Source organism: Saccostrea echinata, unplaced genomic scaffold (genome assembly GCF_033153115.1).
Source record: "Saccostrea echinata isolate AGI-Se365-2 ecotype Australia unplaced genomic scaffold, CSIRO_AGI_Sech_v1 ptg000012l, whole genome shotgun sequence".
NCBI lineage: Eukaryota > Metazoa > Mollusca > Bivalvia > Ostreida > Ostreidae > Saccostrea > Saccostrea echinata.
In genome coordinates, this window is record NW_026889761.1 from 9,367,523 (window position 1) to 9,439,611 (window position 72,089).

Consider the following 72,089-nt stretch of genomic DNA (forward strand, 5'->3'; position numbering starts at 1 on the left):
GCCGCCATCTTGTAGGTCAAAATACCGAATTTTCCTCTTTGAGCAACCAATTTTAAAAACGCATGTCAAAAGTATATGGTAAAAAATATTTACATTATTGGAATTATTAAGTAAAAGAAGCTTTAACAAATGTATACAATATTCATAAGAAAAATAGTGTTATCTTCACCTCAGTGCCCAGTATAACAAATTGAACTTGGTTGAATAATGAAGGGATTTGGGAATGTTGACCTACAATATGTGGCCATGGGAAATAACTCTTGCTTAAATCACCTTGATGGAAAACCATACAGTCAAGGAAACAAGTTATTTTTTAAAATAACTCGCTTATTTATGACTAAGCTAAGAAACACTCATTTGAGTTAATTCGTAAAAACTAGAATGCCAATCAGTTTTGTCAATATAAACTTAAATATTTTGAGTCTACTGCAGATTTAAGATAATGTAAGGTTGAGAAAGTAACTAATACATGTACATCTTTAGGAGATAATCTTCTCCTGAGCAGAAAGGATGATATTTATCAGAGAAAAATATTTGCATTTCAGTGTTAAATTGCACAACATCCGCCAATTTTGCCAACAGTGGGAATGATTTTTCTAAAATCCTCGGATATTAATTTACAATTTCTATGTGTAACATTTTTTGTAAAAAGCTGTAGTTTTTTGTGCAAGAATTCTAAAGTGAGGTTGGTTAAGGATGAAATAACTGAAAATCAAATAAGTTATGAAATGTTTAATTTCAAGTTGTGAAATTTTGAAGATAGATAACTTTTACTGCCGTGACTCTTTTCTGTTTACCAAATATCCAAAGAATAGCATGAAAAAAGCTTTTCAGATGCCAGTAGGTTTAAAATAATGAATTGTAAAGTATTAATAACCTGAATAAGTTACTGAAGAAAAGTAAATAATTACAGAAAGATAACCAAATTAATGACATTTAATAACTTAAAGTATTTCAAAAATAACTTGTTTCCATGATGCCCCTGACTGGTATAGCACCTGACTGGAGATTCAGGGTGCCTGGATTCAAATCCCAGTTTGGTCCATTTTATTTTCTTCTTTCCTGTTACTTTTGGTGCCGTGTCATGCCCTGGCGGGCGAGGTACCTGCCAGGGTGGAGCCTGGGTTGTTGTCTTCAGGGGCAAAGACCTTTAAGGAGGGAGGAATGCGGCGGTCAGATGGGTTCCATTGCAAAAAGTCTATTGTAGTGTTTTTTAATCAATATGAATTGACAAATAAATAACTAAGTTCAAGAAAAGACATCAGCTATATAATTCAGTTATACATTTCATGTGACAACTATAAACTACAAATACTTTAACATGTTTAACTTATATGTTTATTGTGAAATAAGATTTCATTTTTTTTTTTTAACTTTTTTGCACTGCAATAATGAGAGACTCCATAATGCATATTTTTGGGGGTTCCAAAAGAGAAAAAAAATATATTTTAGTGATAAATTCGATCAATGTTTGTCTTTTTGGTCTCATTTCATTTGAAAAAAGTCGGTTGATACAAGTAATCTAATTTTTAAAAGTATTGAATTCATAGACCTCTTTGAAATCTTGAACCAACTAGCACATATGAAAACTATAAGTCTCAGAAAAAAAAATAAGCATAGTTCCTTTGCCAATTCAGCAATATGTAAAAAAAAATAAATTGTTTTTTTAGACTATGTATTGCATATACAATAGCTATTATATCATTTTCTTGTTTAACAGTTACTTCAGTGCGATTTGTGATTTACAATGGATTCCACAAAAGAGATTGGCTCAGTGATTTCAGAGAAGGAACCTACTAAAGAATCCCAAGCTGAATCAAAATCTAGCCAAGCTGATCCAGCACATGTAGATGTCTCTCTTGTAATACAGAACCAAGCTGCAAAAAGCAAAGACCAAAAAATCCCAAGCTTTGAAATTGAATCTCAATTCAAAAACACTAAAGAAAACCCGCATACAATGACATTGCCCCGTCTTGTGAGAAAAGTCCCAGAAAGTGATTTGACACCAAGGCCTTGGACAAAATTCATCCAAATTCTGTGCCTGTCCTACATTAGTGTCTTATTCTTTCCTCTTCTTGGGGTTTTTGCCAATAGATATGCCTGGAAAGCAAATAGGGCTAAAGGGAAAGGTTTGTATGACTTAGCCCAGAAGTGGGCCAAGCTCTCAGTAATACTTAGCTATGTTGCTTTTGGACTTGGATGTATTACAATTACAATAATTGTACTTGGAGTGAAAGATATGTTATAAGTGTCTTTTGTCTAGAATTTTTGTACTCTGGTCCATTAAATTTTATGTAGGTGCTTAATTCTATATATAAATTACATGCAATTCACAACACTAGTCATTTAATTTATTTCATTGTTCATGTATATTAGTGTTTAATATCAAAGCTAATATATGTCCTCACATTTCAAATGACCTATTGTATTGATTAATGGGAGGTTTGTTTATATGCATGTGAATGTTATGTATGTAGTTTTTACTTTTATTTTAAATCACAATGTAAAGCAAAATCTGTGAAAATAAATCTCAGAAAAAACATGACAATACACTTTGCCAGATTTTCAAAATTTATATGCATAATATTGTAAATGTATTATATTTAGATGTACAATATTTGTTGGAAATTGATTTTTTTCAAGGTTTTTTCTTGCACTTTTCTGAATGCTCTCTCTCTCTCTCTCTTTCTATATATATATATATAAAGATATTTAGTGATGTATGTGATTAAGTGGAAGCTCAGCATGTATCATCATTAGGCCATGTAATTAGAATTTTAGGTTTTAATTTGTAATGAACAAAAACATGCGGCAAGTGGGTCGATTTCATTTTAACATTCTCTTTGTACAATTGCTGACTTTTTCAGTATTTTTTTGTTACACATACTTAATTTCTACAATCTTGAGGTTTGTAATGTTAAGGATTATTTTTAGACAGACCTGAATTCTTCTCTTTTTGTAACTTTTTACTCATTCAAAAAAAGTGAAAAAAGACCAGCAGTGAGGACTTTTAGAGAACTGGCAGAGATGAAAAATCTAAAAATTAATTTTAAATCAACTATATTGTTTAGTAAATGGATTGGAAAAACAGTTTTCAAGTAGATATCTGATTCATTAATGTAACCATTGTATTTAATGTACAACTAGCCAGTAGCAAGAGAAATCCATTCAGGTTTCATGACATGACACTTGTACATGTACTAGTCAATTGTTTTTCTCCAAATACTTGCCTCCTTTTAATGTATACAGGGATGGTTATCTCTGTCAAATTCAGCAAATAATACTGCAAAGAAATATTTTCATGTATTTTCATATCAAAATTGGTAGATCTGAAATGTATGACATTAATGTTAGTCCTTAAATTTTGTCCATGATTTATGTAAGATGAAAGAGATATATCATTTAGATATGCAGCAGCAGTTTTGTAGAACTCACTTCTTGAATGACTTTAAATCAATTGCTTCATGGATTGGAGAGAAATGTTGCGCACCTTATATTTTACCAAGTAGGGTTTGTGTTATGTTGGTATTTTTAATGTATTGATATGTAACATGTATAATGATAATATTTTGTTCATGTGTGTATTTTCTGCATTCCAAATTTTATAAGGTTCAATATTACATCTGATTTGTATCACCTACCGGTGTATTTTTTTCAGTTATGTATTTTTACTTTGTGTCCATCAAAGTTCAAGAGAGGTTATGTTATTTGTTATGTTGAAAACTGACTCTATGTTATCTTTTTTGAAATGAAAGAGTTTAAAAATATCTATCCTGATAGTCTTGTTTCAACTTATAGGTAAACTTAATGGACAATAGTACAACATTGTTTTGTTTAAGCTAACCATTAAGATACCTTCAAAGCAGTTGTGTAAAACTGCGTGCTAGATGAACAGAAAAGCTGATCATGACTACTTCATAGCTTTAAGAAAAAGAAAGGAAAAAACCTGTTAAAAGATGAGCACTTCATTAAAAGGAACTGAACTGACTATTTTGAAACTCCTGTCAATTAAATATCTAATAAGTTCCAAATAACAGCTCAAAATTTGAATAACTGCATGGTAAAATTTGTTGCTAGAAAGTGCGGTTCATTTTTTTCTTTCAAATTTTTCTTTCAATAAATCAATGTAAATCAAGAAATTTTGTTGGAAAATAAAAACAGAGACTAAAGGGTTGGGAATTTAGCTCACCACAGTTGGGGGAGCCTATGTAATACCCTTGATATTGGCATCTCATATAAAGTTTTGGAGCAGACTTTTATGCCCTATATTAAAAAGAGTTGCATGGACGATGCTTCTAGTATGTTTTGTACGATTTAGGTTCCAGGGGCTTCATTTTCAGCTAAAAAATGACCGGGTTAATATCAGTGGAGCAGGTCTCATTTCAAAGTACTAGGAACTGAAAACCTACTTTGACCAAATTTGCAGACATCATTCTGTAAGGATGCACACTACCAGACTTGCATCGAATGCTGGATGTGACCTACGTTTTCTGGTTGATTGACCAGGATAAAGTCTTTGGAGTAGGTTCATTCTAAAGAAACTATAAGCCCTATATTGACCAATTGCATGAATAAGCCCTCCCTGGACTAAACTTGCATGGATGATACATCTAAGGATGTACATTACCAGGCTTGCTCCGGATGCTGAATTTGACCTACATTTTCCAGATGAGTGACCATATGGTAGTTTTTAGGGCAGGTACATTCCAGTGTAAATTCAAGCCCTATCTGGTCAAATCGTTGACGGAGATATTTGCATTGGGATGCACTCGACTAGACACGCTTAGGATGCTGGGTATGACCTACATTTTCTGGATGAATGACCAAGTTTAAGGTTTTTGATTAGGTCCATTTTGAAGTAACTATAAGTCCTACCTTGACCAAACGTGTATGGTTGATGCAAACAGACTTACTTTGTATGCTAGATCTAGATCGGACCTGCATTTTTAGCTCACCTCGACGAAGTCGAGATGAGCTTATGCTATACCCCCGGCGTTGGCGTCGGCGTCGGCGTTAGCGTCGGCGTCCCGGTTAAAGTTTTAGGAGCAAGTCCCATTCCCAAGTTACTATAAGCCCTACCTGGACCAAACTTGCATGGATGATGCATCTAGAATGGACACTGCCACACTTGCTTCGGATGCTGGATCTGACCTAGATTTTCCAGATGAGTGACCAGGTTAAAGTTTTAGGAGCAGGTCCATTCCCAAGGAACTATACGCCCCACCTGAACCAAACTTGTATGGATGATGCATCTAGGGATGGACACTACCACACTTGCTTCGGATGCTGGATCTGACCTAGATTTTCCAGATGAGTGACCAGGTTAAAGTTTTTGGAGCAGGTCCATTCCCAAGTAACTATACGCCCTACCTGGACCAAACTTGCATGGATGATGCATCTAGGGATGAACACTACACACTTGCTTCGGATGCTGAATCTGACCTAGATTTTCCAGATGAGTGACCAGGTTAAAGTTTTTGGAGCAGATCCATTCCCAAGTAACTATAAGCCCTACCTGGACCAAACTTGCATGGATGATGCATCTAGGGATGGACACTACCACACTTGCTTCGGATGCTGAATCTAATCTAGATTTTCCAGATGAGTGACCAGGTTAAAGTTTTTGGAGCAGGTCCATTCCCAAGTAACTATAGGCCCTACCTGAACCAAATTTGCATGGATGATGCATCTAGGGATGGACACTACCACACTTGCTTCGGATGCTGAATCTGACCTAGATTTTCCAGATGAGTGACCAGGTTAAAGTTTTTGGAGCAGATCCATTCCCAAGTAACTATACGCCCTACCTGAACCAAACTTGCATGGATGATGCATATAGGGATGGACACTACCACACTTGCTTCGGATGCTGGATCTGACCTGGATTTTTCCAGATGAGTGACCAGGTTAAAGTTTTTGGAGCAGGTCCATTCCCAAGTAACTATAAGCCCTACCTGGACCAAACTTGCATGGATGATGCATCTAGGGATGGACACTACCACACTTGCTTCAGATGCTGAATCTAACCTAGATTTTCCAGATAAGTGACCAGGTTAAAGTTTTTGGAGCAGGTCCATTCCCAAGTAACTATAGGCTCTACCTGAACCAAACTTGCATGGATGATGCATCTAGGGATGGACACTACCACACTTGCTTCGGATGCTGAATCTGACCTAGATTTTCCAGATGAGTGACCAGGTTAAAGTTTTTGGAGCAGATCCTTTCCCAAGTAACTATAAGCCCAACCTGAACCAAACTTGCATGGATGATGCATATAGGGATGGACACTACCACACTTGCTTCGGATGCTTGATCTGACCTAGATTTTCCAGATGAGTGACCAGGTTAAAGTTTTAGGAGCAGGTCCATTCCCAAGTAACTATACGCCCTACCTGGACCAAACTTGCATGGATGATGCATCTAGGGATGAACATTACACACTTGCTTCGGATGCTGAATCTGACCTAGATTTTCCAGATGAGTGACCAGGTTAAAGTTTTTTGAGCAGGTCTATTTCCAAGTAATTATAAGTCCTTCTTAAACCAAACTTGTATAGATATTGATCTTGGGATGTACACTAACTAGAAAAAATATGATGTGAGATTTGCCTTACTTATAGATAACCTTCGTCGAGGTGAGCTTCGTAATCTTTGATTACCTATGTTTTGGTTGAGTGACCAGTTTAAAGTTTTTAGAACAAGTCCATTCACAAGAAACTGCAAGTCCTCCCTTGACCCAAATTGCACAAATGTTGCCTCTAGGGATGCACACTACTAGATTATTTTTAGTTTAGTGTGTGACTTTGCCTTAAAGATTATATTCCTTGAAATGAGCTCTGTTATCTTTGAATACCTAAGTTTTTTTAAAAAATGAAATTCAATGTAAGAGGCTTAAAATGCTAATACCCTTTCTTGGTCAAGCACTCATTTTGCTATGACAAAATTCTGGAATTCAGCAAGAACTTACAAATCCAATATCAATTCTAAATATTTTGTTCACTTTGTAATGATATAACATTTATTGTTCCCTTGGTGATTTTGAAGGATATTGCATCATTCAATAAAAGATGGTTATTTTTGCAAAGGTTATGCGTAATCCATGTACTAAATTATTTCTTTGTTTCTATTCATCAAAAATATTCCAATGTTCAAGTTTAACAATTGAAAAAAAACATTGAAAATAAAGTGTGTAATTAGCTGACAATTAATCAAAAGTTCACACTGCAATTTTCCCATTTTCATTGGAAAGTTGTAAGGATAACAGCTTGAGTCCGCAAACATGCAATATTTTCTTTGCAAGCAAGATCTTTTTCAAATAAATTGCGCGTTAACATTACAAATAATTATTATTAGAGCAATGTTAACACAGGGATTAAAAAACGTAGCCGTTGTAAGAGATGTGGATGAGAACCAAATTGCATCCTCAATACTTGATAAACAGTATTATAAGTATTAACAGATATTCTTGTCTACCAAATGCTCAGTTTCTGAATCAATCTAGAAAACTGCACGCAGATATATAAACAGACCAGAAATTCACGAGAAGGTAAAGTTCAATGCTCGATATGCATGTTATGTGATGTTCACTGTCTAGACCGGATGTATGCGACCTATTCTCTTTCCGATATAAATATAGTGCATTATACATGTAATTATAAAGAGGTGTAGAAGGACTTTAAGATGTTTATTCATTGTAAGAATGACCCTGCTGTCATCAGTCCTGGGTTACACCGTTCGAGACACTCAACTGAATTGTACATATATTTTAGTCTATCAGTAGGTTCCTTGAAGAAATTTCTGAAGATCAAAAATCACCAAAGTCATTTTGAATGGTACCTAAGCTATTATTCATTTTAAGTTTACCTGTGTCGCTCAAGTGGCCTTGTGCTAGTTTTCAATTTATTATATTAATTTATATGATTTATTTTACTAATTTCTTCTGAACAAGCAAAGCAAATCAGCTCACAACCTCCGCCTACGAATTTCCGCTGTCAGTAAATTTTCTTGCCTTTCAAATCACGGACAGGAAAAGTTGACAATTAATCCTCTAAGAAACGTCCTGAAGGTAAACAACATTTACATCATATATCATTGACCTTTTCTGTTAATTTGGTTTATAAATTTTAAGTATAAAATTAAAGTTCCTCAGAAAATCCATGTTTGCCTTTATTTAGAATATAGTGTAAATGCAAACTAAAGGTAAAATTCAGCGCATGTACTATTTTGCACAGTATTGATATAGTTGGACAATAAGGTGATATTGATGGCAAGAATATGCAAAAAACTATACCCATTAATTTCAACTATTGCTTGCTGAAACAATTTAATTAAACCATGAGACTAAATTCTCTTTTATTCTTATGAAACATAAGCAAATCAAATGCGCTTTATACAAATTCGACCTTTTCTTCCTAGAATCAAGACGTTGCCAAAAAATTAACACCAGATCTATCGTCGCCTCCCGGCTTCTTGGACACAAAAGAATTAAAATGAAATTTTACACACATTTGTATTTAGGTATTACATGTTTATACATTAATATTATTGCATTTCTATGTTTGTTGCATTACAATCAAAATTGAAAAACGTTATTACTACGTTCTCAAAATATCAAATATACAAATAATTTTAAATTTGAGATTATAAATTAATTTTAAATTAACTAGTAGGAGTTAACTTTGTTTCTTCGTGAGACGTCGGATACTATTTAGCAGGTTGGGGGGAAACGTAAATTCCGCTATAATAGTGGTATATCACTATTATAGTGAGATTCCGCTATATTTTCAGCCGTAGTTACCCTCGATTTCATCAAATAACATAATTGCTGATTAAAGCGCAAGTTATGATGGGTATAAAAATGGACAATAATTTGAATCCTTGCATGTTATGAATTTTATTTAATTTTCTGCCGATGCGTTTTATAATACGAACACACTTTTTAAAGCGGAAGTTACATTTTTAACATAGCAACCAGTGATTGCGGTAGTATTGAACAAAGACTGACTCTTAATATCTCTTACACATGTGCACAAATTAGTGCTTGTAATAACTTTGAACCCACGTTGAAATAAGTTTGTCGAATTTACAGAAGAAAAGATGATTTTTGCCTGCATGGTAACGGGTATGGAGGCCCGTTGTGACAAACGAAAAAAGCTCATTACATGTTCACTTTATTCTGATGAAACTGATTTGTATTGTTTAATTGCAATAAATCGTAAACAATGATGTAAGATGCCATTTCTGCAGGTAATTACAAACACACTGTTTGACATTCGTTTTGAGAATGTTAAACAAAATTAACAATACGAACAACAAAGGGCCTCGGTTTTAAGGGTGTCTTCCACCTATTCCCACTTTTTAAAAAAAATCACAAGTCCACATATTTCCGCTTGCAAATATGATATAGTTTATTCAGAATATAACTTTGGGCAGTACAGCCCATCAGTTACAATAATAACTTATAAGCTATACGTATTTTACAATAAGTAAGACTCTCAAAGAGTCTAAAAGGGGGTGAGACCCCTGATCAAGTGTTCCTCAGTCCCAAAGTTCCATTCACTTGTATAGAAGACTATAATATATGCTATAATATAAAGCAGAAGAAAGAATACTTTACTACAATATATGTAGCAATGCTGTTGTATTATATAGAAACATCTGAAAATTAACCTTGAACAAATAGACATTGGGTCAACCAGACAGATCATCGTAACGTAATATAAGAGCATGATGGATAAATTTCCCTAAGCCAACTAGGGTACATATGCAATGTGAACCGAATAAATGAAGTAATTTAATTGTACTTGGAGATTTGTAATAATATTCATTTATGTATTTTTTCCTTAAATTTAGATATCTATGGCACTGAAGAATGAAATTAAATTCGTCTTCAATTTGATGAGTATCGTAAATATCGCATAATCTATCCTCCCTGCTCTTGCCTTGTGCTGAAAGTTCATTTGTGTTTATAACAATTATGTTAATTACATCTCAACTTAGGTGGGTCTTTTTTACAATTCAATACACTTTAAGACAGAAAATACATTTAATAAATCGATGAAAATGCAATGACATATTTCACTTAATTTTGTACAGAAAATAAATAAATAGACTTTAAGAAAAACATGATGTAATTCACTCAATTTTTTGCTCCTTGAATACGTACACTTTAAGACAGAAAATAAATTAAATCGATTCAATTTCTTTTTCAATTTGCTTAAGCTTAAAATACTGTATGAAATGTGAAGATAACAAACAGTAATCAATCTCAAAAGTCCATTGAAACAAAAAAATTAAACAGAGCAAACACGGACCTCTAAAAACATCAGAGGTGGGATCAGGTGCCATGGAGGAGTGAGCATCCCCTACCGACCGGTCACACCCGCTGTGTGCTCCTTGTCATGATCGTGAAAAAACCGTAGACAATTCAATGTGTAAATAATGGCTTATATGTACTTAAAAAAGCAGGCTTAATATTTTAGCGACTGTGGCGCAGACAACGATGCACTAATTCATGATAACCATTAACAAATGAATTTCGCAAAATCCATGATCGACAGGGGATGCCTACTCCTCCATAGCACCTGATCCTACCTTTTCGCTCTGCGAACAATTTTATTGTTCAAATGGCCTTTTCCGTTATCTTCATATTTCTGTTTCTCCTTGTATTTCGTTTATTTATACCAGAATAATCTACTTCTGGTAATTAGGATTTCATTCTCTTTTTTAGTGAATAACGTGGTTAAATATAAAATTTTATGCAAATTACACAATCAATAAATTGTGCAGAATTTATAAGACGTCGCATCTACAGGTAATTTTCACAACTTTTCCCCTTTTCTTGCCAAGACTAATCATTTTAATTCATGGTTTCATCATCAAGAAAGGAAACATTATACATGTACCTAAGATTACATGTAAAAGTGACAAATATTGCTTACGATTTAGACGACACAAATCGGTTCCATTAAAGTGAAGAGCTTTTTTTTTTTCATTTGTCACAACGGGCCTCCATACCAGTAACTATGCAGGCAAAAAATCACCTTTTCTTCTGTAAATTCGACAAACCTATTCCAAAGGGGTTCAAAGTTATTACAAGCACTAATTTGTGCACATGTGTGAGAGATATTAAGAGTCAGTCTTTGTTCAATACTACCGCAATCACTGGTTGCTATGTTAAAAATGTAACTTCCGCTTTAAAAAGTGTGTTCGTATTATAAAACGCATCGGCAGAAAATTAAATAAAATTCATAACATGCAAGGATTCAAATTATTGTCCATTTTTATACCCATCATAACTTGCGCTTTAATCAGCAAGTGTGTTATATGATGAAATCGAGGGTAACTACGGCTGAAAATATAGCGGAATCTCACTATAATAGTGATATACCACTATTATAGCGGAATTTACTTTCCCCCCCAACCTGTTTAGACCCAGCAGACCAAGCATACAGTCTTCACTGTTGTGGAGCGGTGGCAAACATAGGATTCAAAGCCACGATATCAGTTATAGGTATTATGCTTTAATTACAGTTAGAGAAAAGAATGTCTTTTTGTTGGTTGTAAATAAGCTATATAAAATTAATTTATACATTATTTCTTCTCACAGCTAGTTACATGTATCACATTTACAACTTTCACCAAATCTCTTCATAAAAGCTGGTCACGGATTTGGCTGGTAAGTAGCATTTCTATTTCATTAATATATCTATCATAACATTGCTTAAATATCTTTCTTTCAAATAACGTATTTAAAATATCCTACAGTGTAATTTACAATAAAAAGTTTATAAAAAATGAATTCTTTTTAGTCTTTTTCTGTACTTAAAACGTTTTTAAACAAGCAAAATGTATCAAACAAGATGCGTTATTTTTAGCTCTAGCTGCAGAACTGTAGCTCTCTATAGTTCTTCAGCTATCTGTCCGAATTTTCTCAACCAGAGAGCTACTATCTGCAGGTAGTGTACAGCAAAGTCTAGAAGATAATTGTCGGACTGTTCAAGCCAAACAATGGGCCCTATTTAATATTTGAGTAAATTAACTGTTTAGCATTGGAAACTGAAAACGGTACATAATTTGGAGGTTCATTTGATTTATAAATTATAGTAAATGTGTAATTGCAGAATTTACGACAATCTAGCCCTTGATGAGATGATTGGTTCATAGTTGGTGCTTCTATAGGTATTATGTGTTAAAATTATTTTCTGGTTGTATACACTTGTATAACATTTAACTCAAACATTGACACATAACAAATTTAGAATTTCTTATTGTACAACTACGAAAGTCTACATCCAATTTTACATCCAAATTCCAACACAAAACCTGTCGTGAGAGAAGTATGATGCATATGTAAAATTAACCAATTTTATTTATTTTATCGAATATTCGAATATATGTTCAAATACTTTCACGAAATATTCAGATATGAACTATTAACAAATTGACATCCCTACTTGATATCCCCAGTAGCTGATAGCCAAGTCACTTATGTTTTATGTCCTTTTCACAGTTTTCGAGATCGATACTATTCGTAATCTTAATCTTTTTCATTATGAGGATAAGATTAAGGAAAATCTTTCAAAATCCATTGAGGGACTAATTTAAGTAAGTGCTTTAGCACTTTTTGGCTGCTGTCAGTGTAATTAAGCGACTGTGAAGTGAAGGGACACTAAGGTTTAAGACATCTTCTGGCAGAAGATGTCTTAAACCTTAGTGTCCCTTGCTCAGTGGTTACATTTATTTCTTTAGACATTGCACTGAAAAAAGAAGACATTTTAAAAAGTCTAAATTAAAATGTTCAAAAAAGTCTAACTTTGTTGCCGGCTGACCAAGGGTTGTTCGCTACTATTGTACTTATTTTTACAAATTGCTCAGTGGTTACATTTATTTCTTTAGACATTGCACTGAAAAAAAAAACTTCAACTCGACATTTAGATATATTGACAACGTATTATCAATTAAAAATAGTTACATTCATTCATATGTCGACTTGATATATCCTAGTAGTATGATATATCTGTTTCATATTTGGACATGCACCTGTACTAGAAAAAGACGTTAATAGAAACCTAACAACAAAACTTTGTAATAAACGTGAGGACGAGCAATATACCCATATCACCTAGTTGATTTTATACGCAGGAGAATGTTCCACGTACGAACAGTTGCTAAAACGAGACAAGCAATTGACAAACAAGTTGATGAAACAACAATATCATCAGTATCGGTATAAGTCATCATTTTCCAAGTTCTATGGCCGATCCATAGACGTCAGCAAGTACAGACTATCATTAAGTCGAATGCTGACTGGCGTTTTCCATACTGATTGTAAGGCCAATATTTGAACATTGAATTGTCAACGGATATTTCATTAGCCCGATCATGACAGTGAACACACGGCGGGTATGACCGGTTGACAGAGGATGCTTACTCCTCGTTGGCACCTGATCCCACTTCTTAAGTTTTTTTTAGAGGTCTGTGTTTGCTTTGCTCCCGGTCTGTATTTTCAGTGGACTTTTTGCTAGATTACTGTTCGTTATATCCATATTTCATTGATAATCATACATTTTCCGTGTAACTTATTTATTCAAACCAGCCGACTCGCAGATATCCATCATAACATTTATCCACAGTGACAGAGCATATCGATAAATCATGAAATAGCAAAGATAGTTTGTTATAGCTTGAAAAATGTATATATTTACTCGGAAAACAGGTCATTTCTAAAAATTTGGCGCAGGCTTTGGCGCACTTTGGAATCTTCTCGCACTTGGAGTCAGCCCCTTTACACAACTAGCAGTCGGGGGGAGATTGCTGAGTGATGCCAGAATGACCAGATCTTTGTAGAATCATCCAAAGGCTGTCCAGTCATCGCCATGATCTTTCAGTGATCTCAGACAGGTCTCAACTGTCTACATTGTTTCGACTCTATCGAAAACAAAAAATACGCCCAACAATCTCTTGTAACTCGAGCTCCCAATTTTTCTCAAGAGTTTTCAAAAAACGCAAACTGTTTTAAATGCAAAAGTATCTCCTAGTGGTCACTTTTGGTCTTAAATTGAACTCTTTTCGTCGCATTTGATCTCTCATCAATCTCTGTTAATCTTCCCTTTATCTCGACTGGTCACAAAGCAATCGCTCAGCTAACCCATAGAGGTCGCTACAGAAAGCAACGTAACCACCAGTTTCTAAAAGATCTTTCAATGTGTGCTCCTTGAACGCCTCAGTCACTCAGTGACCTCGATATAAAGCGACATAAAATATGACAATATCATCAATGACAAGCGCTGAATGAGCCCCCCCCCCCCTACGATTTACACAAAAACTGAATTCTGGGGCTTTCAGCGATCGCGAAGAAATCGGACAAGTACATCGCTGAAAGGTTTCTGAGCGATATCCGTGTGTGTTCAGGAGTCCTTACACATTTTTTAAGCATAAACGCTTAAGATAAAATCATAATTGCTCTGTTAAGATATTATTATTTCCTTTATTTTAGAAGCAGAAAGCAAAGCAAAATAGAGTAAATGGCTCAGATGCTACAATGAATCAAAGTAGGACAGACAAACAGTATAGGAATAAAGAATCAGAGTTCTAATTCAACACGATGATACTGGACAGCGTTTACAAGTGTATATTTGAGTGATTTATGCAAATGAAATGATCTATGTTATCAGAACAAGTATCTTTTTCCTGTAAAATTTCCTTAAAAACACACTCAATGTTTTCTTGCATTTATATCTGTAAATGCTTTCTCTAAACATGCTATCCTGATTGATCATTTTTCTATGGAACTCATTATTTGAAAAAACATTTCTGATTACTTTGCACTGTGGAACAAGTTTTTGTAAAATATCACCAAACGTATTATTGCTGCATTTTATAGGTAAATAATCTTTACATCACATTGACATATTGTTTTCTCCAAGAAATCGTTTATAGAAAAGGGATATTTCTACATAAAGTGTATTGTTTTGATACTCTGGGAGTCGACCAATATATTTCTTTAGAAAACAGACAGGTAAAATCATTTTTATATGAATTTATTTTGTTTTCACAGTTTTTATATGGAAACAATAAAACTTCATTTTACTTTAAAACTAGGAATATCAAAATCATACTGATGGCTTTAGTAACATTACATTTCAAATAATGCGTAGCAAAATGGAATATCTTCTCATAAGTTTCCATGGCCTTTATTCAACGTAAACAAAATGTGAGGTTTAAACCCCCTTCCCTCAATGAAAAAAGTTAATGTTAATTTCTCAAGATCGTGTGGAGAATGATATTTATTCCTACAAAACATCAATTCACTGAGTGAAACGATGAAAATTAAACTCTTGATCTGTTAATTACTGTTGTATCACTGTTTCATTATTTTCCGGTAAAAACCAATTTTTCTTGCTTTCATGGTTGAGCCTAGTTGCAATAATGTAGCCCTCTCCGATTTTTTTTTTTGGGGGGGGGGGGGCTACAACTCCTTAGAATCCGTAATAGTGTAATTTAAGTGCGGGAGTGATTCATTCCCGCACAGATTAAGGCTCAAATTATCAGTAAGTTGCTATTTTATAAACATTTCTTACCTGAACTCATAAAATGTAGTTATGCAAGACATGAATTGATCCAAAATTATATAGAACAATCCATATATCGTTTTTTCGTGTATGTCAACATCACACCTTGAATTTATCCGCCATGTTTACTGACTTTGATCGATTTTATTTTGGGACAGCAAATGAGAATTTGGGATCTAGGGAGCTGATCTATTTAGAATCTTCCTTATTTTAATTAAGCATAAACATCGCTGTTTATAAGAAAATATCATATGGAATGCTTTTATTTATCGATGTTTAGTGATACCATACATTACAATCATTTATCAACACCGAAATTTACTTTATCAAGTTATTCTACAATTCAATCATAAGTCTCAGTATATCTCACGAGAACTGTCGTGGCTAATAAGGATAACGACTGGTAAACACGCAGATTTATTTTAAATGGTTGCTGTGTATAAAGGGCTATGTTGTTGATAGTGAATAAAAATTCCGTCTTATTGGAAGTAAGTTGAATGCAAAAACAAATTATTTTGCCTGCAATTGCCCGTGTCTAAAAATATATTTGCATCATTATGGAGATGCTGTGGAATTATAGCCCTCTCCTGAAAATATCAGATTAAAAAAATCGGAGAGGGTTATATTATTGCAGCTAGGTTGAGTCAGACCAAGAAATTAGATAACCAACGAACTAAAAAACAGCTAATAAGAGAATAGGAGGATGTGTCTGTTCAAAATTTACAAATCAACGAAATCGTATTTTTTCTTTGTAAAAAAACCACGATATTCTGTCCCCCCCCCCCAAAAAAAAAAAAAATTAAATGAAACTACAATACTACGATGACTTCAATTATTGTAAGAATAATGTAAATGTTTTTTATTCTATCCGGCATTTAAGATTTATAATTTTTTTATTCGTAAAATTTATTAGAAATCCTGTTAAGAAAATTTTAAATATTTACAGACAGTAACAGAACTGCACCCGTTCTCCTGGATGTATCATATGTCAAAGAATCACAAACGGGATAAGAAATCACGATTTTATTTTTAACTATTTAGAAAATCTCAATGCTGCGACATTCCTTCAAGGAAGTGGTGAAAATTTTAGATCGACTGCTTTGTCGCTTAAAAAATCCTTTCATCCTTTCACTCTCTATTATTATTGTTTTGTTCATCAAAATAATTAGCATTGTATGATATATTGAAGAAATTCTTAAGGAATGATTTTGAAAAAAAAAATAAAAGCAGGGGAAATATTTGATTTATACTCAATATAGTTTTCATGGTGTACTTAACATAACGATGAAATCTTGTTTAACATAGGTTTCCTTTGTAGAAATATTAAATGAATGAAATTGTGTTTACTATCTATGCTATTAAACTTTTGAAATGCCATGCTGTAAGAATGTACTATTTTGATCCATCAAAAAATGGATATTTGTAAATAATCCGATTATTTTCTAAGTTTTTTTACTTTAAAGAAGATGGGCGAACAAGGAGAGCAAATGCATATTGTGCGGCAAATTTTTGTTTGTTTGTTGTTTCACGTCCCTCTCAAGAATTTTTCACTCATATGGAGACGCCACCACTTGCCGGCGGAGAGCTGCAAATTTTGACCTATGTTCGGCACTCAGGGCCATTGAGCAGTGAGGGATCTTTTTCGTGCCAGCACCTACTGCGACACGGGACCTCGGTTGATACGGTCTCATCCGAGGGACAGGTCTCCACGTCCCACAGTGGGATTCAAACCCGCGACGTAAGGATCAACTCCTTACTCCGCGACTCTGGACCAGACGCTCTACCACCGCGCCTAGCGGGCGACGTGCGGCAAATGAGTATGAAAAGTAGGTCTTAGTTTTGATATTTTTTTTTTGATATTTCACTTATATAACTTAATACGTACTTTTCCAAAATCTTCACAATTTGCAACAATCTCACAAAAATTCAAATTATTCGTCTGTAAAATCACATACACATACCAAAGAGGGCGAAAATGATCATTTTTATACTATAACACAATTTCTCCACATGAGTAAGTCTTCGCTTCATAGTTTTGAAAGATAACAAAACCTTATGATAAATGCGATGACTTCAACTTTTCTATCCTCAACTTTCCATAATTATGTAGCAATATACCAATATCAGTGGGCAATGATACCTCTTTTAAGCTCGGATGCCTATTTCCAATTCAATCGATGAGATTTTATGACATAAAACAAATTTGTGAATAATAAAAGTACTCAGTAGTATTGAAGTTCTCATCAATTTACTCAAGAATAATTTGGAAACGAAGTTTGTATGTACCTCCCTACAATTATATTCGCGTTTAGGCTAATGTTATATAGTTGGTGTGTTTCAAGGCACTTTGAAAAATTACACACTTTGATTGTCAAATTTGAGACCAAGTTTGCAGTTTGAAAAAAAGTATATTTCTTTTCAAAGTGCGTAATATCGACCATATTAACGCATTTTGAAAAAAAAAATGTGTACAATATTCTTGTAAATTTTAGGTATGATAAATAATTTTTTGGACCTGGTTGAATAATTTTTCGGCGATGGCGTCACTTCAGGATATGAGATATAGACGTTTTAAAGATTTTTTAGGGGTTGTCTTGTTTCCAAACGTTCTCGTAAATGTTATGAGAATGTTAGGGAAATGAGTCTTTTAGAAATAATGGAGGAATGGTTGTTTAATAGAATGTTCTCTCTTTTTTTGGTTGTTTTATCTAGCCTGTAATAAGTTCGGTAGATGTAGGGTTCGATAAGTGTCTTGAAGCATTGAATTTTTCGTCGGCAAAAGAGAGAAATTATGATTATTCCATTGAAAATAATTTTCCTGCACAATATGATGTTTTTTATAGTCATTTGATAAGTATTTAGAAGTATGAAAAAATTGTTTATTCCCGCACAATGTCATTGTCATTTTTTTTTAACAGTTATTTGATTAGTATTAAGAGGTATGAAAAAATTATTCATGTATTTTTATATTTTTTTATTTGTATTGTTCTTGATTTTGTAAAGCTACTTTGGCCAAAGTATAGTTATTTGACTATTACAAAATATTGCTGTCTATTACTTAAAAACTCCAGAACTTTTTATTTATATATATTTTTTAAAGTGCGTTATGTGTCTCCATAGTAAAATATGTACTCTCTTAACGCATTTTGAAAAAAAATTCAAAGTGCGTTGATTTTGTCACAAGTTTAATGCACTTCGAAAGTTATTTTCAAAGTGCGTTGTTTTTGTCCCAATTTTAACGCACTTTAAAAAAGTGCACAATTTTTTTTCAAAGTGCCTTTTCACACTGGTGCAATCAAAATAATTTAGAAAGCATGTGGTTTTATTTTTAAAGTCATGTGGTCATCAGGTACCTGTCAATTCTAAACTGTCTTATCTAATCAGAATACATTTCATGGCTCCATTTTTAAGTTTCTGTACTTTTTAAAGCCAACATTCCATTCTTCTTCAGTAACCAAAAGTCATGTAAGTTCGTCTTTTTAAAATCAGTGTAATACAGTATCTAATTAAAACAATTGACTTTCGCATAAATCTCTTAAATTTTGACCAGACGATTATTTCGTTAAGGTAACTTTTCATTAGTTTATAATAAAGGTAACCATCTGGATCATTTCTTTTCAATCCTCCATGCCCTACATATAACTGTAAAAGATAAATATCAGTTCTCAAATATTGGATGTATTTCACTCAATCAGGACAATCGTTATAATTTTGATACTAATAGGGTATCGAGTTAAAGGTTAAACGTAAAACAAGACGATAACAAAAACATAGGAATAAAGGAAACACACTATTTAATGAGGCGAAGAACGCTTATGAAAGATTAAAATGTTTTTGGGACATTGTGAAATGAGAGTCAATTAGTAGAGATGGAACCTAGCTATTATGGTGGAACGTTGATCATTTTATTATGTGTTGTATCAGTTACTGGACGTAAGTTTGATACTGATATGTTTTTCATTAATTTTCATTAAACTGCACAACTGTTCTGATTGTATTTATTTTCACTGTAATGGCAAGTCCTCTACACAGTCAACTTTCCAAGTGAATTAAACATTTACAGAATTTCTATTCTGCTTTTAAATACAGTTTCAACTATTTTTTTTAATGTAATTATCATAATCATTTCATAGATTCCGGAAAGATTAAAATTTAAACAGAGAAAATCATGCTAACATATAATTAAAATATAATTTCCAATCAAATCGGTATCAGAGTTTTGAGTCCAAGACCAATAATATAACTGATGTTTTTAAAAACAGACAATCAGTAGAACTCCCTTGCAACAACATGCGATTTACCTTGTCAGAACTGTAATTATATGTAGGGCGAAATTACAAAAAATAAACGTTGTGTATATTTCCCAATAATTTTGTCTCTCAGCTTCTCCTAGACACCTGATCCCTTATAAATCAATCTTTGACCTGTTTACCTTCTTGTACTGTTTACAGGCTTTGTCCGATTGATAACAATTCGTTATTTTTGTTAATTTAAAACATCGTTAAATCAAATATACATACAAATGTACATACACTAAGGCCAACTTTAAAATAATGTGTGTTTGCCCTCTCCCGACTCAGGACGGAAAATTTGAAGAAAAAATGGTAGATGGGAAACTTTTTTTTCACAGAAAATTTTCAAATCAATGCTGAATTTTCAAAATCTGTTTTCCGGAATGCAAAAAAATTGTGTCCTGGAGGTTAAAAAAGTTTTGAGTGGGGCCCTTTTCAGCCAGATGGTCGGGGAAGGACAAACAATCAAGTGTTTAAAGATGGCGTAATAGATGCCGTTTGTATTTTGACATAAAGAAAATATAATGTTTGATTAATTAATTGATTGTATGTTGTTTAACGTCCCTTTCGAGAATTGCCACTCATATAGAGACGTCACCATTTGCCGGTGAAGGGCTTCAAATTTAGACCTATGCTCGGCACAGGGGGCCATTGTGCAATGAGGGTTCTTTATCGTGCCAACGTCTACTGTGACACAGAACCTCGGTTTTTAATGTCTCATCCGAAAGACCCGTGACTTCTACCGCCGAGTGCCTGGCGAAGGAATAGTCATTACCTATGTTTACGTCTTAGGTTTGACACAGCGCGACGAATGAAAATCGAACCTGGACCTCCTGATCACGAACCGAGCGCCCTACCACAAGGCTACCGTAAACGGCAGTATAATGTTTGAAAAACTTTTCCACTGCCAATTGTAATGTCGCTTCACTCAAAAACATGTTTCTTGACTTGAAATTTTCATCTGCGTAAGCTAAGTTTATTTCAAGGATTATAGAAATGAAGGTTTCCTATATTAATTGAAATTTAATCTCTTCTCCCAAAAAAAAATGCATGTCCCTGTTCCATACGAAATGTGATCATCATGTCACAAAAATATGTTAACATCGGTATCTTTTTTTGTTTTAATTGTACATCAACCATGCAAATCAGACAATAAATTGGAATTTAGCGAAATGGGAGAACAGAAAATAGTATTATTGATTCTATAGTTTTGAATCAGATGCTTATAATAAATAATTTCTCGAAAAACATAAATAAGTTGAATAGAATTTGTTGTCTTTCTTAGTATTCTATCTTCCGGTAATCCTGGAATTGTTTCGCCTTTTCGTTGTTGTTGTGGTACATATTTACGCGATGTACGCAGTCTTAATTTATCAGCGGAAATTTTGTCTCAGTGTACTTAATGCGCATTTAAGACAAACAGTGGCAATCCAAGATATCTGCATAATTTCCTACTTACGGATTGAACATACATTGTGATTCCACGGACTATAGATCCCGCTAAAAAAAGAGATGTTTACAGTTTATCGTGACGTTATCATGAATCCGGGTAAATGTTGGATAGGACCATGTGCCTCGTAAATACATATTCATTAGTACGAGGTTTCGTATCTCTCTTATTTTTTATATATTTATGGCATCATGGTCTATTTTAAAATATTATTGAAAATATTTTCTAGGTTGTAAATGTTAACAAAACAATACCATGCGTTCATGAACTTTTAATACAACCCTGTTATGTTTTCCAGTTTAGATGAGCTATTTATGCAGCCATTTCTTCATATTCAGGGAACTGAATTTGTCCGATTTCTTTTAAATGACTAAAATCTTTAGCTGCAAAACAATATTTTAAATCATAACTTCAATTATCATATACTTTCAGACTGTGGTGTGCACCAGACTCTTGACGTAGTTATAATGTATGATGAATCGACTAGCTCTGGTACTTCTGGTTTTTCTTACCAGCGGCAGTTTATCGTTTCACTAGCCGACGCTCTACATCTGAGTTCTACTGACACTAACATTGCCGGATTTGGTGTAGATGTCAACGCCTATTATGGATGGGGACTTCGAGATTATTTCACATCATCTGCAATAAATTCAAAGCTGATAAAAATATCGTCAAATTTAGGAAATGGAGGCTCAAATTTGGCACCTGGATTTGAAATGGCATGGGACTCTTTCTTATCCAATAGTACCAGACCTGGGTCCCAAGCGTGGCTAATAGTACTAACTGATACAACATATACGTCCTCCACAAAGGGATTAGACGAGGCTAAGGCTGCTGGTGTAAAAGTTGGCGTTGTAGGGACGGGATCAGTGACAAGCTATTCAGCTTTTGCTTCTGACTCTAAATATGTAGTCAGTGGAATGAGCTGGGGAACTCTTTCCTCTTATATTACGAATGTTGTGGAATTTTTCTGTCCTGCTTGTAAGTTGAAAAGTCGTTGATTTATAAATATTAGTAAGTTCCGTAATCTTTGTAAAAAATCTCCTTTAACTACTAAACATTGAAAAATGTCAAACCATGTTTCCACTAAAAAAATCGTAAGTTTATGTGACGAAAAATTATACGGTAATGATTTTGATTGTCTCTTTTGGACAATATACAATGATCTCAATGTTCAGTGAGATTTACAATTGTGAATGAAGTAATATATGTAAAAATTACACCTGGGCAAAATACTTGGTGTACAAATACCTCAATAGATAATTAAAATCGATATTCAAGAAACACGACGATTTAAAAAAAGAAGTAAGATTACTTTTTTATTTAAAATACTATTAAGCACTTCCAGATAAATGTTAACTGAAGTTCTTAGAATTTTGCAGGAAAAGCAAGAAAAGCAATTTTTCTTTATTCCATTTATATATATATATATATATATATATATATATATATATATATATATATATATATATATATATATATATATATATATATGTATATATATATATATATATATATATATATATATATATATATATATATATATATATATATATATATATATATATATATATATATATATAACATCAGGCCACACAACCATAAACTGAGAAAAAGACAGTTCAGAATCTTGAATTTTGAATACTAATACCTTATTTTTTGTTCAACAAATGTTAAAAAAGCTACAATTTTGTATCATATTAAAATAAATGAAATGATCAAAATTTTCTTCTATTTTCAAAATTTTTTCGAAACTAATTTTTTTTTGTAGTTTTGACCTTAGTTTTTTCTGTTTTTTTTTCTTTCTTCGATACTGATAATTTGCATTCTTGAACAATAAAGTTTAAAGGAAAATAAGAAAGTAAATATTCTTAAGTACTCTAAATAATAATGTTATTGCTAAGGATAATTGCTCTGAAAAGGGTTTGTCATGTTCATTTGCAGATTGTGAAAATTTTGTGTTTTACTACGATCTTCCAAACAGTATGAGCGTCCAAGCTGATACACATTCGAGTAAGTATTTAAAGTAAGACAATAACGTACGGAATTACACCATTCTGAATTAAGGTTTCACCCCGAGGACCTATTGAAATTAGAATTTAAACTTCGTGACGACAAGGCCGCTACAATCATAACACATGGTTTATTCATTGCTATCCGTTTTTACGTTTCGTCTTGCTTTACACTGTTCCGATTTTTCCTCGTAATTTGAAACGACAAGGCCACTTATGCCAGTATTATCAAGCACACCAAAGACCTATTTTCATACTTATACACCAAACATAGTTACAAATTGCGTACATTTTCCATTCTTATCTCAAAGTAATTTTGAATCAATCTCTGGTCATGGGTCAAAGTAATTACAAAGTAATTGTTTTATCAAATCCCAATCTGGTTTCTACTGATAAACTAGTGATTCCTTGACAACCAAATTGTTTCAAGAAAGTAACACAAGATGAAATATTTTTTAAAATATAACCCCATGTTTATGATATGTAAATTATTGTCAAAAAGAGTCAAAAAATCAAGTTTTAAAAATGCAAACAAATACATGAATACTTTGTGTAAATTGAATTTTATTTCAATATGAAATTATCATTAAAAATTATTTACAGACGTAGGCTACTATTTGAGCCCTACAGATATCACCTATGACATTCACTGTTGTGGAGCTGTATCCTCTGTTGAGTTCAAGGCCACAACTTCCGGAACATTTAAATTTCAAATATGGCGGAACTATGTCTTAGTGTCCGAGACATCAGTATCAGCAGCAGGTAATTGTTAATGGTTCAATTCTTCGCATCAATGACTATTTCACATGTATGTCTTTCAATTGTACGTCAACTGAAAACTACAGTAAATAAATGGAATAACGTGAGATTTACCAATTTGGACGACACATAACAATATTGAAAACTATGGGTAATCTCGTTCTCTTTGTAACATTCAGTTATTTTTTTTTCTTTATTTCCAGCTGGATTTCAGACTCATACGTTTTCACCCAAGCTTGCCGTACAGGCTAAAGACGTTATTGGATGGTATGTTACAATTCATTGTAGATGCATTAAATTTGAAGTAGCATTTCTTTTTTACGCGTGATTTATCTCATAGATTTTGCAAAGCTAAAGAACAATTGTATTTTGTTTGAATTCACAATCAAGTGTCATATTTTAATAGAAATCCATAAAATTGGCAAAAATTTTATTCATTTTTTCCTCCGGTATTCAGATTCTCATATATGAAAAAAATGAACATACCAACAGTGATCGATCTCAAAAATCTTAAAAATAACACAAATTTGAGAACAGGGCATAAAACACGGACCCCAAGATATTAAAGAGACGGTATCAGCTGCCTAGGGAGAGTAAGCTTCCAATTATATTTTTGTTTCTATTTCTAAATAAAATTACAATTTGGGCATGTTTAAAAGATACTTGTAATATGTCAATTGAGATAAATTTCATTGTAATGAATTTTGAATAAATGTGAAAAATTAACCATCCAGTTTCTATTATCCTTGGTCGAGATTTATTGCAAGAGTTTTTTTTCACTCAGAGTACATTTTTTGTTTGGTATGGAATAGTTTCTTTAACTGGGGAAATTTTAAGATCAGTCATACAAAATGCCATTGAGGAAAAATGATTGTATTTTTTATTACAGAATTAACAGTGTTTCAACAGGATCCAATGAAGTAGATTTTCATTTAATTTGTTTAGTTTAGAAAACTAAAATGCAAACGATTATTATATAATCGGATTCAATCATATCGGTAAATGGTTTGGAGGAATTTATTTTCAATGTAAAATATCTAAAGCAGAGAATACAACAAACAAATCCATTTATAAACAATCTGTCTTTTTACTTATTCAGGTATTCATCTGGGGTTAACCCTATTGGTATTGCCTCAAATTGTTCAGGAGACCTGTGTACCAGTGGTACAAAACGAGCCACGAGCATGGGAGCAGTTTCAGTGGGGTCTTCCTATTCGTGGTCTAACGCCACTGACCTACCAGACACAGCTTTTGCTATCAAATTTACGATAGTCAACAGTAAAAAATTTTATTACAATATTAAGCAGATTTATCTTTCCTTATATTTGTCCATGGTACATATAACAATATTTTGTTTTGCTGTTTTTTAAGGACGGCGGACCTAATTCAAAATTTCACGCCACCGCACAGAAAACCGCGCATATGCCTTGAATTAAATTGACTTAATTATGTATTGCAAAAGATAAAAAATATACATTTTTAATACTTTTAAAAGATATTCAAACATTTCCTCTCAATTCAAAAATATTGTAAATATTTCATTTTATATTCATTTGTTGATTTTATAAATAAATGATTTATTTGGTCAAAGTATTTTCAATGAAAATTTCCCCCAAAATGTGCCCTACACCTGAGTTTGACATGCCCCCTGAAAAATCTAAGCTGATGACACATTTATTTTTAGGCATTATTTGCTGATAAATTGTCTTGTTAACATTGTCCTTTAATATGATGAAAAATTCTATTGCAGAATTTTTTTAATGATCACTCTTATACCCTAAACTGGCAATTTCCCATTACTTCCTATAGTAATTATCGATTTCCATTGCCAACTTTTGAAACGCTCCCCATTAAAAATCTACATCGATGACCATATGATTTTTTTTTATTGATTTTAACTCACCAAAAGTCACTTTACCTCATATTAGAATTTGAATAAAAAATCTATTGCAGAAATGAATTAGGTCCGTCGTCGTTAAAACACTGTTACGAGGGTTGTCCCTGAAAAACTGAAAAACGCAAACTGTTTAATTATTTTTATAACGTTTCCAATGTAAAATGTGAAGATAACAAACAGAGATAAATCTCATAGATCCAGTAAACAAAACGAATCGTAAACGGTGCAAAACAAGGATTTCTGGAAACAACAGAGGTGAGATCAGGTGTCTAGGAGAAGTAAGCACCCCCTGTCGACCGATCACAACAGCTGTGAGTCTTATGTATTGATCAGGTATACGGTGTACTCCATTGTCAGATTTAGTTTAAAAGCAATGACTTATAAATGGCATCACGCATGTCAGATAAAACCCAACGACAGGTTATATTTACTAGCAAGGTCATTATAAAACGACCGTAGCATTTGCTAAAAACTGACTTTAAACGGGGTTGTTGAAATCCTTGTAACTTCAATTTATTTGTAAGTAGCCTGCCTCGGTTAAAAAATCGATCGTACTTTATCGTATCGAATCAGTTGGGAGACATACACACCATATGCAGGTGATGTTAACGATCGAAATGCTGAAATTATCCCGTTTGCCATACAGTTTAGTAATAGTTGGCCATTATCGTCTATAGTCAGTAAAACATCCAAATATGAAACAGATGTGTCAGACTCTATAGTGTCTTTTATTTCGAGTTCTCTGAGATATATTGAGTCGACGTATGAACTATTGTTAAATTAGAAAACGTTGTCGATATATCAAACTGTCGAGTTGAACTCCATAGCAAGAGGTTTCTTCTTATGTGGAATTTTTTGAGTACACTCTTCTTCATATAAATCATATACGGTACCAATTTTGATGCAAGAGATGCGCATTTCTACAAATTATGTCTGTTATGTCTCTTCAGTGATGCTCATGTCGAAACTTTGGAAATCCGAAATAATGAATATTTTAACAAGTCGGCTAATAAAGGGGTAAAATTAGTTCCCACTGGATTTCCTTTAGATTGTTGAAAGACATGATCTCAAAAGAATACATAAATATTGTGAAAAAGAAATCCAGCATGTTTTTTAGTATCAACTTCAGAATAGGTATGTAAAATTAGAATAAGTTTTAAAAAAGTATTTCTGTAGATGACCAATCACATGATATGAAAATCTGCGAGCTCCATTTTCATTCAGGAAGTAGTTGTCTATGATACCAGAAAGCCTGCTTTTTAATTTATCGTGAGGAATGGTTGTATTAAGCGTAGAAAAAAACACATGTTTTAATACTTTTGATGTTTGAAAAGTTTTGAGATTTAAAATTTTCAAAAAGTCCTTGAAATATCCTAACGATATATCCAAACGATATACATATTTGACAATTTCTTTTTGTAGGTACGGTTCCTACCTATACCCAGTCTTCTCCAGTGTACATATCTGAGACTCTGGCTGTGGGATCAAGTATCACTGTCTTTAGCGTTACAGACGATACCGGGGATGTTTTAGTATACAACGATCCTTCGAGTCCATACTTTGCCTTTGATCAACTATCTGGTAAAGAATCCTTTCAATAAATTTTCCGTTTATATTATCGATGATATTGTATAAGAGCAGCTGGAGGTTTATTTTCGTTGTTATCCTGGTATGAAAAGCCTACGAATTCACGATATTTAACGTTTTTATTTATAGAATCATGTTTATTCTTCAGATTAGTAATTAAATTCTTTCTCCACAAACCATTTGTTTTTCAGAACCGCACAATTTTGACCTTAAGAATATGTTATTTTAAAATATTATTAAAAACTAGACCAAAACTGATTATTTGAGTTTTACTGAAATCCTGCCATCAAAAGTAATGAGAATTCTTTATCAAGTATATTTGTAAAATTTAGACACATAGCTTAATTAAAAATCAAAACAAAAAATGGGGGTCAATGCACTTCTTTTGGCGCTACAGAGCATTTAATTTGACCTTTTTGTACTGTAAATACGTCTTAAACATAAACCAATTTTTAAAGTTTTTCCTCCAATATTTTTATTCAAATAAATTATAGGAACAAACACAGTTTTATTTCATATTGAATAGACACATTAAAATTTGTGACAACAAAACAATTTTCAAATTACTTCGCATGTTCAATTACTTGACCTTTTTGCACTCAAAAATTTTCATTTTATTGGCATTAAAAATTTATCAAGCAAAAAATCATTTGAAATTAATGACATTTTACTGAATTTAATAAGAATGGTTAAAAGTATCTTATATATTCATAAAAGAATATTAAAAGTGGGGGTCTGGTGATGTTAATTTTTAGATATTACTAAAATAGTGCTAATTTTAAGCTTAAATTGGGGCTTTTTCCCCCCAGATTTTCACAATATATTTGCTATATTTATCAAATATGATCAAAGAATTCATGATAGTTTATTTGATGTAAAATTTAGGAACCAGCATAAAACAGTTCACGACACAAAATAACCCTGTGTGCAGGCTGCATGGAAAAATAGGAATCCAAGCTTAACATACTTTAGATACTTCGAAAGAGAGAAAAAAAGATCATTTTCTTCTAAAAAAAAACCTTCCGCCACAAAATATAGTTCCTCACTTAATGCTTTTGTTATGGAATTTAATCATGGAGTTTTAACTGAATATAGTTTAACTGGCATTGTAGAACCCAAATTTATTGTAAGAATTAAAACATTATGCAGAATTTTTGAAATATAGGTTAAGACAAAAATCTCTCAATAGCTCAGGAGCGAACCTCGTTAATCATGACCTCTATTCATTGCTTCAATTAAGGAAGCCTAATTCAAATATCACTCAAATGCATTATAAGGTAATCTAAGCACCAACGGTATTCAATGCGGGGAAATTTGATTCAATTGAATAAAGAAGCATCCATAATTCTTTGACATAATCTTGACGCTAAAGAAAAGATTGAAAATTGTTTCTTCTTTCAATGTTTTACTAAGAAGCACGTTTCAACCGGAAAAAAGCCCCTTTGAGTATTTTTCACCCTTACCCTTGTTTAATTACGATGCTTTATTTATAAATCATCCATCAGGGAAGCACAAAAGTATAATAAAGGATATCCTTCAATTTATATACATCTAGGCTAATCAAAATATGTTTTGCTTTGACATTTTATGTGTGATGGTTGATATATGTATGTTCATCTGCATGTATTTAAAAGGCAACTTTCGTTTAATTTTGTTTTCAAACTCTTTCATATATTCATAATTAGTAAACATTTTTCTATTTGTAACATATAATGGTACTTTTCTTTTCACAGGGGAAATAACTTTGATTGCACCATTGCCGACTCCTCACGTAGAGACACCCTATACTCTTACAATAGAAGTTATGGATTCTTGTTTCAACACAGCCACGGCCACTGTTAACATAACCTCATATGCTGTTGTATGTAGCGTTTTATTTATTTGAGGGATTATCTAATATTTTACAGGGAATGTAGACTGCTTGGTAGCATGATGATAATATTCTGTTTATTTAGCATTTATAATCTGATAAATGAATTAAGTAGCACTAAAGTTCTTAGGGATTTTTTTTTCATTCAAAACAAACAAGAGGCCCATGGGCCACATCACAAGTTTAAATATGTAAGTGGTTCCACTTACACCAAGAGAGATTTTTTATAGATTTTCTCTTATGTAAAAGTTTGATCTTCTGTTGTGACCCCGCTCTTACCCGGGGGTCTTGATTTGAACAAGCTTGAATCTACACTACCTGAGAGTGCTGCCATGTATCATGACCAATCGTGGCTTACTTTGCTGTTCTTGAGGAAAAGATTGTTAAAGATTTTCCCTACATTTTCCTATGTGATACTGTGATCGCTCATTGTGGCTCCACCCTAGCCCTGGAGGTCATGATTTGGACAAACCTAAATCTACACTATCTGAGGATGCTTCCAATATAAATATGACTGATCAGGCTTTGCTGTAAACATGTTCTTGAGGAAAATATTTTTAAAGATTTTTCCTATAAAATTTGCATCTGCACTATGTCAAAAAGCTTTTACGTGAGTTTGATCTTTTCTGAGATGGTGGTTATTGAGAGGAAGATTTTTTAAGAAGATGCCATTAAATTTTTAACTTATTCTTAATAATCTGCTTTTAAAAGAAGGCGTGGCCCTTCATTTTAACAACATTAAATCCTTTTACCCAAAAATGCTTTGTGGCAAGTTTGGTTGAAAGTGGCTGAATGGTTTTTGAGGAGAAGTCGAAAATGTGAAAAATTTACACACGACAAACAACACACACCAGACAAAACACTACGGACACTCTTCAATCAGTAAAGCTCACTTGAGCCTTCGGCTCAGGTGAGCTTATAAAGCCTTGCAACATTTTACTGTCTTTTCATTTAAAACTTTTAAGTTAAATAAAGTGAAATTAATTTAATTTTCCAGCCTCCATCATTTAATAATTTGCCGACGGAAGTAGAGCTAGGAGATGACGTCACAGCGGAGACCATTCTAATTGTTGTTAATGTGACAGATGAATCTGCCCCCATTATCACATGTACGCAAACCTCCATTTTACCAGAAACACAGTACTTCAGACTCGACGATTACATGAATGGCTGTAAGTCGCTTGATTGCAATGCTTTAAAAATGGAATAAATACATAGCAACGTAATTTCTGTTACATGTACGTAATGAACAATCATAAAATCATGAAGTTCAAACAATTCATATTATTTTGCAAAAATGCAAAATAATATATGTAAGGTACTATATTCTCTTTTTTGATAGACTGTTGGGAAATAATGTGAAGTTTATTTCATATTCAATTGATTAGTCATTTCTTATCCTGTAATTTGAATTGATTTCTTGAACACTAAATGACTATATAAGGACATTTTCAGTCCATTTATTTGAAACAAAAATTTCAGGACAGCTTGTGCATAATCATTTTCACCGTTACTTTTCTTATTTGTCTTGGAACTGATCATGAGTCTTTGCGAGTCGTGTTTGAACAATATTATTAACAATAACCTGGGGGAAAAATAATTTTTGCTTAATTTAATTGCAATTCTTTAAAATACTTTTGAGATATAAAATCATTAATGAACTGCATACGAAGATATTTAACTGACATATGTCACTTTAAACGCTCACAAATATTTCTGATGTGTTTGTGTATGGAATGAAAGCTTCTAAAAGACAGATACAAATCCTTTTGTAAACATACTGAAATAATATACAGTCAAATGCACGAACTGTATAAACTGATGGAATGAAATGAAAATCAATGATATTCCTTTTAATCGAGATATTATAAAATCATAAGACATGCATTAAAGATTAAAAGACATACTAGATACGTATATATTATATAAGAAGATTATTTTTTTAATTTTTATTAGCTGAAAGTACGTCACGTGATGTTGGTCCTGTTATAGATACTGACGCAAAAACGCGTCTATGAAATGATATCGCACGACTCACATAAGGGAAATCATAATCAGTTTCTATATTAAAATAAGCACTTAATTCTGCATAGTAAGGACTGTGTCAAATTTTTCACTTTGAGTGATTATATAATACCACGTATAACTATTATGGACTTCAGAGATGCAAGGGTATAAGGACCCATGCCAAAAAATATTGACTTCAGACACATAAAATGATAGCGGTCTCGTAGGCTTGATCGCTATCACTTTCTGTGTCTTCGGTCAATATCACTTGACTTTTAATCACATATCGACCTACACTGAAGTCCATAACTGTATACTAGTAAGAAGAAAAATTTTATCTACAGCTGCCGCCGTGTACCTTAACGCTGATTCGGTGTTGGACTTCGACACAGTTGAGGAATATAAAATGTTCATTACATGTACTGGAAGTACTCCTCTAGAGTCCGTGCTGACCATCAGAATTCTGGATAAATCCGTCACCACTCCTTACACGGTACCAGGTAAAAAAGTAGCTTTTAAGTTTGATTTAAAAAAAATGGCTGATAATGATTTTCAGATGAAGGTATTGGATAGAGTCTCTTTCAATGGGATTCTTTAAACAAAATATATAAATGCATTCTATAAGAGGCTACATCAAGTTAAGTCCTAAATATTTCTAGCTTAAGGTTTTCAAAGATTCAAGCCTACCTTCCATGCTCCGTCAAACTTTAAGTCATGGAATTGTTCACCATATCACCAAAACTATCTATTTCTAGATTAGGATAAACGTTCTATTCGTATTTCGATTTGGAAAGTTAAATTAACATAAGAAAAACGTGACTGCACAATATATATATATGGAGATAACAAATAGTATTTGTATTAAGGCTCAGAAGTCCATTAAACAATACAAAGTATGGAGCAGGGCAAACATGGACGTCTAAAACATCAGAGGTGGGATCAGGTGCCATGGAGGAGTGAGTATCCCCTGCCGACCGGTCCCACCCGCCGTGTGCTCCTTGTCATGAAAAATATAATAGTGTAGGATAGAGATTATACATGTACAATAATAATTGTACTAATATCATGCATAGAATAGTTAAATGCTTAATACAAACTCCGATAGATCTTTCTCATGTTATTAAAAAAAAGAATCTACTGAGTTGAAATTAAACTCAACATCAGCAAGCAGTTTGTAATACTGATTGTAACTTGAATCAATCTGGAATGCAATAATTTTTTTTTCTACAGCTTGGGCGGCCGGGGCCATTGTCGTCAGCGTGGGATCTGTGGGCGTGGTTATAGGAATGGTCTGTTTTTTGATTGTCGTAATTTTGGCAACAACCGATGAAGCGGAAGTACTACCACCAGTAGAAGAGGACAAAGACGCTAACAAGGAAGTGGATGATGCTGCTCAAATGTATAAAAATGTCGACCGGATTCAACTTTATAGAGAGGGCTATGGGGAATTTTAAACTGTGTTTAAATGCATTTGATGACTTAAAAAAAGATTGGGGAAAAAAAGAGTCGTATGGTTAAAAATCTGCTTACATATTTTTGATTTTTTTTAAAGATATATATGAGCTAACCTGCCTTACCTCTATCAATGGATCATGATCAAAACTAGACCCAAAGTGATTTTTTTTTTTCTTACAGATATTTTCACACGATAAACTTCATGATTGCGTACCTCAAAATGATGATGTGTTATTTTGTAAAATAAAATATTTGAAAAACTTTTGATTTCTTAAATGAATCTTGCTTGTTGAATCAAATTTTGTTTGACATCTGTTACGTGATTAATAGGAGAGCTAAGATTACACAACGAACGATTCCTTGTTTATAAAACAGGACTTCGCTAAAAGCGACAACCAGCTGGGTATCTAATAATATTTTGTATTGTTTACAAAATCCTTTGACTTCATATACAGCAAAACATTTGTCATTTCAAAGCTCTAAGTGCCTTACAATTGCTGTCTTGTCATCAAAATTTTAGGGAGGCTTAACTGTAAATATTTTGATTCGATAACTAGTAATTATTGGTTCAAAAATCATGTTTGTAAACATGGCAAATAAGACGAAAACAAAACAATGAACAGTGTTTACAAACATATCAAATTGATTGATGATTTTTTTTTTTACATTATTACTTTACCAACGCTAGGATAAAGCGGCCAATGTTCAAAACAAAAAATAATTTTTTGAAAGTATCTATTGCTTTCCTAAATTTTCCAGTCGCAAATGCAAAGAACTTGCAGATATATTAATTAAACTGAACAAGGCGTCAAATAATTAAATGGCTCGGATATATTTTTTACTAAGTTCCAACAATTACTTATCGAAAAGCAGAAATATGATAGCACGCTTTAAACCATTTTGTTAGTTTCTGTCGTGTTCCTTCACTGGTTCTAAATCAATGTTTAATCATCCACAATCTTTACGCTCATTGAAAATGAAAAATTATGAAAAACACAGTAACACAATACAGAAGGGAGAAATAAAATAACCTACTGAAATATTTGTTAGGTTGGAATAATAGTGTTGCGGTTCACGTTAAATATCGCATAAAATTTTTAATTTAGATGTTTTAGAAGGCAAGTCTTGAACGCACTAATGGTTCATTACAAAAATTATCTAATCTTAATGAATCAATTTTCTTATCAATTATTATGTGAATTCAATATTCTATTACTATTTCATTTATTCTCTCGACCTCTTAATTAATATAATAAAATTAAAACTTTATACGTTACGGTTTCCTTTTTTCATACAATATACTCTTATAATTGTCGCATTGATACCCAAATCCAAGATTCGATTAACCCCATATTAAAAGAAGATAACACTTGTTTTCAATAAGAACCTATAACAATTAATGCATTGATATTTTTGTTGCACGCTTCAAGCTGAAAAAACGTACGACAAAAGGTTAATTGTCATTTAGACCATAGCCACTGAGGCGATGATTCAAAACAATAAATCAAAAGACAAATTAACCAGGTGCAAAAGTTGGAAAGTAAACAGAAGGAACAAACATGCTATTTAAAGTGTGTGGCACTGCAGCTCTTGTTAGCCTGTTGATGATTCTTAGAGTTACTGGATGTGAGTTTTAAACTTTGTTCGTGAGGGGGATGGATTATGTTATCAAAATACAGGGCTTAAATTTTTACATTATTTTATTTTGCATCAAAATACTTTGCTTTATTAAGAACAAATGAACTGATCTATTTATATCAAGGTAATACAAAGCCATTTTGGTGCCATAGCTTATTAAATGTATACTGAAGTATTTTGCTGTAATCTTCTCTCCCTTCTTCGTTGATATAAAACTTTTTGATTTATTCAAGTTAAATATATACAGATTGATTTGAAATTCTTTCATTTGTTTTTGTTAATAACACTGTAGATCCATTTCATTTGGTGGGAACCAATGTTCCTAAGTAACCAAAATTTTACTGGTTTATAAGGACTAAATTTCGATGGTCACTCGTTCATAGGGAAGATTCAATTACCTAATGCATTGAAAAAGTTATAGTTTGTAGGGATGTAAATTCGTGGGTAAGGATGAACCCACGAAATCCACTAACATTGGTATCCCAGGAACAATGATGATTTTACAATACACTAAACTGACAGCTTGGTGTTTCCTTTCCTATTTGCATAATCATGCTACATCCTGGTATAACAATCTACTAAACAATTTTTAAGATCGTTGCATATTAAATAATAAATTCAAAAACTTTAATCAGATCTTTTATTATCAATTCGATCTCAGATCATAAGATTTTCATATCAGGCTGATTTTAATAATGTAGGCAATTTTATTTCAAAATGATGGAAGATTGACACAACACAAAAGAAAGAATAAAATTAAAATTTTCAAATTCAAAACGTCAGATGAAAAGTAAACACAATTGAAAGCAGAAAAGTAAACGCAATTTAAAGCAGTTTGTGGTATTGATGTATTATATTTTCAGACTGCGGTGTTCACCAGAAACTTGACATCGTGGTTCTCTATGATGAATCATCTAATGCTGGACAGTCTGGATTTGATTACCAGCGTCAGTTTATTGTTGCACTGGCGGATGATCTACACATAACTTCTAGCGCCACAAATATTGCCGGTGTGGGGGTGGACGACAAGGCTTACTATGGATGGGGACTTCGAGATTACTTCAATTCATCAGAAATTTCGTCAAAAATGTTGAATATGACTATTTCTAATGGAGCCAATTCGGATTTGGCCGAAGGTTTCAACATGGCATGGAACAATATATTGTCTACAAACGCCAGATCTGGTTACCAATCGTGGATTATTGCTATAACTCAAAAGGGCACAATAAACTCCACCACAGGATTGGACGCCGCTAAAGCTGCTGGTGTCAAAATAGGAATTCTAGGGGGAGACCCCGCCAGTAGTTACACAGCTATTGCTTCTGATTCGACATATATCATAGGTTCAATGACATGGCCGGCACTTGTGAGTCTTGTACCTACGGTCGTTCAATTCTTTTGTAATTTATGTAAGTGTTATAGATTATTATTTTTGAGTAAATATTTTATGCATAGATACTGGTCTGTATTTACAGTGTCTAAATTCTGAAGTTTTTAGTATAAGCCAATTGGGGAAAAATGTTTCACTTAAAATTTTGCAATATGTGTACTAGCATATAATTTGGACGAAACACGAACATTTCAGTATATAAAAAGAGCAGAAAATAAAAATAGCTTTTATACCCTTCTCCAACTATCCAGAACAACTTAGAAAAGCATAGGTTTATATGTATTTCTTACTTTTGATGTGTCCTTAAATAGAATGTGACTTTATTGACTCCAGCAATTAAGAAAAAGATTAAAAATGTCTAGAATTTTAGTTTTTGAGGATTAAATATACATTAGAGCAGAAGGTGATCGGCATAAAAATCCAAATTGTTTTTACATCAAATACTATGTACTCCAGTATGTGTTTGTTTGTTTATTGTTTAACGTCCCTCTCGAGAATTTTCCACTCATATGGAGACACCACCACTTGCCGGTGGAGAGCTGCAAATTTTGACCTAAACTCGGCACTCAGGGCCATTGAGCAGTGAGGGATCTTTTTCGTGCCAGCACCTACTGCGACATGGGACCGCGGTTGATACGGTCTCATCCGAAGGACCGGTCTCCACGTCTTACAGTGGGATTCCAACCCTCGACGTAAGGATAAACTCTTTGCTCCGCGACTCTACAACAAACGCTCTAACCACTGCGCCACGCCGGCGACCTCCAATATGTGTAATCCACATGTATATATGTGTATTCCACAAGTATATAACCCCAAAAGTGAAAAATCAAAAATCTAATCATGTAATTCTCGTATAAACATTTAAATATATAATAAATATTTCTCGTGTAGTTGTTGGTTTAGAACACTGCGCAATTATAGTGAAACAAATATAATTATGTAGAATCATACTGCAAAGTTGTGTTCATACGCCTTTCAAAGGTGTATCATTGTCTTAACGTTAGTTTTTTTTTCTAAATACATGTACATGTTATCTTACTTGAGCCAAAGGTTAGGTGAGGTTTTCTGATTAACATTTGTCCTTCATTTGTCTGTCGTCTGTTAACTTTTCAATCTTTGACTTCTCAAAATCTAGTGCACCAATTTCAAAGATGCACAAATCAACCTTGAAAAATGGGAAAAAAATATCTTTTTCCCCGCAATATTAAGCTTATTGATATTCAGCATTCCCACCTGTATAGATTCATGTTTAGTTTCTCATATCCATTTAGGGTAAGGGTAACTTTTGGTATATAAAGTAAAAATTCTTTTAAAATCTTCTTCTAAAGAACAGATGAGCCAGGGTGACTATAATGAACGTTTTTGCACTAAGAGCTCTTTTTGATTTTGTAAATTAGACTAAAACATTTTTTTTTCCATAAGCCCCATACCAAGTGAATGTATTCTGTAATTAAAAGTCAAACATTTTACTATGAGTTGCTCTTATTGAGACTTGAATGTAAAATAATTGAATGATATAAATAGAGTTAGTTAAAGCGTTTCAACTATCTTTTTTCGATGGGTTAATATCTTTGATTGATTGATTGATTGTATATTGTTTTACGTCCCATTCGAGAATTTTTCACTCATATAGAGACGTCACCATATACCGGTGAAGGGCTTCAAATTTTGACCTTTACTCGGCACTCAGGGCCATTGAGCAGTGAGGGATCTTTATCGTGCCAACGCCTGCCGTGACACAGGGCCTCGGTTTTTAAGGTCTCATCCGAAAGATCCGCAACTTTCACTCCAAAGTGCCGAGCGCATGGCGAAGGAACAGTTGCTACCTATTTTTTTATCGACTTAGGTCTGTCGCGGCCGAGATTCGAACTCACGACCTCCCGATCACGGAGCGAGCGCTCTACCGACTGAGCTACCGTGAACGGTGTTAATATCTTTGAGAAATAATCTTACTTTTTAGCTAAATAATCGTACATTTATTTTCAGACTGTGAAGATTTTGATTTCTATTACGATGAACCAAACACTATGAATGTTCAGGCTGACAACTTTTCCAGTGAGTATTTTCATGTAATATAAAATAGTACTTTTTTTTTTTACTCCAATTCAAATATACTGAGTTTATCATATGCTGTGCTAAACGCCAAATGCTTTGTCTCTAGCTACACATCAAAGGTAAATAATGAAAATGATATATAAATACTAATGTAAATGTTTCAGTTCTTTCTATAATGAATACGCCGACTTCGTATTTATTTCAATATAGATGTAGGGTATTACTTAGACGGCCTTGATCTGGCCTACAACATACACTGCTGTGGAGCGGTATCCTCTGTAGAGTTCAAGGCCACGACTTCCGGAACATTCAAATTTCAAATATGGCGAAAAGAAATGTTAGTGTCGGAGACATCAATATCAGCCACGGGTAATTAGAAACTGTATAATTGCCAGCACCTATTATGCCATGTTCATAGATTTGTGTTGTTTGTAAATTTTTTTTAAAGTCTTTTGCAAAGTTCGGCTACGAATATTTAAGAATATTTTGCATAAGCACGCATTTTAAAAGCAAAAGAGAATATAAATAAGCTTAAAATGGAGCCTGAAAAGTTGCAAGTGCCTTTCAAATTGCTATTTGTAGCCATTATGGGCAACCAACAGTCTCAAATTGTAAACAATGCAAAATAAGTGGGCTTAGATGCCTGGAATTAAAGCTTGAAATCGTCAATTTTGGATGCTCCGTGGTTTGCATGCTTGAAAAATGTTTCTCATCGATTACAATTGAACCTTTTTACGAATTGCACTGATTATTTAGTCACTTATACGTTGATTTGAAATGATGGTTATTGTTATAATATGATATATCAGGAGTATGCTTTTTTCTTTTATACTGTATACATTAAATTTTCTCTTATTTTCATTTCTTCTTACAGGTGGATATCAAACTTATACTTTTTCACCAAAGCTTGCTGTAGAAGCTATGGACGTTGTTGGATGGTATGTTGATCACTTGAGACATCTTGTATTCCTTTGAATAAACTGTTCAAGGAATGTAAAGGTGCACAATATGCTGGAAAAAAAAAACTGGTACTTAATATTACATCCATGTATCAAAAAGTATATTTAGTAAAATAGGTTCTTTGTGCGCACTTTTTGTCATTACCAGTCTTTACTCAAAGATCGTTTTTTATGAAATATTGATATGTAAAGCTGATAATGAGGAGGACTCCAGAATCAAGGCATTAATTTGTTTTAAAGTATGATTGTAGTCTTACATGGAATGAAAGGATACCCCAGTAGTCATGTTTATGTAATGTGCCTCACAACAGTATCTAACATTCATGTGATGAATATATGTGTACGTTTTCAATATTTTAGGTATTCCCCAGGAGTAAACCCTATTGGAATTGCTTCGAGTTGTTATGGAACCCTGTGTACTTCGTCCACAAAAAGAGCCCAGAACATGGGAACAGTTGCAATAGGGTCTATCTATTCGTGGTATAGCGCCACCATTCTGCCGGACACGGCTTTTGCTATCAAATTTACGATTGTTAATGGTAAAAAATATACGGAAGCCCAATAGTGCAAACCAAAAATTAATAAAGAAAAACGAAATTATTAAATAAGGAAAACGAAATTATTAGATAAAGAAAACGAAATTATTAAATAAAAAACGAAATTATTAAATAAAGAAAACAAAATTATTAAATAAAAAACAAACGAAATTATTAAATAAAGAAAACGAAATTATTAAATAAAAAAACTGAAACTAAAATACGGAATTTATAGATGTGCATGGTAAGGGCCTATTTAATAATTTCGTTTTCTTTATTTAATAATTTCGTTTTCCTTATTTAATAATTTCGTTTTTTATTTAATAATTTCGTTTTCTTTATTTAATAATTTCGTTTTCTTTATTTAATAATTTCGTTTTTTATTTTTTTATTTTTTTTTTATTTGCACTATTGGGCTTCCGTAAAAATATGTAATTACTCTTGTATTCACACACGGTTCCGATATATTTGTCTTCACCGATATGTAAGTAAAGATAACAGTGATTAATCTGATTAATGTGAATGCCCTTTCCCAAATCCATGGTTTGTTTTACTTTGTTGCAACATGTTGAAAATGATATTTACAAACTATCTGCCAATTGTCTTGAAGATGTCTTAAGATAAACGTTTGTGTATTTTTTGTAACCCCTGCAAACACAATGTTTCAATCGGTATGTGGCCGTCTGTTAATCTGCTTGTCTGTCAGTATAATCGAGCTGTCCGGTATTTAATACAATCGTGTTCAGACAATAAATATTGGAAGGTAATACTCGATACAAGTATTGCTTATGACCGGAAGTTGTGTCTTGTTCTTGATCAAGGTCATTTGGGCAATCTCAATGCCATTGAAAAAGGTAGAAAAAGTGCAACAATTAAATTTGCAGTGTGGATTTCCTTCTGTGAACCTGCTTGTACTACATCTAGCTGGACATATTTTTTTAACTATCCGAGTCTGTAAGCTATACCAGTGTTTATCGCTTAGTTTAAGATTCATTATTTTTAGCTCACCTGAGCCGAAGGCTCAAGTGAGCTTTTCTGATCACTTTTTGTCCGTCGTCCGTCTGTCCGTCCGTCCGTCTGTCCGTCTGTAAACTTTTCACATTTTCGACTTCTTCTCAAGAACCACTGGGCCAAATTCAACCAAACTTGCCACAAAGTATCCTTGGGTGAAGGGGATTCAAGTTTGTTCAATTGAAGGGCCACGCCCCCTTTCAAGGGGAGATAATTAGGAATTAGTGAAAAAATAATGGCATCATTTAAAAAACTTCTTCTCAAGAACCACTGGGCCAGGAAAGATGAAACTTATGTGGAAACATCCTCAGGTAGTGTAGATTCAAGTTTGTTCAAATCATGACCCCCGGGGGTAGGGTGGGGCCACAATGGGGGATCAAAGTTTTACATAGAAATATATAGGAAAATATCTTTAAAAATCTTCTTCTTAAGAACAGCAAAGCCATGATTGGTCATAATTATATGGAAGCATCCTCAGGTAGTGCAGATTCAAGTTTGTTCAAATCATGACTCCCGGGGGTAGGGTGGGGCCACAATGGGGGATCAAAGTTTTACATAGAAATATATAGGAAAATATTTTAAAAAATCTTCTTCTTAAGAACAGCAAAGCCATGATTGGTCATATTTATATGGAAGCATCCTCAGGTAGTGCAGATTCAAGTTTGTTCAAATCATGACTCCCGGGGGTACGGTGGGGCCACAATGGGGGATCAAAGTTTTACATAGAAATATATAGGAAAATATTTTAAAAATCTTCTTCTTTAGAACAGCAAAGCCATGATTGGTCATATTTATGTGGAAGCATCCTCAGGTAGTGCAGATTCAAGTTTGTTCAAATCATGACCCCTGGGGGTAGGGTGGGGCCACACTGGGGGATCAAAGTTTTACATAGAAATATATAGGAAAATATCTTTAAAAATCTTCTTCTTAAGAACAGCAAAGCCATGATTGGTCATATTTATATGGAGGCATCCTCAGGTAGTTTAGGTTCAAGTTTGTTCAAATCATGACCCCCGGGGGTACGGTTGGGCCACAATGGGGGATCAAATTTTTACATAGAAATATATAGGAAAATATTTTAAAAAATCTTCTTCTTAAGAACAGCAAAGCCATGATTGGTCATATTTATATGGAAGGATCCTCAGGTAGTGCAGATTCAAGTTTGTTTAAATCATGACCCCCGGGGGTAGGGTGGGGCCACAATGGGGGATCAAATTTTTACATAGAAATATATAGGAAAATAATTTTTAAAAATCTTCTTAAGAACAGCAAAGCCATGATTGGTCATATTTATATGGAAGCATCCTCAGGTAGTGCAGATTCAAGTTTGTTTAAATCATGACCCCCGGGGGTAGGGTGGGGCCACAATGGGGGATCAAAGTTTTACATAGAAATATATAGGAAAATATCTTTAAAAATCTTCTTCTTTAGAACAGCAAAGCCATGATTGGTCATATTTATATGGAAGCATCCTCAGGTAGTGCAGATTCAAGTTTGTTCAAATCATGACCCCCGGGGGTAGGGTGGGGCCACAATGGGGGATCAAAGTTTTACATAGAAATATATAAGAAAATATTTTAAAAAATCTTCTTAAGAACAGAAAAGCCATGATTGGTCATATTTATATGGAAGCATCCTCAGGTAGTTTAGGTTCAAGTTTGTTCAAATCATGACCCCCGGGGGTAGGGTGGGGCCACAATGGGGGATCAAAGTTTTACATAGAAATATATAGGAAAATATTTTAAAAAATCTTCTTCTTAAGAACAGCAAAGCCATGATTGGTCATATTTATATGGAAGGATCCTCAGGTAGTGCAGATTCAAGTTTGTTCAAATCATGACCCCCGGGGGTAGGGTGGGGCCACAATGGGGGATCAAAGTTTTACATAGAAATATATAGGAAAATATTTTAAAAAATCTTCTTCTTAAGAACAGCAAAGCCATGATTGGTCATATTTATATGGAAGCATCCTCAGGTAGTGCAGATTCAAGTTTGTTCAAATCATGACTCCCGGGGGTACGGTGGGGCCACAATGGGGGATCAAAGTTTTACATAGAAATATATAGGAAAATATTTTAAAAATCTTCTTCTTTAGAACAGCAAAGCCATGATTGGTCATATTTATGTGGAAGCATCCTCAGGTAGTGCAGATTCAAGTTTGTTCAAATCATGACCCCTGGGGGTAGGGTGGGGCCACACTGGGGGATCAAAGTTTTACATAGAAATATATAGGAAAATATCTTTAAAAATCTTCTTCTTAAGAACAGCAAAGCCATGATTGGTCATATTTATATGGAGGCATCCTCAGGTAGTTTAGGTTCAAGTTTGTTCAAATCATGACCCCCGGGGGTACGGTTGGGCCACAATGGGGGATCAAATTTTTACATAGAAATATATAGGAAAATATTTTAAAAAATCTTCTTCTTAAGAACAGCAAAGCCATGATTGGTCATATTTATATGGAAGGATCCTCAGGTAGTGCAGATTCAAGTTTGTTTAAATCATGACCCCCGGGGGTAGGGTGGGGCCACAATGGGGGATCAAATTTTTACATAGAAATATATAGGAAAATAATTTTTAAAAATCTTCTTAAGAACAGCAAAGCCATGATTGGTCATATTTATATGGAAGCATCCTCAGGTAGTGCAGATTCAAGTTTGTTTAAATCATGACCCCCGGGGGTAGGGTGGGGCCACAATGGGGGATCAAAGTTTTACATAGAAATATATAGGAAAATATCTTTAAAAATCTTCTTCTTTAGAACAGCAAAGCCATGATTGGTCATATTTATATGGAAGCATCCTCAGGTAGTGCAGATTCAAGTTTGTTCAAATCATGACCCCCGGGGGTAGGGTGGGGCCACAATGGGGGATCAAAGTTTTACATAGAAATATATAAGAAAATATTTTAAAAAATCTTCTTAAGAACAGAAAAGCCATGATTGGTCATATTTATATGGAAGCATCCTCAGGTAGTTTAGGTTCAAGTTTGTTCAAATCATGACCCCCGGGGGTAGGGTGGGGCCACAATGGGGGATCAAAGTTTTACATAGAAATATATAGGAAAATATTTTAAAAAATCTTCTTCTTAAGAACAGCAAAGCCATGATTGGTCATATTTATATGGAAGGATCCTCAGATAGTGCAGATTCAAGTTTGTTCAAATCATGACCCCCGGGGGTAGGGTGGGGCCACAATGGGGGATCAAAGTTTTACATAGAAATATATAGGAAAATATTTTAAAAAATCTTCTTCTTAAGAACAGCAAAGCCATGATTGGTCATATTTATATGGAAGCATCCTCAGGTAGTGCAGATTCAAGTTTGTTCAAATCATGACTCCCGGGGGTACGGTGGGGCCACAATGGGGGATCAAAGTTTTACATAGAAATATATAGGAAAATATTTTAAAAATCTTCTTCTTTAGAACAGCAAAGCCATGATTGGTCATATTTATGTGGAAGCATCCTCAGGTAGTGCAGATTCAAGTTTGTTCAAATCATGACCCCTGGGGGTAGGGTGGGGCCACACTGGGGGATCAAAGTTTTACATAGAAATATATAGGAAAATATCTTTAAAAATCTTCTTCTTAAGAACAGCAAAGCCATGATTGGTCATATTTATATGGAGGCATCCTCAGGTAGTTTAGGTTCAAGTTTGTTCAAATCATGACCCCCGGGGGTACGGTTGGGCCACAATGGGGGATCAAATTTTTACATAGAAATATATAGGAAAATATTTTAAAAAATCTTCTTCTTAAGAACAGCAAAGCCATGATTGGTCATATTTATATGGAAGGATCCTCAGGTAGTGCAGATTCAAGTTTGTTTAAATCATGACCCCCGGGGGTAGGGTGGGGCCACAATGGGGGATCAAATTTTTACATAGAAATATATAGGAAAATAATTTTTAAAAATCTTCTTAAGAACAGCAAAGCCATGATTGGTCATATTTATATGGAAGCATCCTCAGGTAGTGCAGATTCAAGTTTGTTTAAATCATGACCCCCGGGGGTAGGGTGGGGCCACAATGGGGGATCAAAGTTTTACATAGAAATATATAGGAAAATATCTTTAAAAATCTTCTTCTTTAGAACAGCAAAGCCATGATTGGTCATATTTATATGGAAGCATCCTCAGGTAGTGCAGATTCAAGTTTGTTCAAATCATGACCCCCGGGGGTAGGGTGGGGCCACAATGGGGGATCAAAGTTTTACATAGAAATATATAAGAAAATATTTTAAAAAATCTTCTTAAGAACAGAAAAGCCATGATTGGTCATATTTATATGGAAGCATCCTCAGGTAGTTTAGGTTCAAGTTTGTTCAAATCATGACCCCCGGGGGTAGGGTGGGGCCACAATGGGGGATCAAAGTTTTACATAGAAATATATAGGAAAATATTTTAAAAAATCTTCTTCTTAAGAACAGCAAAGCCATGATTGGTCATATTTATACGGAAGGATCCTCAGGTAGTGCAGATTCAAGTTTGTTCAAATCATGACCCCCGGGGGTAGGGTGGGGCCACAATGGGGGATCAAAGTTTTACATAGAAATATATAGGAAAATATTTTAAAAAATCTTCTTCTTAAGAACAGCAAAGCCATGATTGGTCATATTTATATGGAAGGATCCTCAGGTAGTGCAGATTCAAGTTTGTTCAAATCATGACCCCCGGGGGTAGGGTGGGGCCACAATGGGGGATCAAATTTTTACATAGAAATATATAGGAAAATAATTTTTAAAAATCTTCTTCTTAAGAACAGCAAAGCCATGATTGGTCATATTTATATGGAAGCATCCTCAGGTAGTGCAGATTCAAGTTTGTTTAAATCATGACCCCCGGGGGTACGGTGGGGCCACAATGGGGGATCAAAGTTTTACATAGAAATTATATAGGAAAATATCTTTAAAAATCTTCTTTTTTAGAACAGCAAAGCCATGATTGGTCATATTTATATGGAAGCATCCTCAGGTAGTGCAGATTCAAGTTTGTTCAAATCATGACCCCTGGGGATAGGGTGGGGCCACAATGGGGGATCAAAGTTTTACATAGAAATATATAAGAAAATATTTTAAAAAATCTTCTTAAGAACAGAAAAGCCATGATTGGTCATATTTATATGGAAACATCCTCAGGTAGTGCAGATTCAAGTTTGTTTAAATCATGACCCCTGGGGGTAGGGTGGGGCCACAATGGGGGATCAAAGTTTTACATAGAAATATACAGGAAAAAATCTTTTTCTCAAGAACAGAAAAGCCATGATTAATAAAATTGATATGGAGGCATCCTTGGGTAGTGTAGAATGAAATTTGTTCAAATGAGAGACCCCGGGGGTAGGGTGGGGCCACAATGGGGGATCAAATTTTTACAAATGAGTATATGGGAAAAAATCTTCTGCTCAGGAACAGCAATGCCATTTGTTATATTGATATGAAAGCATCATCAGGTAGTTTAAAATTCAAATCCCTCCCTCCCCCCCCCATTAACTTTTCAATTCTAAACTGATTTTTGCTTTTTTTTCCCCCTAGCCAATGTGCTCAGGTGAGCGATGTGGCCCATGGGCCTCTTGTTTTTTACTTATCAGCTTCGTATTAAGAGAATGAGGTCATTAAATCATATGCCAAACATCAGAATATCATACAAAAATTTGCAAGAATCATATTAACCCCTTATTTTACCATTATAAAAAAAAAAAAAATCAAAATTTGCAATCTTTTAAGGTCTTCAGTAATCATAAGTATTTGAAATATTTCTTTCTATAGTTACAGCTCTTACCTTTACAATGACCTCCCCAGTGTTTATATCGGAGACACTGGCTGTGGGGTCTAATGTCACAGAGGTCAGTGTAACTCACGATACAGGGATGGAGTTAATGTACACAGACCCCTCCAGCCCTTACTTTTCCTTTGACCAGTACACAGGTGAATCGTGATAGCCATTTAAATTTAAGTTTTCAAATTCAAGGTAGGCATGTCAGGGCTAGTATATGACGATTAAAATATATGGTATTGCTTGTTACAGTAAATAGTTTATGCTTGAGACCTTGTTTATCATTAAATTTATCATTAAAAATTACAAAATCAAAGTAACTTTTAAGAATAATTCAATATATCAGATAATATTTCCAATATATTGTAACGAATTTCGATGTTTTAATATTGTGCTTATTATAAAAATATTTTTCAAACTGTAAAACTGGAATGACTATGCTCACTAAACTATTAAACTATCTATCGAATAGTGGAACAATGTCTGATTTTCATGATTTTCTATTAATTTTTAGGGCTAATCAGTTTGATTGGACCATTGCCTGTAACAAATACCGAAACAACTTATGTTTTAGTAATAGAAGTCTATGATACATGTTACAATTCCGCCACTGCTACTCTTAACATAACATCTTATAGTGTGGTATGCTTTACATAATTATAATTGCGATATTGTATCGTTTTAAATTTTTTTTTATTTTTTAAAGGCTTGAAAAGTGGTCTCTTCTGAAGAAAACACTTCCTAAAAATGAAAATTCACAATTAATATCAATAGTAGTTGATCGCGTTATTCAAGAATTTAACTTTTTGGGTCCTGAATATTTATGTCTTGTCCTTCGCTGAATAAGCTGCGTCAAGGACACGTATATGAAATTTTAACATCACTCTTTTAGCCACCATCATTCCATAATTTGCCAACGGAAGTAGAGATCGGAGATGATGTCACCGAAGAAACTCTTCTTATTGTCATAAATGCAACAGACGAATCTGCTCCATTTATCATCTGTACCAAAACGTCGATTTTACCAGAGACACAGTTTTTCAGATTGGATGACTATATGAATGGATGTAAGATGCATCCCTTTAACAATCATATTTATTTGATTGACTTAACGAAAAGATGAAAAAAAAAGAATATAATTTAATCAGATAATAACAGAGACCATTCAGTTCTCCAAATCATCTTTAAAATAAGAACTTTATTTTACATCGAATTAAATAAGAATCAGCAGAAGCCGCGGGAATGAAACTTGAATCATTTAGTTCAAGTTAGTAGCATTGCATTAATTGATTCTTTAAAAAGTTAAAGTTTATGTAAATTCATGTTTAAAGTCAATGCAAAGATTCTTCAACAATAGAAAATTAGTAATTCAGAAGCTCTATTATGAATTATTGGAGTACGTATTAAGAATATAGAAACGCCGTAGGTATTGTTGAATCATCCTTGATATTATTAGAACATAAGTAAAATTAAGAAATAAATCAAGTTAAACATATATCAATTGATGAAGGGGATTCTTAAGAATATAGCTTAAGTTAAGTTAATCGACTTTTGGACGGAATTGCACTGGTTGTAAATACAAAATAACGGACAGCATTTCTTCAACATTACGTATAAAAGTGTTAAAAACCTGGAATGTTTTATCAACAGCCGCAGCTGTGTACCTTAATGCCGATTCCCAGTTGGACTTTAACACAGCCGAGGAATATAAAATGTTCATTACATGTACCGGAAGTTCATCTCTGGAATCCATTTTGACTATAAGAATTCTGGATAAATCTGTGACAACTCCTTATTCTGTACCAGGTAAAGTATGTAACGTCGTAAAACACTAAAACTAGTGAAGAAAACAGTCACGTCTCTAGTGCTTCATTGACATACCGCGTACAAAAACTAATTTGCATCATGGTGTTGCTTTTTGATTAATGTAATTCTTTTTATTTTGGTATGTATGAAGTTTTAAATTCTTCTATTATGTACATGCATATATGTTTATTCATTTGCCATGCTTTTACTAAGGTATGAAAGCTATATACATTTTTGCCGATGTATAATATATATTTTACCATTGAAATCATTCTTCTAATGAGATATGTAGATAACGAACAGTATTCAAGCTCAAAAGTCCAATACAAATTTGAGCAGAGCAAACACGGACGTCAAAACTTCAGAGGCGGGATAAGGTGCATGGAGGAGTAAGCAACCACTGTCGACCGGTCACACTAGCCGTGTGCTTCTTGTCATGAATGGGCAAATGGAAAAATCTGATTTTGAAAATAATGTTTTTTTCAAAGTCAACATTCGACTCAAAGAAAGATTGTTTTTGCGAGCAAGGTCATTGTATCGACCATATAATTTGAGAAATGTTGATTTTAAACGAGATTGTTTATAGCCTTGTTTGTCAATAGCCTTTCGTTTTAAAAACTTATTCGTACGTAGAACATGATCTTGCTTATCGAACCAACTGGAAGACATAAACTCCATATGTGGGTGATAATGGTTTATTGCTGCATAAATAAGGGAAGTTGACGATAAGAAACTTGAAGTAATAATAATAATAATAACGATGATAATAATGTCCTTTATTTATACAGGATAGCCCAATTAGTTAACAAAACTAGTTTACATTGTGGTCCTAAAACATATATTAGGACAAGTCATTATGTTAATTAAGCAATATCTTTCCATTTTCAGACTGGGCGGCAGGGGCCATTGTTGTCAGTGTCGGTTCAATGGGTGTAGTCCTAGGCATGGTCTGCTTTCTGATTGTAGTCATTTTGGCAACAACTGACGAAGCTGAAGCACTTCCGCCGGTAGAGGAAGAGGAGAGCACTAAAGCGGAAGTTGACGATACTGCGAAGATATACAAAAACATTGACAGGAAACCTAAATATAGAGAGGGGAGAGTGTTTTGAATCTTTTTTTTCTGATAGTTTTTATGTAATTTTTTTTAAAGAAAAATTCATTGTAAAACAGAGAGCTTGCAGACAATCGCTCCTTAGATCTTTTAATGTAAGAATTTGAACACATTATCATGACCTTAACTGATCTGGCACAATTACATTGTTTCCAAACATTAATTACATATCTTTAGTAATAATATTTTTCTTCTTTAAATCAGGTTTTTCTATGTATAAGATAAACAAATTTTAAAGAAGGAACTTGCATATGGATCACGATTTTATCTTATTTTTTAAATAGCAGAATATTGTTTTCAACATATTACTAATTAACATTAAAAACAAGTATCAGTCGCACTTCACTTGTTTTGTGCGACCTTTACTTGTAGATGACTAATACATTAGAGATGCATTAAGTTTTATAATGTTTTTTTACAAATAGAATTATAGTAATTGGTAAGTTTTATTGATATATAAGACTGCTTCTACTGTTATCTCTTTTACAATGATATTGTTAATTGAGATATAAGAATTTAATTGTTTTCACATATATGCCAGCATCAATGTTGAATAAACGAAAGTGTGGTGCATCTTGGAATGTATCTATTTACACATTTACGTTTTAATTCTTTAGATCGGGCGTAATTTTATCGATGTGGAATACATTTTATTATTTTAAGATCACACAACCATAGGAATAAACTGTTATGTGAATTATTAGTGTATTTGGAGGTATCAACTAAATATATTGAGTTTTAAGAAACGCTACCCTTGTTGAAATCATTTTAATCAGTTAATAGAGCAGACCGTCAGATCATGAACTTTCATATCTAATTAATTTTTTATGTGTTAAGGTATATGCACCTTGCAGTACACAGCAAATTATGAACGATTATTGCTATTTTGTAATAAAATTACAAGCGATTATCGCTCAAATTATTGCTTTATGCAAAAAATGTAAAGAAATCAATATTTATCGTTAAAAATATTAATATCTTATTTCTAATTAATGTCTTATCAATTTTGATACAGTGTTTCTTTGTCACTAGTTTTACTTATCAACTCAGCATTATCGTAGCTAGAATTGTTTTGGCAATATGCTTTTACTTTATTTCTTTGAAATAAAAATATTCATGTTTATTTCTTTAGATTCTTTTTTGGAGAAATACTTTAACATGTTTGCAGACGCTGCTTCGCATCAATTTAACTTTTCTGTGTTAGTTTATTCATTTATGAATTATGTTACAAAATGATTCTGTTTTTAGCACAATAAACTGACTTAATTAGAAAAAATATATTTACAATTTCTTATTTTTCATTTATTTTTTCTTTTGATTTCCGTAGTTGTTCCTGGGTACAAAAGCTTTCTAATTGTACTTGTGCTATAAATGAAGGTAAAATTAATAATTTGTGAGCATGTTATTAATCATTTTTTTTTAAATTGTCTTTTTAGGGTTTTGAAATTATATGTATTATAGGTGGTACATTTATCACTACGTGTGTAGCAATTGTGAAAAGGTGTTTTAAAAAAACGAAATAAAGTATTAAAAGTTTGTTTTATCTCTATTGACCTACATTTGACTTCGTCTCTGAATTCATATCAATAAGGTTATGAGGTTGAGCGATTTCATTTCAACCTGTGTAATCCTATCTTACCTCTAAACAATTTAAATGACAATCTTAAGTTCGATGTTAAGTAAATTATGCAATCTAAAGATTCATTTCGGTCTGCCTTTGTCTATATAACAATAACACTTGAACAACTGAAAATGGGTACAGCTTGAAATGCAATGGCAATTCAAAGTAGAAAAAAGAATGCAAACTTAATTAAGAAAGAAAAAAGGTTAAGTTAACATGTCAAATTTGGGAAACAATGGCGAGCAGATAAAATGAACATTTATAACCAACATACTACTTTGAAAATTCTACTACAGATTTTAACAATTTTGGGACGCTTGTTACTTTCTGTTCATTTTCTGAAGATAAAACAATGAAAAAGATGAATGGTTTAATAGTGAAGCGCTTTAAAAGTATGCAAACAATGACATAAAAATTATTTTTGTGCTCCAAAATAGACCTTTAAAAGACGGAAGAATGTGAAACATTTTATAAATGAATAACAAAAAATGGTTTATTTGCATCAGGAGGGTTTGCTACCGATGACGCATGAAGAGAGATGAATAAATTATATTTCATCCGTGTAAGACAAATGATAGAAAAATTATAATAGAAGAAACTGGGAACTCTTCGGAGGTTTATTTTCCAATAGCAAAATTAAAACTTGTTTACTAATAACTTTATCTCATTCCGTAATTCTTACTTCAAAACTTTGAACGTACAATTAAATTTCGATATAACTGTAATACAAGTCAAAGTGCTTTGTAGGTGTCAATACTAGAAATAATCACATTTATGTCTACTAATAAATGGCTTTAGTATTTATTTTTATTTTATAACTCGACGAAAATTTTGACCAAAAAAGTTTTCTATTCCAACTTATTTCGTATGATCCATGGACTCATGTGCTCCTAGAAGTCGTGTTTTAAAAACTGCAGCCTTTGAATTCTGCCACTGTCGACTTCTGATTAAATCTGATATATTTCGAAAGAAGTCGAAATTTTGAATGAGACAGTTAAAACTTGCCTTCACAATTGTATAGTAAATTTCTCGCTTTAAGTAAAGGTAGTCATTAAGCCTTTTTTACTCAGGAATGCTGAGACATGAAATTCAAGTAAAAGCGAGAAGTATTTTTTAGATATAGCATGCACATAGTTTAAAGCAAATATAGAACTTTTAGTTTTTTTCTTTTCCGATAGAATATATACTACTTAATATCACTAGATTTTGACCATTTGACAACCTTACCTAATATCAATCTAGAAAAAAATTATTTCAAACTCAACAAAATTTATAATACAATTTAAAAATGATTAATTGTTTGAATCTTTATTTGACTACAGGTGGTGTTCGCCAAAGGCTGGATGTTATTGTTCTGTATGACAAATTGACTTCTTGGTTCGATTACCGCTTCCCCTAGCGGATGCGGTATATGTGAATTCTAGTGGTAAAAACATAGTCGGTGTAGGGGTGGATCATAGAGCTATTTACGGATGGGGTCTTTGAGATTATTTTACATCATCTGCCATATCTCTTTAAAAATGCAGAGCATAAAGATAAGGAATGGAAACTTAGACCGGTCTCCTGATTTTAATAAGGCATGGAAAATTATCCAGTAGTATCAGACCAGGATACCAAGCCTCGTTAATTGTCTTGACCGATACGACTTTTGTGAGTTCAACTTCCAGCCTGGACTCATTTTAAACTGCCGGTGTCAATGTGAGGTTCCTAGATAATCAGTAAATAGCTAAACATCCACTGTAGGTGGAATCAGATGATAAAAAATTCTGGACTGTTTCCAATGTTGTCCAGTTTTTCTGCCCATTTATTGTTACTTAGATATTTGATCATAATCTGAGATTATGAAATACTTAAAAATATCCATCTGAAATATTCAAAAGATGGTCTGGATTAAAGCAGAACTTTGTTTTTCATTCAAAATGCATAATTTTTTTTAATTCCTTATCAATCATCTAAGTATATACTGAAAATACCATTAAAAATGAATTATATAATATAACAATTGACATTTAAATATTTGTAATCCATCAGGACTTGAAAAACAAATTCAATTTCCCTTGTGGTAAGATGGAATGTAAGCTCAGTTTATAAGAAATAATAAGTACTGCCAAATTGTATTCTCTGCACACTACACGGAAAGCTTTATATCCTTAGCTATCCTTTTAATTTCTTTTTCAGATCGACTGAAAGATTGTATTTTACTACGAAGACCCCTGTAACACGAGTGTTTAAACTTACATGTATTCAGGTAGGTTTTGGTACGTCCTAGCAAAAATATTAATATGGTAATGCTGATGTAATTATAAATTAGTGCATGGAATTCAATTTTTGCTCCTGAGTAATTTGCAAATATAAGTATAATTTAAAATAATTTAAATATTTCACTAAAGGATTTTTTTTCTTCTTATATAAAATATTTTACCTCATTTTTTTAGTGTATTTTATGACACCTTTGAGATGTTGGATACTATTTAACGGAGTTTGATTAACTTACAATATTCACTGTTGTGATGTCGTCTCTTCATTTTGAGTTCAAAGCTGCATTTTCGGTTACATAAAGTTTCAGATATGGCCAAATTTGTGTTGGTTTCAGAAGCCATATCTGCTGCAGATAATTAGAATACCAGTTTTTGAATGAAAAAGATGAAGATAACGAATAGTGTTTAACTCATAATCAGGTAGAGAATAATTATCGTAAACAGGCCAAAACTCGAACACTCTTGGAAACCTCAGAGGTTGGAATCAGGTGCTAAGAGGAGTAAGCATCCCCCCAACAATTGGTGGGAAATATGTCAGTCTATAAACGATAGGTTATATGTACAAAAGTCATTATAACAATTAAAGTCAGCATTTTACACATTTCTTAAATGCTGACTTTAAAGGAAATAGTTGAAAACATTGTAATATGAACTTATTGAAATTAACTAACCATAGTCTGCCTGAGTTTAAAAAATGGATTATTTTCAGAACATGGTCTTGAGTATCGAATAAACACTATAACCTTATTTTTTTTGGTTGATTTGGCGTTAAAATAAGTATAATTCCTCTTGTTTTATTCCTATATAGTTCACTAGCCAGTTGCTTTTAAATACACATATCGCTTTGCAGTTTCTGGATAAGGATTTAAAGGATATTAAGGTTGTTCTCGTGTTGTAATAGTTTATTGATCTATTTATTATAATTATATTAATTGCTATTAAAACGAATATTAACTTTTTCATTTGGCTTAGCTACAAGTATTAAGATGCGAACAGATCAAGCCACGCTATTTTTATCAAGAACACAACACTACTACTAATAGCAAATTGCGGTGCTAATTAGGTCATACTTCGCAGTCTGAGGCCGTCTTATCACTCAAATATTTGTACAGATATGGTCTCGTTACATGAAATCAAGAAACGCTCATTGGAATGTTATACTTTGGATTTTGTCTGACAGGTAAAACATCTGATAGAATAAATAAATTACTTTCACGCATACTTATTATTCTGTGTGCCTTTGTACCCTCATTAAGCAGAAACAATAAGCTTTATATTTTATAGTTTATATGATGCATTTTATAATATTTTTTAGCAGTAAAATACTGTTATTTTTAATTGAATAAAAATGATATTTTGTCACCATATAAAAGAATGACATTTATTACTTGTTACAATGTCAATCTAACAGACACTAAAACTGTCAATGTTTCTCCGAAAATCTTGTTGAAATCCATGTCTACAACGTTCAATCTCAAAATTGCTTAGCTATATGACGTCTCACAGCTGGCTGCTAAACTATGACGTCAAAGTCTTTTACATTATGTTACGAAAACACAGATTAATTAATTTATTTATTTATTTATAAATTTATTTATTTACTTATTTGTTTCTTTAATTTTTTGGTTTGTTGGTTTATTTATTTATTTGTTTTGATTTTTTCACTAGTACATCCTACTTATGAATTTAAAATGATAAATGATATATATATATATATTTAAATTTTTTAAATAAAAATAAGTTTGCATACACGGAAGGTAATATTTGATGCGATTGGGCATCTCAGTCGATATAAAATGCAGGACAAATACAACAAAGTTGATTCATAGAATGACCAAAAAACAAAAACAAAAACAACAAAAGTAAAAGACAATTTATAAGAAACACATAAAAATTTTGATTTGGTGAAGCAAGCTTTTATTTATCCTTAAAAAATCTGAAATTAAACTACAATTGAAGCTAAGTTGTAGAGAGGAAACATAACGCTACACTTCTCCCTTAGTCTTACTCAGTACCTACGTGAATCCTCTGTCGTCTGCCGTTTGCGATGACGCTGATCATGATGCATGCACCAAACTATCTCGTGTATCTGACGTCTGCAACGATCTATGTTTCGCTAAATATTGTCCTCGAACATGCGGGAAATGTCGTAAGTAAATATTTTCTTCTTAAAATATTGAATTGAAATAAATTCTTTGGTTATTAGGTTACTTTCCTGATAAATGGTAATAATCTTAAGTAATAGTTTTGTGTTTGTTTTAAAGTTATGAAATGAGCATGCGTTCTAATTCTTTTGATAAAACACATTAAGTTCAGCTTTCATTTCTAGGATTAAACACTCCTCTGACTACATTGAGATTGTTTTTTTTTCCAAATAACACAAGACAGATTTGTTCCAAACAATGTCATTTATTATGAAATGACAACATATAATATAGATCTAATACATAAAACTGAATGAAAAAGAATGGGAGACCATGTAACATTAAAACACAATTCCTGATTCAATAGCAGTGGATAGAATGATGCTAGTTCGCTTATCTCAAAAAGATGGAATTACCGGGGAGTCCCCATGGGTTTACTGATAAGAGGCACAAAGTGGGGATTTACACTCTTACATGAAATATATGGAGATAACGAACAGTATTCAAGCTCAAAAGTCCATTAAACAATACAAATTAGGAGCAGAGCAAACACGGACCTCTAAACATCAGAGGTGGGATCAGGTGCCATGGAGGAGTGAGCATCCCCTGCCGACCGGTCACACCCGCCGTGTGCTCCTTGTCATGATCGGGAAATAACGGAAAAATCCGTCGACAATTCAGTGTGTAAACAATGGCCTAAAAATTAGTATGAAAAACGTCAGTCAGCATTTGACTCAATGATAAATTGTATTTGCTGACAAGGTCATTGTATCGACCATAGAACTTACGAAATGATGACTTTAGACTAGACAGCTGATATTTTTGTTTCATCAACTTGTTTGTCAATAATTCACCTCGTTTTAGAAATTGTTCATACGTAGAGCATGCTCTTGCGTATCGAATCAACTGAGAGATATATACCCCGTATGCCGGTGATGAAGGTATATTGCTGCATAAGTAAGGGAAGTTGACGATTGAAAAGTTAAAGTCATCACGTTTATCATAAAGCTTGGTTGTTAGATTACAATACATACAATACATGAAACTTAACTTAAAATAATTTTACTAGCATGAAATATCATTTGATACTTAAAACTATGGTGAAGGAAAAAGTTAGGAAACTTCGACATGATATTCGGATCTCTTCTGAGAAATGAAAAAAAAAATAAAATTAAGAAATTGCACAATTTTTGATACCAAGGCCTTCATACAAAATGATATATTGTTTCCTTCCTTGATAAAAAAAAAATCCAAATTTTGAAAGTTAACATTTCAATTTAAGTGTCAAACTTCCCAATTTTCAGGTATGCTTACTTTGCATTAGAAAAAGCAATTAAACCTGGAATGATGCCATAAGATTATATAATAAAAAATACCATTCTTGAAAATAACCTAATCTTATTATTCACAAAGTATCGGAATAAAAAGAAATACTAAAAAGCATGATCTAAATTATCAAAAAATATGTACTTTGGAAAAAATGAATGGTTAAATTTGAATTTAAAGCAATAATGATAGCAACTGCAGCATGAAAATCAATAAATCTTGAAAAAAGTTTATGTCATTAAATTGAGATTGTTTTCAAAAATACTTCAATACATATTTTTGCTATTTCTTATCAAATTAATATATTACCAAGCTTTGAAGTGTTACAACTGTTCCGCCGAGCCAACGGTAGATGCTTGCAACGCCACGACAATATGTTCATCTCTTTCTCATGTATGTTAATATTAAATTTGCGAAATGTTTCCTGTTGACATTTACAAATATATAAATAAAAGCGGTCTTTAGAATGATATACCATCAAAATAATTTTTTTTTTTGCTAATTTGTTTTTAGAAGTGCATTGTGATGGAATCTTTAAACTCCGATTTATCGATAAGCTTTAAATCTGGGTGTTCCACAGATCATGTAAGTAAAAGAAAAAAAAAGACAATACTCTACAAATATGTTGTTCTACAACAATTTCTTTACATAAAAAAAAAATCATGTTCATTTACTTCATCTTTTCAATTATAACTGTATCATAGGTTTGTTCCTTGCTTTTTGGAGGACCAACGCATCAAGCCAGAGGCCAATGTTGTGATCATGATTTGTGTAATCATGAAATTCCACATTTCAAGCGTACAACTGGGCTACAAGAAACACAAACAATACTGAATGCGACATTAGAATTATTTAGAGGTCAAAGTAGATTCTATTCTAGATTCTCATAGTTCAACTATACTTGACTTTATTTTATTCAATCAGCATTTCAACTCGGTTAATTTCTGTACAATGTCTCTAGAGTGCCACGAAGTTGATCCAACTGCCTGTCAAATAATGAAGCAAAAAATTCACAATATGTGTGATGAAGCTTGCTGGGTACAGGCCTGTCCTCAAACATGTGGCAAATGTGGTATGTGTGTAATGAAACGTATTACTATGTTATAGATCTGCTCAATGTAAAAGGTGAAGATTACGAACAGTGATCGATCTCAAAAATCACTATTGTATCAGCAATACAAATATGTGAAGAGGGCATAAAAAATGAAACACGCCGGTGTATGTGGTTGCCATATTTTATTTTTGGTATAATATATAATAATGGTGAAGGCCTACAATATAATAATAACAAGTAATAAAATGTAAAATCAAAAGTTATTGTCATTTTGAATATAGTATGCTTATTAAAAGATCAATGCAATACATATTTTGCAATACAAATGCAGAAATACAAGTATACAATGAAATAATATAAATAAATTTCATAATACTCAGACATTTATATAAATTTGTAAAAATTGTTATTATGCCAAAATTATATAATATATAACAATATGCATGATCTTTATCATGGATAAAACATACCCTAAGTAAGGGAGAAATCAAAGATCCATGTGTGATCTGTCACATCATTGTTATTATCCTCATATGATAATATAACAGACCTTAAATGCATATTCTGTATCATTGATCAATATATTTTTTAAAACTCTCAAACTTAATGTAACAATAGCATACTTCGAATTATAAAAACTAGTTCACCGGTTTAACAAGACTACAATAGTATTTACTATTTCATGATATATGATATGATAATAACTTTACAAAATTAATAAATTTGGTCATTAGCTTCTTTCGTAAACAATTTATCTCATATGTAAACCTAAGCAATCAACTCATTTAAGAATTACAAAATAAACTCTTAATATGCTGTAAATGACACATAAATTCAGGATACTTAATAGATAAATACTTACATACTTTGATAACTTCTATGGCGATAAACTAGAATATATTTTAACTTTTACAGACTTCAATTTCACATGTACAAAGCTTTCGAATCTCAATATGGCGTGTCTTGTTATGGACCGACAATTCAAACAAAGGAATAAAAATTATTATTTGAAAGAAACACTATTATTTTATATTATTCATGTTTTTAGATGTATATATTAAATAAAGAACTTTAAAAAATAATTTTAACTTCAAGTATTACTGAAATAAGAATATATTGATATTACGGCTATTTAAATAATTTGCGATAAATTGGTCGTTTAATTCCATGGTAGAGTGGTTAGGCAGCTCGCCTCGAAAACCAATTAACCACGGTTCAAAACCAATCATGGGAACAATTATTTTACCAAAAATTATTTTGTCAAATATATAATTTTTAAATATAAGATACATTATCACAATTCCACTATATCACACACGGACCCCTGGAAAATTCCTGAGGTGGGATCAGTTGCCTAGAAAAACATTTAATAAAATTAAAAAATAAGTTTTTTTTTTTTAAATTTCTGAGCATTCTGATAAGTATGTATATTCTATACGTGTAGTATCATATAACTTTTGCTGGCTTAAAAATAAATCCATGATTAGGATTCTAATAGATTTTCATAACTGTGCCTGCAAATCAATCAATATTGCTTCTGTTTTGGACAAGTCTTCTGTTTTTATCTTCATAGCCAGCTGTTATTCTTGTGATCTGGTGAGCCATCCGAGATGTTGTACAAATACTACTGTTTGTGAACCCGGTGAGGTAAAAAGTTCTCTTCTGGATTTATGTAAATACTTAAGACAATAATTTTCTATAGATGAAATGGCACACAGTTCATGAGTTAAACTATTTTCATTTATTTTTTTGCTTTAGCAATGTTATTCAATGAAGCATTTTTCTACTGATGGTGGGTACGCATACAAATTGGGCTGTTTAAAACAGCAGGTGTGTTTTTTGATAAAGAACAATGCGAACTTCATACTCAGTAAATAATTATATTCATATACAATTTGATGCAGAGTAATTGGAACATGACTACGTCCATTTTAATGTTTATGGATAGTTTCTTGTAGGCTTGTTCAAGACTTCGCACATCATTCAGTAATATCTTCGGAAGAAGAGATGAGATAGAATTGCCTTTAGACGGAGATTGCTGTCAAGGTGACTTTTGTAATAAAGTTGTTCTGAGACATTCAACAACTAGTACAACAACAACGACGCCAACAACGACGGCACCAATGACAACTACGGCACAAACAACGACGATGCCGACAACAACAACAACTCGTGATCCCCTGGGTATTTGTAAATCTAATACGGAGTTTGCTATAACAAGAATCCACAATTTGCATTTCAACAAGTTTGTTTAGCTCATATGCTTTTGATTTAGGTTGCACTTATTCCCCCAGGAGTCGTTGTCCCGATACGCATCGACAAATCAGCAATAAATGTCTTATGGTTTCCAGCACGCCTTTGGATTTTGCTGAAGCAAAGGTTGGTTGAGCTTCACACAGTACAAAATAAGTTTACGACGCTTTAATGGGTATGGTTTACCGTCGAGAATATAAGGAAAATAATTCTTCTGAATTTATTAAAAGAGGAACTTAAGAATTTCTTGCATTTCAATTCAAAAATATCGTTGCATATCATATAAAAATGAAGATAACAAACAGTTATCAATCTAATAAAAAATCTATAAAGAATACAGATGTGTATAGGTCATAAAACACGGATTCCTGGAAATTCCGGAGATGGGATCAGGTGCCATAGTGCCTCAATAGATAGAGCGCTCGTTGGGAAGTCGGAAGATTGTGGCTTTACAGCCGGGGCTGTGACAAACCTAAGTCGAAACAAATATGTAGCAACAAGCGCTGACTACTTATAAATGACATTGCGGGTCATTTGGATGATATCTTAAAAACCCAGACCCCATGTAATGGCAGGCGTTAGAGGGCTAAAAAACCTATGATATCGACAAAAGACAACAAGTTAACACTTTTACTCGGCACTCAGGACCTTTGATCGGAGAATGAGTGAAATAAAAAAATAGACAGGACTCTATAAACAATCAGTCAATTAGTCATATTACTTACCATTTAAATAGGAACTACAATGTAGCAATAAGATGATTTTTAAAGCATAAATAAAGTATATAAAGTAAAAAGTATCTATATAAAGTAAAACGGTTTTATATATATTTTATGATTTGGTAGGGAAGAATAATTACAATATAATTTTTATAATAGTTGTTTGTTTTGCCAAGGTTATGACGAAATGGATGATAGTGGGTTGTCAGAAAATCTTTCAAAGAAATACAAATACGTTTGCCAATTTGTGGCCTTAAAAATGAAGAGTTTGTTATCAACATGCTCAAGTATAGGATTTGTCTGTAATATATGCTCTACACTGAATCTTTTGGATCATTCTTTTCATGCAAATGTTTAATGTTTTGATATATTTTATTTATATTTTTTTTCGAAATGCAAGGTTTCTGACATGTGAATTTATAATACCTTAGCGATATTGCTATTATCATTGCTCCACCCTGGCGGAGGAAATTGATGGAAGAAATATATACGCCATTCAGCAATATTTATATGGGTATTTTAGACAACATATTAACACAGGTAACTGAGATTTTAAAAATATCGAGAATATTTTTTTTTGCTTTCGATTTTATTAAAACGTTCTCTTCTTTATATATTAAAAATTTTGAATGTTCATTTTTTTTATGGGAAAAGTTGCAATAGTTAGATTTTGTTTTGTTAACGGTAATGCTTCATTTTGCGTAAAAATATATTTCTTTTTTTAGGCAAAGGTCTACAAAACATTAAGGTTAAATGGAGTTATATTTGGAAAATTTTAAGAAATGGTAAAATTATCATTTTTGCTATTGAACATGATGTATCAGAGAAGATTTTTCATAGTTGTAGTCATATATAGGTACTTCTTTTCCTCAGAGAGAGAGAGAGACCTTTACAACAGGGCAAAGCATTGCTTCAGATGTAAAAGTTCAGACAGTCTGTTTTTATACATTGATGGAATTTAATGTAGCTATATTTGCAGGAGAAATAGGAAATGTCTATCTTGGTGCAATTGATAGACACCATGACGGAAAATTTACCTGGATCATATCTGGGGACATAGCAGCTATACCAATCGGATCGGAATACAACCATTACTGCGGACTTTTAGTTTACACCACAGGGGTGATAAAACCAGTGTCTTGCAGCGAATCATATTATGCTCTTTGTGAAGCTCCATTAAAATAAATATTCATTAGATTTTGTGATTTTTGTGCCCCATTTGATAGAAATCTGACGAAGATCATGCAGATATGCGAGAATAAAATACAGTATAGTAGTAGGTTATTGTGATTTGATAATAAAAATGTTATTTTAAACCAAGGAATTATGTATGAAAAAAGGTAACTTTTCTTAGTATTACGAAATGTCAGTTTTTCTTTAACTTTTCTATAGCTATTGATCATGCTAGAGTAAATCCAGTTAACAATATTTGTAACGCTCTCTCTCTCTCTCTCTCTCTCTCTCTCTCTCTCTCCATGCAATCACATCCATATGTGTCGACAGCGTAGAGCAGTGGTGGTTAGAGCGCTTGCTCGTTATTTCACAGTAGACACAAATAAAAAGCTTTGCTAATTTCTGGCACACCATTTTAATCTGACCTTTGCAGACAAAATTACTCAAAATATCTTTGTCACTAGACGTGACAAGTTGGACTTCTGGATAGTGTGCTGATTTTATCAAATCAAAACAATCCCTAAACCCTCTCTCTAAAACAATATCTTTTTTTGCTCAGTTAAACATCGCATTCGCCTCCCCACGAAGATATTTACCAGAATAACAGCGCCATTATTTTTGCCATCTGCCAGATACTTTTCAAGAATTTAGATGAAGTTACGATCATAAGTGGTCTTACCAATGTCCTTGTGAACACTAAATAATTTCCGTTGATAGGTATGTTTTAACTTTTCTTAATGTATATATATGTTCATCTATCTAGCAACAGAATAGCTATGTCAATGCTACCAGATGCTAGAAATTCTTATGTAAAATACGTTGTATGGTTTTTAACAATACACTGTAATTTCTTTACATAAATTCTCAATGCCTGGATATTTTGGGAAAAAATAAGTCTCTTAAAATTCTTCTTTTTTCTTCTTTTAATTATTCTACTCACTTTACTTTTTATATTGAATAATGTTCGCAAAATGCTGCTAGATAGCACGGTTTTGAATTTTATCGGCAAAATAGCTAGAGCAGTTCTACCTGAAGCAATTCTCTTCCGTAAACCATACACTTGTGAGACTAGTGAATTAAATTGAATAGGTTTCAGACCTTTAAGACGACCATAATCCCTTTTGCTAAAGAATCTGATTTGTCAAAATAAATTCGAGAATTTTTCTTTTTCTTTGAAAAGCAACTATCTGTATAATGTCAGCTGCTCTACTAGTTCGAATAAAGTTATGATCTTTGTACTCGTTTAAGAGTAAGCGAGAATTTCAGAAGTTCTGGATTTTTAAATCTAAATTTATCCATAAAATGTCAAGGATATACACATGCATTGTCATAGCACAAAACATTGTGTGTGGAAAAAATGTGCACTTGCTCCTTATTTTCGTGACAAGTATGGTAACATATCAACGGGATTTTGTTCCTGAATAAAAAATCGACACTTGGACATTTGTATCACTTGTAACATTCTTGTGCAATAATTCCCCCTAAAATGACGTTTACGACTCTTACCAGAAATGCACTCATTTTCTGTGACTTGCAGACCCTATAACATTGTCAGGATTTAGCAAACTTCAAACTCTTTAAAGATTGGCGATATCGAGAAGCAGCTCTCTTGCTGCAGATATTATAAATATAAGAATTCGTCATGATTTTATTGTAATTTTACTTAATTTGAAACTTTCTTAATAATACTTTATGGTATATTTCAGACTCTAACTTAACAGACTGAGAGTATTGCCTTAACAAAATTATCGACCACAACCAATCAAGAATTTTTTTAATCAACCTCCTCAATGACGCAAAAACGATACTTTTTTTTTTAATTTATCATTAAAATGTTGCAAAAAAGACCTAAATGAATTTGCAAAACAAAAACAACAAGCAAACAAACAAACAAATAAATAAACAAAATAACAATGTTTGTGAAACACTGATGCCCCCTTACGGCAATTTATGGCAAAGGTTAAACTTTCTCAAATGCAAATCAAATATATGTTGGTACCCAAAGTATAAGGTCTTGTTTCGAGGAATATACCTGTGAGATATGAAAGCCCTAGCAGCAGCCATTGAATAAATATGGAAAACGTTAAAGTTTTTCAAAAGTATGTCAAACATCAAGGTCAAGGTCAAATGGTCAAAATTAATGGTGCCCACGGAAAGCCTTCTCACAAGAAATACACATCTGAAATATGAAAACCGTAGCACCAATCGTTCAAAAGTTATGGTCATGGTTAAAGTTTTTCAAAAATAACTCCAAGGTCAAGGTCAATGGATTACAATTGTTGGTATCCAAAGGAAGGTCTTGTCACAAGAAATACACATGTTAAATATGAAAGTCCTAGCACCAACCGTTCAAAAGTCATGGCCAAGGTTAAAATTTTTCAAAAGTAGGTCAAAATCCTAGGTCAAGGTTATATGGTCAAAGTTGTTGGTATCCAAAGGAAGGTCTTGTCACACGGAATACACTTGTTAAATATGAAAGGCCTAGCACAAACCGTTCAAAAGTTTCAGCCAAAGTTATAGTTTTTCAAATGTAGCTCAAACTCCAAGGTCAAGGTCATAGGGTCAAAGTTGTTGGAATCCAAAGGAAGGTCTTATCACAAGGAATACATATGATAAATATGAAAGCCCTAGCACCAACTGTTCAAAAGCTATGCCAAGGTTAATGTTTTCCAAAAGCAGGTCAAACTCCAAGATCAAAGGGTCAACGTTGTTGATATCCAAAGGAAGGTCTTGTAACAAGGATTACATATGTAAAATATGAAAGTCCTAGCCTTAACCTTTCAAAAGGTATGGCCAAGGATGAAGTTTTTCAAAAGTAAGTAAAACTCCAAGGTCAAGGTCAAAGGGTCAAAGTTGTTGATATCCAAAGGAAGGTCTTGTAACAAGAAATATACATGTGAAGTATGAAAGCCCTAGCACCGATTGTTCAAAAGGTATGGCCAAGGTTAAAGTTGGGTAAAATTTTGCAAAACTGGGTCAAACTCCAAGGTCAAGGTCAAAAGGTCAAATATACCCAAAGAAAGGTCTTGTCACAAGGAATGCACATGTGAAATATGAAACCATAGCTCCAACCAATCAAAAGTTATGAGCAATGTTAAAGGTTTTGCGGACAAAGAGACAAAAAGACAAACAGACAGCTAGACGGACGGACAGGGCAGAAACTATATGCTATGGGAGCATAAAAATCCTATAATATCTTATCATCCTTTGCCTTTAGCTTATCTGTGAATATCAATTAAGATGTGTATGAAGGACCATAAAATGATGATTATATAAAACAAAAAGAAATTAGGTCATATCACGACTTTCTGGTTTATACTTCATTCAATGCTTATGACTGATAAGGAAGATAAGGTATTAACCTCAAATCCAAACAAAGCATGACTGGATTTCCTGCAATTATTGCTGGTAAGATTAAAATATATCCATTGTTTCCATATTCGTCTTAAAAAAATTGTGCATATTGTACATTTACTTCGAATTCCATATCTTAAATTACAGTAATCTGCCTCTGTGGTATTAGAGGAATTTCCTCTCAGACAACCTGTGATGATGTAGATACCACTGTGTGTCAGAAGTTTCAGGACAAACGAGATATCTGTGTGGATCCATGTCTGTCTAAACTATGTCCCAGAACATGCGGAACATGTCGTAAGCCCTCTCTTTCTTTTTTTTCTCTTTCTCGTTACATTATATTCTATATTAAAATGTTTACATCCATACTATTACATAGTTTGTTATTAAGTGATTCGCCAGCAACTTTTTTACAGCATTAAAATGCTACAAATGTGATTCTGTATCTAACGTGAATGACTGCAATGCTACAATGGAGTGTCCTTCCAACAGTATGGTATGTCTCCTTGCGTGACATTACTCTATTTTAAAAAAGAATATATAATGCTTGCATAAACTTAACTCAGATCGCTGAAATGATATACATGTAGGTTGTTCCCTTTAACACATTTTTACTTTGTTCTACAGCGATTATCCATTATATACGTATAATATAAATGGTCACTACTTTTTCTCGGAACATAAGATAAAGTATCAAAATATCGAAATACAAAAAAAGAGAAGAAAAAAAAAAGAATTTTATCAAATAAAGATCAACATTTTATTTTTCCAGTGCATCGTTAGCGAGTCCTTGGGAGCAGACTTTTCTATGACTTATCGATTGGGGTGTGCAGCCAATGATGTAAGTAACTACACATGTAAAACTTAACTGAAGTGTATTTTTCATCCAAGGAGAGACTGTGAAAAATAGATGATTTTTGATATTTTCATCTGCCAATGTTTTTCCTAATGTGATAGAGAAACCTTGCTTGATTCTCGTTTGCCGCGCCGCGTCAAACCTAAGACGTAAACATAAGTAGTGACTGTTCCTTCGCCAAGCGCCCAGCACTACAGGTGAAAGTTACGGGTCTTTCGGATGAGACCTTAAAAACCGAGGTCCCGTGTCACGGTAGGCGTTGGCACGATAAAGAGCCCTCACAGCTTAACGCCCTGAGTGCCGAGAATAGGTATAAATTTGAAGCCCTTCACCCGCATACGTTGAGTTACTATATCAGTGAAAAATTCTCGAATGGGACATTAAACAACATGCTATCAATCAGTCAATCAATCCATATGTGACAGTCGAAGTTAAATTGACATTCAATTTTCAATGACATGAAGTTGGTCACATGATCAGACTTTCTTGCGTATGGAAAATAAACCGCACGAGACCTTTGGAAGGTCTAGAATGTGATGTTCATGTACGTTATGTCGCTCATCCATAACAAAGTCTACATAGTCCTTTTTTTTCTTTGTAACACGAATGAAAATAAAAATATAAGAAATAAAATATCATTTTTAGAGTTTCACTTTGATATGACATGAAGTTGGTACGCCCTTCGGGCGTTATAGGATTTGATCACGTGACCAACTTCATGTTATATTCAAATGAAACTCTAAAAATGATATCTAATTTATTGATTGAATACAGTCAGAAATCTTTTTTTTTACATCTTTAATTAATCAAAGTTCATTTGATATTTTTTTCCAATGCCTACATAGAATTTGGAATAATAAACAATTTAAAAAAAAAGGTTTGTTCGCGATTATTTGGATCAACTCCAACTGGATCCTCCCTGATTATTGGAAAGAGGGCACCAAAAAAGAGAGCAAATTTGAATGGTGATTGCTGCAACACAGACCTGTGTAATAGACACTCGCCTTCACCTCCAAGGATTAGGCGACAAGCCCCAAACGTAACTACAACAATGGAAATGATGACAACTACTGTAATGATGACATCATCAACAGGTGAAATACTAATTGTGATATCATATAAACAAGGAAAACTTCATGTTCATAAACAATAATCTAGCAATTCGACGGTGTGTCTTTTGTCCTTGAATAAAAACTCATTTCTTCTCAACTCCATAGATTTTATAGTGGCACGTAAATCTTATACGGTACCAATTTTAGTGCAGAATAGGTGCATTTCGACAAATTATGTCTCTTCATTGATGCTCATACCGAAAAATTTAAATTAAAAAAAAACAAGCTTGGAATAGCTGAAAAAGGGGGGTGCCAAAGACTGGAGCCAAACACGTCGAAGGGTCAGAGCTATGCATGAGGGAGATAATCCTTAATTTTGAAAGAAAAATTTAAATTTTACCACAAAAATAAATTATATATCCGTATTTTCATGCTAGTACAGAAGTACTTAGCTACTGGGCTGTAGAGACCCTGGCATCTGATCCTTTTTTGCAAATAATTTGATTTGAGATACTCTAGGGGATGCGTTAGTGCCATTGTTGTAAATATTTCTAATGCTTTTCTTCATTTTTTTTTCATTAAATGAAGCAGGGATATTTTGTTTACAGAAGCTACCAATTCAAAATGTATGGATATTGACACATCAGCTTGCCAGAGGCTGTCTAGTCTCAATAAAGCCATGTGTAGTGACCCTTGTGTGGTACAGGTTTGTCCAAGGACGTGTGGACAATGTTGTAAGTTCCATTTAAATAAACACGACGATTTCCGTCTGTGTTTCTCTCTTTTAGCTTAGGCTAACTCCATTTACATTACATTGCTTCAAAACTTTGATGATAGCTAGGCGTATGATATTCCTATCATGGTTTTTAAACGGATACTGATCTATGAAATCATATAAGATTTCAATGGACACCCAACTCTGTCCGAAAGGATATTCAAATGCTTCGTCAGCTTTTACTTAACACCCAGTCATCCGAAATCTTTTGATCAAACTCTACAGACTTCAAAAATATTGAAGGGTTGAAAATTCGTGAATAATTTGATGCCCCTTCAACATCTGCATATTTTAAGCCTACGTTCTTTGAGAAGTGTTCATAATTGATGCAGTATACATCTACATATATCGTTATATAATATGCTTACAAGCTTTAGCTATTATCTGTAACTTATTATTATCTGTAACTTACATTTCAAATTGTAAAGCAATTCCTCTAAAATTGCTCATAAAATAAACGGTCTTTAGAGAGCCTAGATGCTTCATATTTATTTTGCAATTTTAAACACTCAATTTGAATTTAACATATCCTTCAAAAATCATTTCGCTGATTTATATTGACGGCATAACGTTTCATACAAGTTTTCAGTAAGTCCTTATTTTGCAAAAAGAGTACTTTCTTCAATTCTTGTCACCTGGCCTAAATAATTAATTGTTTATTATTTATTTGCATGTGATTATTTTACACTTTGTTTTAATGTCAGCGGAATGTTATTGGTGTGACCATGTAAAGAATCCTGAACAATGTAATACGACCACACAATGTGAAAGAGAAGAGGTTAGAACTCGCATTTGCTCGTTTACTTTGTCTTTTTATTTTACGAATCATGTTAGAAAAACTATTATAACACAAATAATTGTAAAAATGCACAGTGTTTAACATATTGCAGACATGCTATGTATTGGAGACTCTATCATACAATGGAGAACATACCTACAACGTTGGATGTATGCACCAGAAGGCAAGTAAATCAAACTGTTTTGGTTCAGAAGTGGAATACCGTTCCATTGGATTTGCATATCAGTTGCTTACGTAGTGAAAAATAATGTTTTGAAAGCTTTTTCTGCACTGTTAAGATGCTAACATAGCTACCTTTGACAGGTTTGCAATCAGTTCCACTCCCAAGCTAGTCATGTCTTTGGTAAGAGAGCAGATCCAGTTGAGCTGTCGCTAGATGGCGATTGTTGTTCAGGTGATCTCTGTAACCATCACGCTCTTACCCACGTGACTGCTACTACTACGACTGCTCCTACAAATAGTACGTTGATTAATGCATATGCTCAAAGTGACATAACTTTAACTAAGAATCATATTTAAAAGGTGAATCACTGTGCAATTATATGTGATAAATTTTATATCATAAGTTAGTACGTAGTTCGAGTATTTCAATCCTTTATATGTGGTCAATCAATGTTTAAGATATTTGTGCATGGCTTTAAGGTCATGATATCAAGGTCGCAAAGTACTTGCAAGACGTATAATTAGAGAAGGGGTTAGAAATATTAAAATGATATTATGTCCTGTGAATAAAATCTTAGCTATTCTAAACTCTAGATATATCGACTGAACGACCCATAAAACGACCTGAAAACAATAGCTTTAAATTGCATAGCCTAATTCAAAACAAAATATACCTCTACCAGTAGAATCTATTTGTTGTCGACTTGTAAACCAAAAATATATGTAACAGTATTATTCATGCCTAGTGCTTATTATATCAACACAATATTACTTGAATAATTGTATTGAAATTTGAAATGATAAAACAAATGGGCATTATTATCCTATTAAATATTGTGTTTCTTACTCATTTTTTTTTTACTTTAGTGTGTGCATACACAGCCGCTAATCATCACTGCCCCACAAACTTCCATCTTGTGGACGGTAAATGTTATATGATTGGGAGTACCTCTCTCCGATACGATGATGCTATGGTAAGTATACTTGCAATATCCATATTCAAAATGGTATATTTGATTTCTTTGAAATTGGTACAATTTTCTGATTATTCATTTCTTTTCAATAATTTCCATGCTTAGAACTTTTGCAAGACACACTGTTCCAAACTGGCTGAGAACCTTTCTCATGGAGATTACGGAGCACTTGAACATTTTGGTAAGGTCTTTTAGAAAGGACCATATATGATAAGAATCAATTCTGCCGCCGCCCCCCCCCCCCCCCCCCCGAATGAATATTTTAGAATGTGATTCAGATATGTATAATTGTTTTTTATTTTGCAGAGGAGATTATATTAGAGATATTTCCAATACATTTTTCACATTTTAATGCACTAACAGGCTGTAAATGACGTCAGAAATGAAACTTTTTTTGCAATCCAATCAAAATAAGACCAAAATGTGCATTTTTTCCTGACGCTATTTTTTATGGAAGACATAGAGCGCAGCTTTGAACATTCAAATTTTTCTGTCAGTAATAAGTCTTCGATAGATAATCTTTGGTAAAAATATAAAGTTTGTTCAAGTCTGCGCTCAATATTTTCTGGACGAAAAACTGCTTGAAAATAAGCAGTTTTATACAAAATATGCTAAAATGGCGGGAAAAGGTGAACTTTATGATGTCATATTCCTAAATTAATGGCATTTTGATCAAATTAAAAATTACGAATAAAGGTCAGGTGTATAGCTGTGCAAAGTAAAGCTATATATAAAGTAAATTAAAATATTCATTTTAAGGGGCCATTCGAGACACTTATCATATATAGCTCTTTTTAAAGAGTATGAAATATATTGTCGTATGTGGTTTACATATATTAGTCAAACATAGCACCTCAATACATGGAATGTTTACCTGAAGAAAATTTGAATGTGTACAAGGGTGTTCGGAAAGTTCGCGGACTTCTCAAGTTTTTTTTTTTTTTCATTATATCATATCATTTTTGTGTGTATGTCATCAGACAGTTTGAAATGTAGTATTTTTTGAAAAACTAATCAGACTGTTTGAAATGTAGTATTTCTTGAAAAAACCATTACGTTATGTTTTTGACGTTACAATGTCATTAAGTGTGTCAATGGTAGCAATTCATATTAATTTTAGAAGTAAATATCATGAGTTCCATTTAATCAAATGGAAGGAAACCGCATATCAACAAAATAAATAGTTTGCATATGATAATGTGCTGATCTTGAATTTCTTGATTATAACAAAGATTGATGCCGTCCGCGAACTTTTCGAACAGCCATCTACGATGGATTCACGATACAAATAAATCAAAATTGTTCCAAGGTCGTTGAGAAACGTTTTTAGCTCACCTGAGCCGAAGGCTCAAGTGAGCTTTTCTGATCACATTTTGTCTGTAGTCCGTCTGTTTGTCTGTCTGTCTGTCTGTCCGTCCGTCCGTCTGTAAACTTTTCACATTTTCGACTTCTTCTCAAGAACCACTGGGCCAATTTCAACCAAACTTGCCACAAAGTATCCTTGGGTGAAGGGGATTCAAATTTGTTCAAATGAAGGGCCACGCCCTCTTTCAAGGGGAGATAATAAAGAATAAGGGAAAAATTAATAGCATCTTTTAAAAATCTTCTTCTCAAGAACCACAAAGCCAGGGAAGATGAAACTCTTGTGAAAACATCCTCAGGTAGTGTAGATTCAAGTTTGTTCAAATCATGACCCCCGGGGGTAGGGTGGGGCCACAGTGGAGGATCAAAGTTTTACATTGAAATATAGAGGAAAAACCTTTAAAAATCTTCTTCTCGAGAACAGCAAAGCCATGATGAGTCATATTTACATGGAAGCATCCTCAGGTAGTGTAGATTCAAGTTTGTTCAAATCATGACCCCTGGGGGTAGGGCGGGGCCACAATGGAGGATCAAAGTTTTACATAGAAATATATCGGAAAAATCTTTAAAAATCTTCTTCTCAATAACAGCAAAGCCCTAATTGGTCATATTGATATGGAAACATCCTCATGTAGTGTAGATTCAAGTTTGTCCAAATCATGACCCCTGGGGGTAGGGCGGGGCCACAATGGAGGATCAAAGTTTTACATAGAAATATATAGGAAAAATCTTTAAAAATCTTCTTCTCAATAACAGCAAAGCCCTAATTGGTCATATTTATATGAAAGCATCCTCAGGTAGTGTAGATTCAAGTTTGTTCAAATCCTGACCCCCCGGGGTAGGGCGGGGCCACAATGGAGGATCAAAGTTTTACATAGAAATATATCGGAAAAATCTTTAAAAATCTTCTTCTCAATAACAGCAAAGCCCTAATTGGTCATATTTATATGGAAGCATCCTCAGGTAGTGTAGATTCAAGTTTGTCCAAATCATGACCCCTGGGGGTAGGGCGGGGCCACAGTGGAGGATCAA

General features: G+C 33.1%; 3 protein-coding genes across 3 annotated transcripts in view; all 3 read left to right on the forward strand.

The window, feature by feature from the left end:
• The first annotated feature begins 21,751 nt into the window (after nucleotides 1–21,751).
• LOC133185912 (uncharacterized) lies at nucleotides 21,752–49,559 on the forward strand. Its single transcript, XM_061321203.1, has 15 exons — nucleotides 21,752–22,294; nucleotides 23,258–23,326; nucleotides 23,929–24,087; nucleotides 24,288–24,351; nucleotides 25,184–25,362; nucleotides 29,302–29,429; nucleotides 30,436–30,610; nucleotides 37,915–37,983; nucleotides 38,194–38,352; nucleotides 39,314–39,481; nucleotides 46,252–46,410; nucleotides 46,773–46,900; nucleotides 47,151–47,325; nucleotides 47,909–48,064; nucleotides 48,953–49,559. Exons 1-15 carry the CDS (start codon nucleotides 21,781–21,783, stop codon nucleotides 49,171–49,173), a joined length of 2,523 nt encoding a protein of 840 aa, XP_061177187.1. The 5' UTR covers nucleotides 21,752–21,780; the 3' UTR covers nucleotides 49,174–49,559.
• Nucleotides 49,560–57,475: 7,916 nt separating this feature from the next.
• On the forward strand, nucleotides 57,476–59,833 carry LOC133184970 (uncharacterized). Its single transcript, XM_061320034.1, has 4 exons — nucleotides 57,476–57,596; nucleotides 59,152–59,225; nucleotides 59,337–59,408; nucleotides 59,537–59,833. The coding sequence occupies exons 1-4, from the start codon at nucleotides 57,476–57,478 to the stop codon at nucleotides 59,831–59,833; spliced, it is 564 nt and encodes a 187-aa protein (XP_061176018.1).
• A 5,245-nt stretch (nucleotides 59,834–65,078) lies between these two features.
• The window catches only part of LOC133185913 (uncharacterized), a 9,142-nt gene continuing 2,131 nt past the window's right edge, over nucleotides 65,079–72,089 (forward strand). Inside the window, exons 1-11 of the mRNA XM_061321204.1 lie at nucleotides 65,079–65,131; nucleotides 65,225–65,374; nucleotides 65,494–65,573; nucleotides 65,850–65,918; nucleotides 66,811–67,027; nucleotides 67,594–67,719; nucleotides 68,465–68,538; nucleotides 68,651–68,722; nucleotides 68,863–69,019; nucleotides 69,589–69,695; nucleotides 69,801–69,876. Of these exons, the coding sequence (XP_061177188.1) occupies nucleotides 65,104–65,131; nucleotides 65,225–65,374; nucleotides 65,494–65,573; nucleotides 65,850–65,918; nucleotides 66,811–67,027; nucleotides 67,594–67,719; nucleotides 68,465–68,538; nucleotides 68,651–68,722; nucleotides 68,863–69,019; nucleotides 69,589–69,695; nucleotides 69,801–69,876 (1,156 nt within the window). The 5' untranslated portion in view covers nucleotides 65,079–65,103. The remainder of the gene's footprint in view (nucleotides 65,132–65,224; nucleotides 65,375–65,493; nucleotides 65,574–65,849; nucleotides 65,919–66,810; nucleotides 67,028–67,593; nucleotides 67,720–68,464; nucleotides 68,539–68,650; nucleotides 68,723–68,862; nucleotides 69,020–69,588; nucleotides 69,696–69,800; nucleotides 69,877–72,089) is intronic.

Coding starts and splice junctions, on each gene's coding strand:
- LOC133185912 (XM_061321203.1), top strand. CDS start 21,781: ATGTATGATGAATCGACTAGCTCTGGTACTTCTGGTTTTTCTTACCAG. Junction 24,088..24,287: donor GACATCAGTATCAGCAGCAG/GTAATTGTTAAT, acceptor CTTTATTTCCAG/CTGGATTTCAGACTCATACG. Junction 24,352..25,183: donor GCTAAAGACGTTATTGGATG/GTATGTTACAAT, acceptor TTACTTATTCAG/GTATTCATCTGGGGTTAACC.
- LOC133184970 (XM_061320034.1), top strand. CDS start 57,476: ATGTCTCTAGAGTGCCACGAAGTTGATCCAACTGCCTGTCAAATAATG. Junction 57,597..59,151: donor TCAAACATGTGGCAAATGTG/GTATGTGTGTAA, acceptor TTATCTTCATAG/CCAGCTGTTATTCTTGTGAT. Junction 59,226..59,336: donor CTGTTTGTGAACCCGGTGAG/GTAAAAAGTTCT, acceptor TTTTTGCTTTAG/CAATGTTATTCAATGAAGCA.